The 72089-nt window shown below is 42.9% G+C and overlaps 2 protein-coding genes across 6 annotated transcripts in view; one reads left to right on the forward strand and one right to left on the reverse strand.

Annotated features, from left to right (window-relative positions):
• Window positions 1–30504: 30504 nt before the first annotated feature.
• On the reverse strand, window positions 30505–53084 carry HEPACAM2 (HEPACAM family member 2). The gene is made up of 9 exons (XM_034759367.1): window positions 53006–53084; window positions 45571–45921; window positions 44305–44589; window positions 41438–41734; window positions 33324–33449; window positions 33215–33239; window positions 33052–33089; window positions 32210–32283; window positions 30505–30618 (listed from the first exon to the last, which is right to left on the reverse strand). The coding sequence occupies exons 1-9, from the start codon at window positions 53082–53084 to the stop codon at window positions 30505–30507; spliced, it is 1389 nt and encodes a 462-aa protein (XP_034615258.1).
• Window positions 53085–71881: 18797 nt separating this feature from the next.
• Window positions 71882–72089, forward strand: part of VPS50 (VPS50 subunit of EARP/GARPII complex) — a 170139-nt gene continuing 169931 nt past the window's right edge. For all 5 annotated transcript variants that reach the window (XM_034760445.1, XM_034760446.1, XM_034760447.1 and 2 more), the window contains exon 1: window positions 71882–72034. In XM_034760445.1, the coding sequence (XP_034616336.1) occupies window positions 72002–72034 (33 nt within the window). In that variant the 5' untranslated portion in view covers window positions 71882–72001. The remainder of the gene's footprint in view (window positions 72035–72089) is intronic.

Below are 72089 nucleotides of genomic sequence, written 5' to 3' on the forward strand. Positions count from 1 at the left end.
TCATATTGAAATCTCTGAAGACAGAACTGCCTTTGGTATGTCTCATCTTGATGATCTTGGATTACTCAATGCCTGAGAGCTAGAGGAAGGAACTATCATATAAATGTAAGCAGAGTCAGGATGAGCTCTACCCTGACATCTGGTGGTGAATTATGGCGAGTGTGGAAAAGAACTCCAGGGGCTGATCTTGTTTCCATAGGCACACCCACTCGCCTGGCATGAAACAACAGCAACTCAAAGTGATTACTTTGGCTGGTGTGGGATCCCCAGTTTTCTCTGTTATTGGGGCAGGAAGAATAAATTTTTGTTACCCTGATTCTGTGAATTAAGGCCAGTGGAACTGTTGTATGACAGAAGGACTGAGTGAGTCCTTCACCATTACCTAAGTAGCACTTGCTTGACAAGGGGCATGGGTTACAAAACCCACTGAATAGAGAGAGGATGGGGGACAGGTATTTGTACCTGATGGTATGGGCCCTCTCTGAGGGTTTGAAATACCCATTGCATTATCTCCTCTCTCCACTGTTGAATGTCAGAGCTAACTTTGATTCCATTAGGAGTCTAGTTACAGGTTGCTGAGCTGAATTCACTTTGGGCCAATGGTGTACTAGCACTGGGGCTCCCCTACTATGAGCTGAAATTGCTAAGAGCTGAAATCACAAAAGAGCTAAAGTTAGTAAGAGCTGAGATCAGCGAGTGCTGTGTTAACTAGTGGGGGAGCCTGAAGCTATATTGCTTAGTGGCTGGCGGAGCAGCTAGCAGAGTGGAGCCTGGTGGGGACGGCTGAGCGGAGTGGCTGGAGGAGCAGCTAGCAGAGCAGAGCCTTTTGGGAGCGGCCCAAGGGACGGCTGAAGTGGAGCAGAGCTGAGCGGCTCCCAGGTTGGTGAACGGAGTGGAGCAGCTGCCAGAGCAGTTTGTGGGATGGCGGGAGCGGCTCATGGGACAGCTGGTGGAGTGGAGTGGCTTGTGGTGAAGGCTGTGGCGGAACCCCACGGAGAGGCAGCCGGTCGGCCTCGGATCACATAAGGTGCCCCTTAACACCCTGCACGTCCCCCCCCTTGAACTCTGGGGCTGCACTGATCAGGGACAGAGACTTTGGGGGGTTGTTGGACTTTGGTGATTCTTGGGTTGCTGGTTTCAAGAACCACTGGGAAAGGACACAGCCCAATTTGCTGGGGTGGGTTTTTTGCTCATGGTTTGTGTTATGAATCCTGTTTGTGGTGTTTTTCCAATTTAATGCTGATGTCGTTTACCTCATGTTATTAAACATTTTCTGTTACACTCAGACTCCGTGCTTGCGAGAGGGGAAGTATTGCCTCTTAGAGGCACCCAGGGGGTGGTATGTAATTGTCCCAGGTCACTGGGTGGGGGCTTGAGCTGCTTTTGCATTGCGTTATTGAAACAGAACCCCTAGATACAGAACCCGGCCCTTGTTGCTGCCAACTTAGATGGGCAGAAGGGTTACACAAATTAGAGGATGAAGGTAAAGGGGTGCAAGGTAGGGAAAGGACATAGGTAAGGATGGCTCCTACTGCCTCAGTAATCTAGGGAATACACCACACAATCTCCTCTCAAAGATTTTTTTCAAAATGTGGCACCCAGAATGCAACACTCCAGCTAAGGCCTCACCAGCGTGGAGCAGAGTGGCACAATTACCTCCCTTGTCTTACATACAACACTCCTGTTTATACACCTGAGAATATTCATTTTTTTTTTTTGCAACTGCATCACATTGTTGACTCATATGCAGTTTGTGATCCACTCTAACACACTCAGCCTTTTCAGCAGTACTACCGCCTAGCCAATTATTCTCCACTTTGTAGCTGTGCATTTGATTATTCCTTCCTAAGTGAAGTACTTTGCATTTATATAAAAATCTGGAAACTTTGATTGTAAGATTTAAAAAGTTGTTCTAAAATTCTTAAATATGTTAAGCATGTTTATGTTAGGCAAGCTGTAGCTTTCTTATTTTAAAAATGAGACAGTTTAATGATTTTGTTTTATAGCCATTAATGTTTTTAAAACTTTTCACAAATGCTTTGTTTTCTTTTTCTTATTCTTTTGTTTACTTTGAAATTTGTAGTTTCTGTGATTGCCAATAACTTTGATGGTTTAGTGTAAAAGTTAAGTTTTCATAGCAGACTTTAAAATAATATCGTGGGTTATCCCCTTGTTAACAAAATACCTGCTTAATTCTGGGCTGTTTCTCCATTAACTGTAAATCGAGTATCAAACCACCTGAACTAGTTGTTGCAAAAAAGCTTTGTGGTTGTTTGTGATTATTTTGTTTTTGCAATGTGTTTTTTGTTGTTTTGATAATGAGAAGTTGTTGCTATATTGTGTATGGGAGACGACACAGTGCTGGTGTTGCAAGTTAGATCCCCTTGATGGGCTAAATGGCCACAGTGGCCATGTTGTTCTCACAAAATCTGGTGGTGAAGCTGGTGGGCAAGTTCTGCCATGAACTAAAAGTGTCTGGTTTTTTTTTTTTACACTACCTTTGGGTGTTGCAAATGGCTTGTAAATGCAAGTATTCCAAAAACCACCGGTCTTTTAAAAAGAAAAGCAGCATGCTTGGTTAAAAAGGCTGCAAAGAATAATATTTTCCAAGTAAGCAAGATGAATCACTTGTGCATAGAATTTTCATGGTTTGTGTAAATGCACAGCATTAAATGTGCAAGTGGAACAAAGAAGGGGAAGGGTTTTTTGTTTGTTTCTTGTCTCAACCTATTCTAGGCATGCAGTCAAAGTAAGTAATAAGGGTTGGTATGTTTCTAAACATCTTAAAAATGTAATGTTGGCAACAAAGAGGGCTGGGCTTGGCACCAGCTTGAGCTCCGACACAGAAACTAGGGAAACTGTATACACCACCCTGGGCACCCAGTGAGCAATTTTTCCCCACTCACCAGCACTGAGCGCAGGCATTACAACAAAGAGAACTTTTTTGGGGGGAGGGGGAAGACAGCAAAATGAAAGTGGGAAAATCAGCACTTAATAAGTCAACCACTTCTCTGATGTAAGACTCCCGCCACCCAGAGTGTTTTAACAGTGGTTCCAACCTCAGTTCTCCTTTGGCTGTGGTAGGTGGCAAATATGCTCTGGCTGCTTTTCTCCTCCCCAGCTCCCCACTCACAGTTAGCTGTCCTGGGCTGGAGAAGTCTAGCAGGTCAGAGCTGCCTTGGCTGCTGTGGGGATCTACTACCTAACCCAGCTGGAGTGCTTCCAGCTTTAGTTGCTGGGTAGGGAGACCTACACCACAGGCCCTTGACTAAACTTCTGCTCTCTCTGGTTTCAACCCAAAGTGCCTAGCTGTGTGCCATACAACCCTCAAAGGTGCTACCACCCCCCCCCGAAAAATTTATCACCTCAGAGAAGCCACTGCTACCACCTCTCTGTGGCATCCATCGCCTTGGAGCTGCTGCCACTGCTGCTCTGCACCATCCATTGCCATCAAGCTGCTGTTACTGCTTTGAAACTTCTAGTACTCTGCACTGTCCACCATTCAGCAATCTCCGGTCAATCCTTAGGGAGAGATCGATGGTATCAAGGGCCCACGCCCGAGTCCTCACCACCAGAGAGGCACCCCCAGCAGCAGGCAGGAGACTTTTCCTTAACTCTTTCTTTCGTCAGCCTTCTGTTCTGTCCAGGCTCCCTTCTCTGACTGGGCCCAGGCAAATCTGTTGTTGATGTCTTGGCCTTGTACTTCTCAACAAGGTCAACTGCATTTTATCACCCTCAAATGCAACACTTAACTAAAATTTAACTAAAATGCTCTGAATCCCTACATAAAACAAATGCAGATGAGGCCTGGTCCATTCAGTCAACTCCTTGCTCCTCAATAGATGCTGGCAGACAGTCCAGTGGAGCCTCTGACCATCTGCATTTCTTAAGCAGCTCTGGGCTGCTCTTCTTCTGTTTCACCAGCAGGTGACAAAACTGAGCTCCCCTCTCTCTCGGGCTTTGACCACAGGGCTGACAAAGCCCTATAAACAGCAACACATGAAGTAAATTGTAAATTCTTACTAACATTTGTAACATCTAATTAAATGAAGTTTGAGGGGCCAGGGACGCTAACCAGTGGACCAAATTCACTGATGAATCTTAGTCACATGCCATCGAAGGCACGTTGCGCATACTCTAAGAAGATTAATAATTAAATAAAACATTAGCATCTACAAATATCTGAGACAGGTAGGGCCCAGGGAGTCTCTCTCTCCCAGGCCACTAATACACAAGCCAGGCAGGATACTTTCCTGGCCCTCCTTTTGTTACTATGCTGCTAAGCTGGAAAGTGGCTAACATGATGCCCAGTGGTCTATGGCCCTAAGGGGGCATGGTCTGCAAACCCAGTAATGTAAACAGGTACTGGACCATAGGCAGTAGATCCCAGGAGAAGAACATGCTACTCCTTTTGAAGCAGTAGGAAGGTGTGTTACAGATCATGTCCTCTCAGCCCCTCCTGAGTCATTCTGTCCTTCAAGCATTCAACTTTAGACCAAGCCAAATCCTATTTAGTCTGTGTGATCTGATGAGATTGCATCCTGAGGGAATCATTTCAGGCACTAACTTATCATTACACAGCATTTGTGCTCATTTAAAGAAAATAAATAATGAAACACATTATTATTGCAGACACGCCTCTGTTGGGTTTAACTGTAATTGTGTGGGTGTTAGTTTCGTTTTCCCAAATTGCTGTCTATTACCTGCTACAATACATGTTGGATTTCTGTTCTCTGAAAAGTTAAGTGAAGGCGTTGCATTTTTAATTTGAGTTAATTATTCAAAACCACTGTGTGTCTGTTTGCACATTCAACAAATAGCACATAGGTGCACCAGAACATCTCCAGGCTCCTGTGACCTACACACACCACATATATTGAAATTAACATTCTAATTTCTTGTTGGCCTGCCTACTGAGCCTGCCAATTGGGGTTCCAGGTATGATGCTAACACTGTATATTAGGAACTGGACTGGGATTACGGATTTATTTCATATGGGTCTCTGAACAATTATTAGATAGCAACAGTCATCCCTTTAAAAAAAATCATCAGCTTCTAAAGGTGGTGCGTTCTTGTAACATATGGATACCTGACATCTTCCTAACATTGTAATGAGCTGCCTGGTATATACACAGCTGAAACAACTAATCTGGAAATGGCTTTGATGGCTCCTGGTTGTTGTTGATGCAGAAGGAAAAAAAAAAAAAAAAACACCAACATTAATGGTTTATAGAATAGGGATAGCTCAGTGGTTTGAGCATTGGCCTGTTAAACCCAGGTTTAGGATTTTAGTCCTTGAGGGTGCCATTTAGGGATTGGGAGCAAAAAAAAAAAATCTATGAAAAGGCTGATTTTATGGAGCTCCTTTTTCTGCCTTTCTAAGTAGGTGCAGTTGAAAATGACGATTGGAAGTCACTGCCTATTCAGCCAAACTACATGTGCCTTCTTATTCAAGTTTGTGCAGTGATTGCTCTTGCTATCATGGGGGGATAATGATGATATTCAACAAATACACTGTGCATTTAAGCTTTTTGCTTTTTCCAGTTTCATCATGGTATACATTGCCCAGGGCACCATCAATGGGGTATTTTTCTATCTTTCTAAAACCAAAACATAACAATATAAGTTTTGCATAAATTAAAATCAGAACTTAACCATCTGAACCTGTTTACTTTATTCAAATTTTTGTTTGATGGTTTAGGATATGCCAGTACATATTGTTTAGATTTGGTCAAAATATAGAACAAAAGTAGAAAAAGTTGTCTGGCTGTCATATTGGTAAGTGGTAATTACAGCTCTCTTTGGGTTATGTCTCAGGAAGAGATGTGCTAGAGATGGACCTTTTGTAGAATACCAGATCTGAATCACTGAACTTTGGGTATGCAAAGATTCATGGGAATTCAAGCTGGGTCCATGGGGCTTTGGGTGGGCCATGCTTCTATGCCAGGCAGTCACGGCACATCCACACTCAATGCAGCATACATCCTGAGAGACCAGTCACTGCGGGAAGTGCCACCTATGGTAGAGGTGACTGGCAACCCCTCTGATTGACCCAGACCTGCTCTTTAAATGTAGAAGGATTACCAGGGAGTTATCTGTACAACAAAGTAGATACCTGACCTGCTGCTTTCACAGACTGTGCCTTGTTCCTGGTTTCTACTACCTTGTTGTATTCTCAGGTCCTGCCTCCTCGCCCTGCCCTCTGGTTCCTGGCTTCTGACTCTGGACCAGCCCTTAGCTCTGGCCCCTGGCTATTGACTCTGACTTGACCCTAGGCTCTGGTTCATGGCTATTGACCTTGCTGTGACCCTAGGGTCCGGTCCATGGCAATTGACCTTGGTGTGATTCTTGGCTCTGCACCCTGGCTACTGACCCTGGCTTAACCCCTCAGGCCCAATCACCTATGACTCTAACCACTGGACCTGACTGCCCATACACTGGTTCCTGACAAAAGAATTTTGACTCTAGATCAAATTTAGCTCAGGCCCATCTGAAGTCTTAATTATAGTTAAAGCAAAATTAAAAAGCCCAGGAGGAAAATATGTGCCCATATTTCCCCTTTTTCACCAGAATAAATGAATCAGCCATGTGCAAAAGTTCTTACTTTAATATGAGGCAGAATAGCTATATTGTGTATACGAATACTTTGAGATCTACTGTTGAAATGCTCTATGTAAGTGCTAGAATGTTGTTAATTGCATGCCTATTAAACTATGTAAAAGGTTAAGGAAATAAAAAACAGAATATATTTTATTTTAAATCTACCCTTTTGGTGGATGGATTTTCAGAAGCAAAATTAAAACTCAGTTTAGCTAAGGTACCTGATATTGTTTAATCCCGATAGTTGTGCATGTGTCCCAACCTCCATCTCTATGGCATAGCCAGTTAAAAGAACTCTTCTATAGATGAACATTTATTGGATATACTCAGTTGAACTGGACAAGAACATCTGCTCGATATATCTGGTACATCAATGAAGCAATTAAGTGCATAGATGTAACTCGTAGTCATAGGTCCTGGAACTAGGGGTGCAGAGGGTGCTGCAGCACCCCCTGGCTTGAAGTGGTTTCCATTATATACAGGGTTTACAGTTTGGTTTAATGGCTCTCAGCACCCCCACTATACAAATTGTTCCAGCACCCCTGCTGGTAGTAATTAGGCTTTTTAGGTAACACCCTATTAACATGAATAGGAGATATCAGTACTTTTCTTGGTGTCATATTGCTTCAGTCTGCCTTGTTTCAGTCTCAAAAGTGCACATATAATTTACATGTGAGAGTTACTTAAGGACCCTGTTCTGTACTCTTTACTGAGATAAAAGTCACACTCATGTCAACTGAAGTTTCAGCCTGAGGAAGAAGAGCAGGATCAGCTTCTAAAGCTAAAGTCTAGAGTAGGAAAAAGTTGGGTTTTTAAAAAGTGTGTTAGTAAACAAGTTTTAATTAGGTTGTGCTTAAAAACCTAGGTGAAATCCTGGCCCCATGGAAGGCAATGGCAAACTCCCATGGGGTAAAATTTTCAAAGAGCACCTAAGTGATTTAGGCTCCCAAATCCCATTTTAAAAAACAATGTAGGGCTTTGGTACATGGAATTTAAAGCTAAAGTGTGAATTTAAAGCACAATAGCTATTCTGTAATAAGAATGCCCGCAGGAGGACTTATTCCACAATAGCTATTCCGGTCAATTTTCCCATATAGACAAGCCCCAAGCCACTTAGGAGCCTAAATTCAATTGGCCTTCTAAGTGGTGAAGTAAGTCACTCTTGAAAATGAGACTTAGGCTCCTAAATAGCTTAGGTGCTTTCAAATGTTTTACCATTGCCTTTAAAGGGGCCATAATCCCTTGCCTTCTCCCCTGCCCCATGTAGAAAGGTTTTAACATGTTAAAAACCTGTTAGCTGGTCACATTCAGCCCTTGACCACCCATAGCATTGTTTGAGACCAGATGAAACACTTAATGGTGTTCCTATGTTTTTAAACAGCACTTAATTAAAAGGTTGGCTGGCATGTTATAGACATAATTTTTTCCTCCTAAAGGTAAGGCCTAGAAGGGCTAAAAGCTTCATTCTTTGAAAATGAGAGTTTAAATTCTGGAGAACAGAGGCAAATGTAAAGCAAGACTCAAAATCCACAAACCAGTGAAGATATTCACAATATTAGTGGATCAAAGAAACAATCTGTTTAATTAACATCTAGTTTACGTCCCTATGTCCTTCTCAATACGGCGTCTGTGCTGATGGAACATTTGTATGTTGTTCTAGAATATTAATATTGCCTGGGCTGTGCTTTGTATCTGTAGCTTGGTAATATGTGTATGTCAGAGTGAGAGAGAGAGTCATTTAAGGGCTTCCCACTCTCTTTAGCCCAGTGGAGGAATGTGTTTTGTATATAGGAAAGCATGTAAAATCCTACACAACAATGCCAATATATTTTCTCTTCCATCAAGATCTATTATATTTTGACTCAGGACAAAAGAGAAGCATTAAAGATTCATTTATAAATGTTAATAAGGTCATCATAATACAGTGACTATTTATTTAGAAGTGCAGGTGTCACTAAATGTTTATCTTGACAAATACAATTCTCAACTTTGGCACTAGGTGGCACTCTTGTAAATAATGTCACATTTATACTATTCGATCATGACAATCTGTAATTCTTAGTTGCTCTATTTATCCGCTTCTTTTCCTCGAATACTGCCCCATTAACTAGTTTAGATTACATTTGTGCCTTAATTGATCTGACCCACTGTGTTCTACTCTGGAAATTTGAGCAAAGAGCCTGAAGGAAGTAGAGTGTATATTATCTTTTAAGGTGGAACAGGACTTCCCCGAGCATTTTGGTGTTTACATTGTATGATGAAATGAATCCTTGTTTAACTTTTTATTTGTATTAAATCCTGTGGTATTTAACTCCTTACTTGCTCTCTGGACTTTTGCTGCACACGTGGGATTTCTTTATATCTAAGTTCTTCCTATAGTTTAAGTGAGGAAGTTATTCTTATCTTTCTTTCTAAAAAAGCTCTTAACACTGGCACAGTGCCTTTTAGTATTATAAGATGTGATCCCTTCCTAGACTGTTTGTAAAGAGCTTTGAAATCCTTTTGCTGAATCTTTATTGCTGTCTGGACATGCACAACAACCCACAAAGAAAGAAAAGCACAGTGGAAGCTGGGCTCCTCTTTCAGAGAAGCTGGACTCATTTTACATGCTTTCTATTGAGGTACCACAGACAGTATTTTTATCAGGAATTGCATCCTGAACTGGGCAAAACCTTTTGTTTGAAGCATTTTTTTGGCAAAAAATGCAGATTCAGCAACACAAAAACATTTAGTGAATTCACATTGGATTTGCCAAATTGTTTCATTCAATTGGGGGAAAAAAAAAACAACCCTTAACCCCCCCTGTGACAGGTTAGATCACAGAAACCCTCTTGGGAGCTGCCACCTGACATGCCAAGACTACTTCTGCCCCTGCTTTCCTGCCCTGTTAGCTTAGGACTTCAGTGCCCTGCCTGGTTTGAGCCAGACCCGCTAGCCTGCTGCAAACCCAGACCCAGGTCTGAACCACATCCCCTAACAGCTGTATGCTTGACTGAAAGCAGCTTACAGAAGTGTTCTTATCTTTAACACTCAGATGCCCACCTCCCAGTGGGGTCTAAAGCCAAATAAATCAGTTTTACCCTGTATAATGCTTATACAGGGTAAACTCAAAAATTGTTCACTCTCTATAACACTGATAGATATGCACAGCTATTTGCCCCCCACCTAGGTATTAATACATACTCTGAGTTAATTAATAAATAAAAAGTGATTTTTATTAAATACAGAAAGTAGGATTTAAGTGATTCCAAGTAGTAACAGACAGAGCAAAGTGAATTACCAAGTAAAATAAAATAAAACACACAAATCTAAGTCTAATACAGTAATACAACTGAGTACAGATAAAAACCTCACCAGTAAGCTTCCTTTTACAGATTAGTCTCCTCCTAGTCTGGGTCCAGCAATCACTCATAACCCCTGTGGTTACTGTCCTTTGTTCCAGTTTCTTTCAGATATCCTTGGGGTGGAGAGGCGCTCTCTTTAGACGGCTGAAGACAAAATGGAGGGGTCTCCCACGGGCTTAAATAGACTTTCTCTTGTGGCTGGCGATGCCCTCCTCTCTCCTATTCAAAGTGCGGCTCCAAGATGGAGTTCTGGAGTCACCTGGGAAAGTCACATGTCCACGCATGACTCACAGTTTTTACAGGCAGAAGCCATTGCCCACATGGCATCTTGTATGTCTCCAGGAAGACTTCTTATGTGAATTGGAGCATTCCAAGATGCATTGTTCCTTAAGCGCTTCTTGATTGGGCACTTAACTTTGGGAATCCCTTTCTAAAGAAGCTAATGAAATGCCTTACAAAGCTTCCTTAGAAATCAAGCAAGTATACAGCCAATATTCATAACTTTGAATACAAAAATGATATATGTGTACAAATAGGATGAATAGATTCAGTAGACCATAACGTTTACAGAGATATGTTACATGGCACATGTAGCATAAAACATATTCCAGTTATGTCATATTTCCATAAAGCATTATGGGATACATGGTCACCTCTCCCCCCACCCCCAAAATGTTTTGTTTCAACATTTTGGAGATGAAATATTTCAGTTTTTTCGGTTTGACAGAACTTTTCTTTTCAAAGTGTCATTTGTTTTTAATAAAATTAATCAACATATTTTTAAAAAATGCTTGAAATCAAACTAAAATATTTCATTTTGGATAGGACTGCAGACAATTTTTTTTTTCAACTGTTCAATTTGCTGAAAATTTAAAAAACAAATACTCCCACACCCCATTTTTTGGTTAGACCTGAAACTTTTTTTTTCTTCTTCCAGAATTACAGAACAGAAAAATCCATTATTCACACATCGCTAATATTGAAAACATTCCTGGCCAGATTGTAATTTGGGGTTAAATTTTTAGGCAGTGGCAAGGATTTGACATGCAACTTCCATTGATGTCATTAGGATCTGCACAGTTTAGAGTCCATGCACCATACTAACAATTTATCTCATTGTTAATAATATGTAACACTATTCAACAAGACTGCGCAATTTACCATTCAAAAACTATTCAAATACAACACTGCATAAAAACAACCTCCTGTGTATTACTGGAGAAATACTGCCAGATTCATTTTACTTCCCTGCAAAGCCACAGCAACAGCTCAGTAAACTCATGATAGGAGATAGTCAGGCCCATTATTTCCAGTTACACAGCACATCACTTCAAATGTAAAACAGTTAGATGTTCTTCATTTGGGGCCTGATCAATCCCCATTGCTGTCAATGGGAGTTTGACTGTGCTCACAGCCACTGACTTCTGTTTTTGCCAGTGGATGCTCCTCTCCTCCCCCACCCACCATGTGAGCAGCAGGCAAGGCCTAGGTGGGAAGAGGCTGAATGGGAGCAGGGCTTTGGGGCAGAGCATGGGAGGAGTGGGGGGTGGGGCCTGGTCCAGGTGCCAGGGCCCACAAAAATTTAATCCATCCCTGCGGGTGTTGAGCACCCCCTATTTATTTTTGGTGGGTGCTTGAGCCCTGGAGCACCCAGATAATCCCTACAAGTGACCCGGGCGCAATGCTGCAGAGGAAAGCAAACTCCCTCCACCCCAAGGTCACCGTCAATCTGACCTGGGAAAAATTTTCTTCCTGGCCCCATATACAGCGATCACTTGGACCCTGAGCATGTGAGTATTTTAGTACAAAGTAATCTCCATCCCATTGCAGCTTTGTGGTGTAGCTCAAATATAAATACATACAAGGAAACAAAAAAGCAAATGTTTTAAATTGTCTCATTTGAGAGGTAGTAAAAGGGAACCAAAAGGAGAACTTGGCTACTAAAAGAAGCTTTTTTTTTTTGTTTTAAGATATTACAGAACAATAGCTTTCCTCTTCAAATTAGCTATCAGATACCCTTGCAACACATACATAATTATAGAAGCACAATGCTGTGGTTACTTTTAACGTTTGTTTGTTTGCAAGGAGTAGCCACGGTAGCTGGCCATATTTGTTCTGATTTTTCACAGGAGACAGAGTCAGTTTACTTTGAGCGGGAGTATTTATTCCTTTTACATAATTTCTAAGATACTAATTTTAATGGCTTAACCCTGACTGGTTGAGGCCTAAAGTACATCATTCTACAGGTTTGGTAGACAAGTGTGGGCCAAAATTGTACAAAAGATAACAGGCTGCCTTGTATACCGCTACCCTCCCACTTATGAATCACCCCCCAGCCCAGAAATCCAGAAGGGTAGGGTCTAGGATCAAAATGCCCACCCACTATGGCTACAAGTTTGGTGCTTTGGTCATTAGTACAAATTAAAAGTGTAACAAGAGATTTAAGGGGAAGAGGAAAGTATTTTGCATGCTACTATTACACACCCAGGAAACATCTGTTCGCTCGAGTGTTTCATACTATTCACTTCCTCACCTTTGTATTCTGCCCTGACACCAAGTGGCGGGACTTACTACCACCTGAAAAGGGTGAGGAACCCTGGTGGATCAGTCTGTACTCTACTCTGGTCCCAGCGCCTACTGGGGATATCAGCTGGTGGCTCCTTTACGGAGCCATAAGCATTGGTGCATACCCGGCATAGATCACAAATTCTACCAACACCTCTTCTTTCTGCAGTGAGAGGGAGACCCTGGCGCACATCTAGGTGGAGTGTGTCAGATTGCAGCCCTTCTGGCTGCACTTTTCCCTGCACCTCCTGATCTATGCACACCCCATCCACGGCCCCACAAAATCATGGGACCTCCTTGTCAACCTCCTCCTGTGCTGGTCAAGACAACCATCCATCATACCAGGAGGAGCAAGCTGGATGGCGGGTGTGTGTGTGTGTGTGGGGGGTGATTTCCAAGTGTGGGGCCTACTTATGATCCCTTGTACAACCACACCTCTGAGCAGAGTTCCTCTAGGCTATGTCCACTGACTCTCTAGATGCCTGTGAGGAGCAGTGGACACTATCGGTGGCTCTCTGCTTGGTGTCCCCTTCTGGTTGCTTGATTCTTGCCCTCTGACCTTCACTCCCATCTCTGTTTTTTCATTTGTTTTCCTCCCTAATTGCATATGGACAAGCTTCACTGGGCCCCTCCCCACAACTAAGGGGGAGGACCTTTATATATGGGGGAGCTTAGGCTTGCCATCTCCCAGACCTACAATAGGTATGCACTGCTAGGTGTGCAAAGGTAGCCAAGCTGTGTGGCCTAGAGACAAGAGAGAAAGAGTCAGGGGAACCCAACTAGAAGGTAAGCAGTGTTTTCTGAGTAGCTATTGAGCCAGGAAGTGCTGAGGAACATTGCAGCTCAGTATCTGAGAAAAAGGGGAAGGAGAAAGGAAGAGCAAGTTGGAGTCTTTGTTCCTGCCTCTTTGTCAGCTGCTGCTTCGTGTCCTGGGGGAGTCTGGAGGAAGGTGGAGACTCTGCTTCCTGTTCGAAGGGGCCATTTGTTTGTGGAAGGAAGATAAGATGGAGATGGTGGGATGGAATCAGAACTGCTCAGTTGTGTCATGTGCCTTATATTCCTAACAACCAACAGAGATTCTCCTTTAAATCAGGATATTATGATAAATAGCTGCCCACTGGGGGATTGTGATGGGGTGTGCTCCCCACACTAGCCCTGCAAGAGCTGAATAGGGCCACCTGGGCTCAATCAGCTAATTATGCTGCAAACAGGGCAGCTTTAGGCTGGAGGCAGCTAATTACAGAGAGGTTCATCTGTGCAGGAACAGGCAGGACCTATGAAGCCACGTAGCGGCTTAGAGGCTAGACTGCTGGGGAAGGCTGCAGGAAGGTAGGCAGTTGTTACTCCCTGTGATGAGGCTCCTTGGAGCTGATACACCCAGCGAGTGAAGGGGAACCAAAATGGTTGGAAGTAGTTTAGGAAAGGAGCAGTGAGGGCAGACAGAGAAAGCCCAGGGCTGCTAAGCTGATGGTCCCTGGACTGGTACCCAGAAAAGAGATTAGGCCAGGGTTTTCCTACAAGCCACCAAGGGTGTGGCATGGAACTGAGACAGTGAGTGGGAAGACTGCCTGTGATTGCTGATGGACTGGACCCTGGAAGGGAAATGCTGAGTGACCTAGACAGAGGGCTACGTCACGAAGGAGACACTGAGGCTGGGTCTACACTACCCGCCTGAATCAGCGGGTAGAAATCGACCTCTCGGGGATCGATTTATTGGGACGCGACAATCGATCCCTGAATCGACGCTCTTACTCCACCAGCGGAGGTGGGAGTAAGCGCCGTCGACGGGAAGCCGCAGAGGTCGATTTTGCCGCCGTCCCTACAGCGGGGTAAGTCGGCTGCGATACGTCGAATTCAGCTACGCTATTCGTGTAGCTGAATTTGCGTATCTTAAATCGACCCCCCCCCCCCGGTAGTGTAGATGTAGCCTCAGAGTTCTGGAGTAAGGCCTTGGCTACACTTACCAGCTAGTTCGACGGCTGGAAATCGAAGTTCTGGGTTCGACTTATCGCGTCTAGTCTGGACGCGATAAGTCGAACCCGGAAGTGCTTGCCGTCGACTGCGGTACTCCAGCTCGGCGAGAGGAGTACCGCGGAGTCGACGGGGGAGCCTGCCTGCCGCGTGTGGACCAAGGTAAGTTCGAACTAAGGTACTTCAACTTCAGCTACGTTATTCACGTAGCTGAAGTTGCGTACCTTAGTTCGAATTGGGGGGGGTAGTGTAGACCAAGCCTAAGAGGAGCTGCACACCAAAGTCAGAGTGAAGGCGCGCAAACCATGGATAGTTTTGAGAGCTAATGCCCAGAGGAGGAGGCGCCAGCCCAACGGTGAGTTGTGCACCCTGTGACAGGGATGCCGTAGTATGATGTGTGTAGGAATTCTGGGAACTCTACTTTCAGGATGGGCTTGATACGATAGAGTGGTATACGTGGAGGAAGGAATAAAGACTGAATGTTGCACTGTCTTGGCTCCTTCTCTTTTTATGCTCAGACACTGAACACAAGAGGGAGTGGCCCATGGATAGTTCTGAATGAAGCAGGTAATCTGTCAATTTTATACTAGAACACTAAAATCTGTTTTATATACTTCTTTCTCTTGGACCAGATATTTATGCAGCCTTCACATTCCTTTTTATTTTCCAGCTTCTGGAGCTCCAGGGCCTCCTAAATCATGGAGACCTTCTCGTGTCCTGCTTTCCCTTGCAGATTTTTGACGGGTCGTTTATTGTTCTCTTCCCCCACCCCTCTCCACATCCCCCCAGCAAAGCACTGATGAGTGGTGAGGATGCACCAATATTTTCTTCATTACGGTAGTGCAGACTCCACTGAACCGGTAGGAGAAAGAAGGAGCTAGACTGCTTGGGATTCATGTTTAAGCATATCTGAGCAAACACAACATGAGACATATATGAGCTGTGAGGTATTTAAGCTGCATAACTGTTCCTCGGACTTCCTATTTTTTTTTTAAAGCACTCTTCAACTACTATTGTGGCAGCATATTCCATTATTTCTAAGCTTTTATATGAATTGTAGGGGCACCACCTAATGGTAAATATTAAATGGTACAACTCGAAATTGTGCTAAATATTAAGTGGTACAATTCCAAACTGTGCTAACTTATGTCCTAACACACGCTGTGCTGCAAACTAACCTTTGGGATCATCCCATCACAAATGAACACCCAGCTCTGGTTGACACTTCACTTGTGAATATTAATATTTGTACAGGGCATAGGTAAGCAAGGCACTTTGCATACAAGTATAAAATTACAGGGTCTTCCACTAGAAGTTTCCCTTGCAATGACATTGCTGATCAAGTCCCAGCCTCTCCAGATAAACGTGGACTTGAACTGTTAAAATGGATTATCTCTGGTGGCACAGTCACCCAGTAGAAAAGATCAAGTCATTTTTATGGGACAAATGGGGTAAAATATTCTTCTATTTAATGCCAGAGAAAAGCAGGTGGTTGAGATAATGAGGGGAGAGTGAAAAATGTGAGTATTTCCAATCATGCCTGCCAGCAGGGATGGCTTCAGTTCAGTGATTCATTTTGTTATTGCCTGGGCTACTGTGGCCATATGTAAAATTTAGTAGAATATTTTTGGTACTTATATGGCCCTTACCATAGTTGTATCAAAAGCCTCGTAATCATTTAATGGATCTTATCCACACAGTATCTCTGTAGTATTATCTCCATTTTACAAGTGGGGAACTGAGGCACAGGGTGGATTATTGACTTGACTTGTGCAAGGTGACATGAAGTCTGTGGCTGGGCCAGGATGTGAGCTCAGATTTCTTGAAGCCAAGTCCAGGATTCTATCCACTAAACCATCTTTCTTCCCCTGAAAAATCTGGGTTCTACAAAGCTTTTGATGATCCTTATTAATGCTTATTAATATCCTATGAACTTGTCAGCCCAATCAGGAGATTTCCCTTCTTAGTGACCATCACCTTTGCCCTTCACACAACAATCGTGGTGCCCATCCCTGAGGTCCCAGCAATAGTCTTAATTTGATTGCCGAAACGGCCGTGTGTGTGTGTCTAGGGGTGGGGTTAATTTGTAACACCCAGGATGTTTAAGGGGTGGTGTAGTGGGGTGGTTGCCCCACTCCAGTTAGAAAGGGGTTACAAGCAGCCAAGGGAGACTGTTTGGGTAGTCAGCCATGGGTGTGGCTGACCCAATTAGGGCACAGCTGGCCCTGATAAAAGGGCAGGCTGAGAGAGACTCTTGCTCTAGCTGAGGAGCAGAGAGGATTAGGCTGCCTGGGAGAGCAAGCAGGGTACCTGAGGCAGAGCAGGGGTAGGGAAAGGCAGGCAGAGTTGAGGAGCTCTGGCCTGGTGAGTCCCTAGGCTGAGGCCTTGCTAAAGGCCAGGGGAGGTCCTAGGGCTGTAGGGAGGCAGCTATGGCTAGAAAGGCAGCAGGTCCAACCCTCTTGCCAGTGATGAGTGGCCATTACAGACTGCAGTTTGCCCCTGAGAGAAGGGGCTAGATGTTGTCTGGCAGTAGCCACTGAGGCAAGGTGGGTATAGGGGGCTGGGGTTCCCCTGGGAGGGGAGACCCGGGGGCTGGGGGCACTGTTGTTGGGCAGCACCCCAAGATAAGGGGCACCGGGGTCTGGGGGGGACACAGAGCCTGAAGTGCTACAAGTGGTGGAGATCAGGAGAAAGCAGGTACTGGCAGTAAGACACCAGCCAGCAGGAGGTGCTCTGAGGCTGGAATCAAGCTAATTCCTGGATGACCAGCAGGAGGTGTTACCCTGGTGAGTCAGTGAATTGCTACAGATGGGAACATTCTCATAAGGAGCTCAAGGCCTGAGTTAAGCATTCCTGAACACCCCATATCATGCCTCACAGTGGTATACAATAACTCTTCTAAGAACAGATATAATGCTTCACAGCATCTTATTACAGAGACTTTGTTTCTGGGTTGCTCTGGTCAGTGATCATCATCATTATCTTTTGCCGTCAGCTGGAGTCCATGGTGGCTCAACCTCTCTATCTGATCTTGAGGACACAATTATTTATTTCCCCACAGAAAATGGAATTGTTCACAGTTGACAGGGGAACAATTAAATGGCAAAGCTTACATCTCTATTTATGTCTTTACAAGAGAGAGAGCGAGAGAAACACTCTTTCTAATTTGGTTGTCTGCATATCAAAGGTTTGGATCAGGTATTACTTTCTCAGTAACCTCCTCCTCCCATCCTAAGAGCCTGATCCAAAGCCCATTGAAGTCAGTGGAGCGACTGACTCTACTAGGCCCTAAAAGCAACTAACACATGTATGTTCAGGAGTATCTGTTGCAGATAACACCTGCTGCAGAAAGGTTCATAACTTCCTTTATAGGAAAAGAGCATTTTCTTCTCATCCATTAACAAGTCTTTATAATACTGCAGTGTGTCAGAGCTTGTTTCACACGTATATCTGATTTTTGCAGCAAAAGTAACTAAATCATTGTTTAAATTATCACAGGAGGGTAAAGAATAAACAGAGTTTGAATGTGATTTTAGATCAGTGTTGTGTGTTTTTTGTTTAATAGCCAGCAATAAACTGATACAGCAAAAGACAAGTGAACAGAACAATATAATATAAGCAGAAGGGGGATTGCATATACAGTATTTACTTGCTAATCCCATGGAAAAAACACATTTTTGTTTGTGTAGGTGATGTTATCTGCCATTTTGCTGGACAGTCTTGTTCTGCAGGGCAATGTCCAATTCCAAGTAGACATGTTTTCCTCTTCCCATAGGAGAATTCAGTTTATTCTATTTCTTTTTTTTTTTTTTTTGCATTTTGTTTAGTATGTGTAAATTTTGCTTATAAATGGGAAATGTGACCTTCTCAGTAATGTATTACATATAATGCCAGATTATGGATGGTAGTGTGCATAGGCACATGACAGAGAACCTACAGTGGAATAATGGGATGGAAGTTGGTCAGTTCTGTTGTCCCTCCTGGAAAAAAGTCTTCTGCAGGTCCTGTGTAGCAGGAGCTGGAAAAGGATTGAGGCATAGGGGATTCAGAGAGCAATCTAGGAGTCAGCAAATGGCTTACATATTTGTGTATACCGTACACTACTTAACTGACAATGGTCTCTGGGCATAGCCATTCATACAGACTATTCCTAATTGTAGGGCTACTGGTCCACAACAAGGATGATATCAGTGGTGCTTTAGCTGTGTGTATAATGTCACTATTTGGGGTTCTATTATGTCTTTACTATGTGGCAGCCAGAATTTTGCTCTTTATTTGAAAATTTAACATACTTTCTTTTGCATTACATCTAGATTTTTAGTTGACATTTATTGGCAAATAGTAATCTACATATTAAACACAGAAGCAAACCCTTTCTCTCTACAGCTAACTGGAAGATCTGGCTAGGTAGCAAAATGAGTGTGGTTTTTCTGTGCAGGAGAGAGGCAGTAGAATAGGATGAACCTTTACATGGGAGCATACAACACTTGTGCTCACTAGAGCTGTGCTCCATTGGGCTCTATTATGGAAGAGTAATTTGGTTGGTGCGGAGGGCCAGGCATACAGCCAGTATGACTGGGACTGTTGACCAAAGTGTCCCATAATGGACAATGCAGCTGCTGAAGCCGGTAACGATGCCCATAGGTTATAGTGGAAGCTGTGGAGCAGCTACCACAGCTACACTGCAGCCTAGCTGCAGGTGGTGGTGGTAATGGAGTCCCAACCCAAGATTCCCGAGAACTTCCCTGTGCATAGTCTATTTGCTCAGAATTCACTCCACAGTAAGTCATGTAAACTTTTTCCAAACTTCTTTCCAATAGTGGTTCAAACTACATTATCAAATGACATAAATACAGACAGAAGTTTAGTACCAGGCTTTCAAAAGAGCTCAGCACATGCAAATGGGGCAGATTTTCAAAAGACTTCAGCTCCCATTTAAGCACCAAGACAAAGGTCCGATTTTCAAAAGTGCTGAGCAATCAATGTGCTGAGCTCCCTTGAAAAACTAGCCCTGAATGAATAACTGATCATAATAAAATAAGAAGATAGTATTGTCCTCGCATCGATTATATTGCCTGCCTTTAAAGTAGGGCTGGCCAACTTTTTCTGTCTAAACTGTGGTGTGTTTTTAAAAACAAACAAACAAAAACAAAAAAACAAAAAAAAACCCCAGAAAATTGGGTTTTTGATTGATGTGAAAAAATTTGACTTTTTATCAAATGAACACATGAAAACCCAAACAATTCTGGTGCTTGGCCGAAAAATGTTTCATAAATGCCATCATGGTGCCTCTCAGGATTTGTTGTTTGGATGCTTCGTGTCCCCATCTGCCTCTCTTCACTGGGTTCTCCAGCCAGACCTCAGCTCTCACGATGTGTGCAACTTCGTCTCCAGAGAGTTGAGTATGAGTTTTTGTATATTACAGATCAGACACTACTGATAGATTCAAGAAATGGTAGACAACTGTCTTGTCTTTTCAATCAAAGACATAGTGGCATAGCAACGTCTGGGAGAAGCAAGGCACGAACAAGTATTAATGTATCATCCCCTTTATTTTCAGCATGATTACATTTTTTTTTCTTATTGCTAAAGGAAGAGAAGACATAGGTATGAAATCAGAAAATGCACAGTTCTGCTCCCCCAAGACTCACGCTTCTAGAATAGGAACAAGTTATACACATACGTGCTTATACTCCAAGTGTTCTACACATATTCATACCAGTAACTGGCATTTCCACAAAATGGTTGGCTACTGATTTTCTTTTAAATGGCTGCGTGATCATGTGCCTGTACACATGTGCGCACACACACAGAGCTATTAAACATTACAGAATGCATAGCATATTTTAAATTATTTTATTAAAATAACACAGAAATAGGCCTAAAATAGATTAAAATAGATCTAATTTAGACTTATTCACTTAAGACATTAATAGATGGCATAAGTTTATACAAGGTTATTTTATATGGCGCGAGAAAATCAAGAAAGCAAACACTGCGGGAACAGTTGTATCTTACACTTGGATACCAGGCAAAAGTGTGCTTTAAATTGACTTAGAAGGTTATTAATGATATTAAATTAATCTATAACTTTCAATTGAAATGAGACAACATGGCTAGGACAGAGGGTTGGGGGTCAGGAGGACTGGGTTCTTATTTGCAGCTCTGCCACTGACTTGCTGGCTTCAGTTAAGTTATTGCAGATTTACATTGCTGTAACTGAGAGGGTTAAGGGTTAAATCATATCCCTGAGCTTGTGGCCATGGAGAGTTTCTTGGCAGTGGAGCCAGTGCTGGTCTGCTGCACAATGTGGGGCAGGATTTTGTAGGGGCTGAGCAGCAGGAAACATAGAAATGAATATCCATTGTTACACAGATCCACCTCTTTCCCTGGCCTTCCCCATAGAACAGGGGCGGGCAAACTTTTAGGCCTGAGGGCCGCATGCCGCATTGGGTTTTGTAAATTGTATGGAGGGCTGGTTAGGGGAGGAGGTCATGACCTGGCCTCCACCTCCTATCTGCCCTCCCTGGGACTCCTGCCGCATCCAACCCCTGTCCCCTGACTGCTCCTCTGGGACATCTGCCCCATCCACACACACCCGCTCCCTGTCCCCTGACCGCCCACAGACCTCTGCCGCCCCATCCAACCCTTCCTCTCATTCCTGACGGCCCCCCCCAGAACCCTTGTGTAGCGGGGTGGACACCCGCTCCTGCCCGGAAAGGCTTGAAAGCAACCCTGAAAGAGGGCTGCAGTGGTAAAAGCAGCTCTGGAGAGGGTACAACTCTAAAAGTTGGGCTGATTGGGGAAGCGGATGCAGCTGGGCCACACCCCAATAAGAGGCTGTGAGCCAGAAGCCCACTCAGTCTCTCTCTGCATTCAGAGAGAGAGAGAGAGAGAGAGAAGGGCCTGGCTGCTAGGGAGCTGAGCAGGGCTGGGGGAAGGCTAGAGGAGCTGAGGTGCTCCAGCCTGGAAAACCCCCAGGCTGTGGGCCTAGCTGAGGGCCTAAGACCAGTACCAGGGCTGCAGAGTCTGCATGCTTACACCCTGCCCCATCCAACCAGGCCTTCTCCCTGTCCCCTGACTGCCTCCGGAACCCCTGCCCTTTATCCAACCCCCACTGCTCCTTGCCCCCTGACTGCACTGCCTGGAGCACCGGTGGCTGGCGGCACTACAGCTGCGCCGCCCTGCTGGAGCCAGGCCATGCTGCTGCCATCATGCAGCACAGAGTCCGGGTCAGGCCGGGCTCTGCAACTGCAATACCCCAGGAGCTCACAGCCCCGCCACGGGGAGCATTGTGCCGGCGGCAGAGTGAGCGAGCTGAGGCTGCGGGGGAGAGGAGAGGGGCTGGGGGTAAGCCTCCCTGGCCAGGAGCTCAGGGGCCAGGCAGGACAGTCCCACGGGCCGGATGTGGCCCACAGGCTGTAGTTTGCCCATCTCTGCCATAGAAACTGCCCAGCCCTAAGGCTATCTCTTCCAATGGGAATTTGCCCTTGTTCTGCATTTGAGAAGAGTCAATTAAGAGGCAGCAGCTAGAATTTAAGCTACAAACAGTCACTTGGGTGAAAGACAAAATAGCAGTATTTTAAAATCAAGGTGCTGCAGTGGTACTATAAATCAGTTTTGTGTCACTATACAAACACCTCCACTTTTGTCCTGGGAGCAGGAAGAAGCCCTGGTGCCCCTGCAGCAATATTAAAGGGTGGCTAGATGCTATGTTGAAAAGCACTTTAGAAATCTCCACAACAGAGTTGTAGAAGATATTCAAATATCCTGCCCGCTCCAAAGAGGCAACTCAAAGATTTTGCACATTTCAAAACCGCCCCAACCTTTAAGACCGCATAAGTGGATCTCTATTTTGGATAAGGACAAAGTTCTAGGGGATTAGACCACATAGTTTCCCAATTCCTCCCAGTGACTTCAGCACTCTTAGGAGTTCTGGATAGATATGGGAACTTTCAGCCTGACCTGACCCCTCTTCACCGATTGGCTGGATCTGAAAGGACAAAAGGGTGATCAGTGGAACCAACAGTATCTTTGAGATCACCCCTCTACTTCCTTCAAAGCTGTGGAGCAGCAGCAATGAAATGCTAAATTCTCATTGCCTATAGTGCAGAAGATGGCACCCTGATTCCCTTTTGATCTCTCCATGGTAGATGGAAATATTTACAGGGAGGGGAGATCATTCTCCTTTAGAGAAGGAAACCGAGAGAAAGTTTAATAAGCTCCATATAGGAAATGTGTTTTTTATTGTTTCAAAAGCCTGCAACATTCCCACGCTGCTCTTAGTAAATAAAGTACATAAGTGCTGTGTATAGTCCAGTTACTGGTAATGGAAACAATAGCAACCAACCCTAAACCTCTGCCTAATCATCTCCCGCATAACAGGCTGTTACTAGGGTGGTTAGTTTGTTTTCCTTACAGAGCTCTATCCCAGAGCATAGTTCCATCTTCTACTTAGGCTCAAATGCCTTTTATATCCTGGTTGGTTCTAACTGAATCCACCTGTTTGGGTGAGTCAGTGGTCCACTTGCATTTCCATGCAGTATAGCAACACCTGATAGCAGGATGCCTCAACAGAGAATATCTGCATTCCTATGCATCTGCTACCACAATGGTTCTTGGTACTATTGGAGCCTCCTGATGATTAAATGTTGATCTAGTCTAGCCTCCCCTTCAGATCACAATAATTACCCATAGATTTACTGATATCTAATGAATAGAAAACAGGCTCTCAGGGTGGGATCCACAAAGCTACTGAGGTACCTAACTCCCATTTTGGGGTGCCACTGTGATCCACAAAACTCCTGCTCCGCTGCCGCATAACCCAATCAGCTCCTAAACTGTCTCGGTGTCCAAGTTTTTGCAATAAAATTTCCCTAGGTGCTTATGTTTCAGTCCCTGAGCACGCACACTGCTTCCTCACTCTGGGTGCCTGGACACCTATCTCCTGCCTAAGTCCCCGTGTGATCCACAAGCCAGGGGAAAGGCCACTAAGTCGTGTGCAGGGCCCAATCCAGTAGGAGTGATGAGAGGCTGCCTAACTTCATGCAATAGCAACCATCCCTCTTAGAACCTTTATCCCAGTTGTTAGGGTACTCACCTAAGGTGCAGGAGACCCCCCAGTTCAAATCCCCCATACCTGATGAGGAAAAGGGATTTGAACAGGAATCTGCCGCTTCCCATTTGAGTGTCCTCACCACTGGTCTCTAGTCATTCTAACTCTTTTTGGGACCAATTAATATTTAATTATTCAATTACTTAAAGTGGAACAGCTTCAATAGGAGAGATTGAGGAATCTCCACATCAGAATATCCCATAGTTTAGTGGGTAGAGCAGTCTCCTAAGAGGTAGATGACACCTGTTCAAATCCCTTCTCTTCATCAGAAGGGTGGAGACATGATGCAGGAGTCATATCCCCACCTTTTGGGTGAGTGCTGTAACCACTGGGCTAAGGGTTATAAGGGATGTCCTCCTCTTCCTTCCTCCCCACCCCCCACCCCCAGCTGTGGAATTAAACGACCTCTGAGCATGCCTATTGGATCAGGCCCTGCATGTGACTAAGGTGGAGGAGTGCCTATTTTCCTCCTAGTTTGTGGATCACTAGCAGGGACGGGTGCCTCCCTGCAGCCCAGACTTTGGTTCCTATCTCTTTGAGATGGGTGGGGCTTAGCACACACACCTCTCATCACCATCTCCCATTGGCTAGCTTAAGCAGAGAGCTGCCTAGTATCCTGACTTGTGTGGATCACACTTTAAGGTGCTTAGTTCTCCTCATTCATTGTATAGGGAGCCTAGGTACTTAACTCAGGCTTTGTGGATTGCAGTGTTGTTCCCATAATTGTCTAGGCACCTAACTGCTAGGTGCTGCAACTCTCCTGGATCACAAAGCCTAAGAACCTTTTGTGGATCTGGGCCTTAAGAGGATAAAAATGGGAAGACAGCTTACATGCAAAGGAAACACAAATTAATAAAAACAAAACATTCTGAATAATATACATATATACATTTTTAACTAACTGTGACAAATTAGCTTTTATAAATTGGTAAATTACAGATTAAAGTTACAAGAAAAATTTTGATACTGATTTTTTTTAAAGGATTTATTTTTCAGTCTGACACATTGTATTGTTTATTATTGCCAATGTGCCACAGCTTCTCTTTTAAAAGTCCACCCAATGGAAAGTTTAATACAATTTCCTTTCCATGTTAGGATATAACTAGCAAGGAAAGTCCTCTCGTCTGACTTCTAGGCAGCAATCCCAGACTTAATGCTATAGTATTTATTATCTATATTTTCTTTTGCCTCTGTTTTCTTTTTGTAGTTCATAATGCAAAACATTGTCAGCAATTAAAAAATCCCAGCTGTTTCAAGAAACCATTAGTTAAACGAAACCAATAACAAAATCCAGTATGGTAGGAGCAATAAAGAAAAAAAATGGCTAGATTAAGAAAGTATTATCATTTTCAGAAATGCTAGCTTAGTCCTTTGCCATTTTGAGAGCTGCAGACATTTGCTTTCCATTTCCAGTAAAGACATCAAAGTTAACATTTGCATTAGGATGTCCTTGATTTGCTGTGCTTGCATCTTCATGTACCTCTAGAAAAGAACAGAACTTCGATATTTATGCAATTAACAAGTGTACATTTTCAATATGATGAGCTGGGGTTTAGCAGTATGATGCTCGTTAATATTGGTGATGGTTGTATGACTAAGACGCTGTGCACTATGCTGAAGATTTACCCTCAGAAGTCAAAGTAGTTGTGGCTCAATGAAAATGGTACAGTACTTTCCAGAATGGTATTGTAGTAACTGACGATACTGATAAGTTGACACTGATATTGTTCTCACAAATTCAGGAACTGACATTGCTTATACCTTTAGAATGTCTGTGGGTAAACTGTGGCATTAATTTAGAAAAGTAAAAGTTGTGATGGTATTGCTATCAGACATTCCTGTGTGCGACAAAATGTAACACTAATGCAGCCCAGCTTCTTAGTGATTGTCTTGGTGATGAAAGTGTAGTTTTGGTGCTATATTAAAATATCCCTTCGTTGTAAGAGTCAGAAAAGTTCTTCCAGACATACAAATGTGCAGTTTATATGCTACATGCATATCATCACTATAAGCCACACAGACCCTGAGCACCCATGGGTTACTAGCATCTCAGCAAGGGGCACTGGTTACCAGCTCAAGGAAAGAGGGCTATGGACAGAAAAAATACTCTTGGAGAGGGAGAACTTCTAGAGACATTTTTATGGGGTCCCCAGTCCATGGTCATTTTCACAGAGACTCCCACACATTTACAATTTTTTAAGGCAACTTTCTACCCTTGTATACCTGATACGCAGTTTTCACTGTGGTAGGATGCCAATGGTGTGGTGTACATTATGAGGTTAGCTGTTTGCATTGGTTTCCTCAGAGAGGGACTGACTGAGGTACAGTACTGAACATGAGTAACAGAACAGTCAACCATTCCTGAGTCTCAGAGGTCTCGTTTCAGAAAGGTATGTGCAGTGGTGAGGCAGCCCTGGACTAGGCAAAAATTATGCCACCCAGTTAATATAACACCTAATCATGGTGGTTCTCTGGTGAGATCTCTCTTTTAGATGCTGCAAATGTTTCAGCATGTTCATTCATTATCAGTAATAATGTACTCTACCAACTGTTAATGACAAGCAGGGACATGCTGAGTCAGTGCAGGCTCTCACAAGTCTGGTGTTGAAATGATAGGGAAATATACAGATCTCCACTGCTCTTTGGCAGTCAGCGCAGCAGAAATTTGTGGCATAATAATACCGTGTGTGTGTGTGTGTGTGTGTGAGAGAGAGAGAGAGAGAGAAAGTATGTGAGAAACCGAGTTGGAATGAATGTGTGTTTTTGCTTCCTTTCAGATGAAGATTGTATCGAAGTTATAACAGCTTTCTCCTCTTAGATGAGATACGAGGTGTGAACTTTCACCAGTTGAAAGCTTTGTAAACTTTAGCCTGTTATTGCCAGTTTCCCAGTTTTGTGTGCGGCAAAATGATGTAACAGTTTTTCATAGATATTCAAGTTCAGTTTAAGAGATACTGAGGGTGCATGAGAAGTTTGGATGAAAGGTTGTGTTTTATTAGACAATTCTTTTTATGGACCCATTCAGGCCCTCCACTAGCCACTGATGTCAGATTGTGTTCTGTGGTTGTTTACCCAAGGGGTGTGGGTGAGAGCAACTTCCTCAAAATGGTTCTCATGTTTTTATTTTGATTCTTTTTGGGGTTTTGCAAAGTATGTGATATGCAATGCCTAATATCTTGAGGAAATGGCCACTTTTAGCTGGAATTTTCCAGACTATTGTTAACTTAAAGATTGCATCTTTTCAACTTGATTGGCCCAGATGGTTGGAGCCCCAGTTGTTCTTCACACCTGGCTTTGCTTGAAGACATCATACGGAGGTGTAAGGTGAAGCAAATGATGACCACAACTATAAGAATGAAGGTCAAGGCAGAAGGTGGTCAGTGTTCAAGCATGAAAAGAGAGAAAGCCAAGAGTGCAACATTCAGGCTTTATTCCTTTCTTCATATATACTGCCCTCTCTCATCAAGCAGTTTTTTGCAAGTCAAAGCCTTGTAGGGTATGTTTACGCTTGGAGCTGGGGGTGTGATTCCTGGCTTGAGGAGAAAATACTTGCACTAGGTCTCATGCACTAAAAGTAGAATGTAGTCATGGCAGCGCGAGCTGCAGGACAGGCTAGTCACCCTGTGTGCCCACCTGAGATCCTCAATACTTACTTGAGTGGCTAGGCCATCCTGCTGTTCACCCTGCCATGGCTACCTTCTATTTTTACTGCACTGGCTTGATGAGAGCTAGCACAGGTATGTCTCCTTGAGCTGGGAATCACACGCCCAGCTCCAAGTGTAGATGTACTCCAAATTCCTAGACATTACCCTATACATAAGCGTACTATCCTACCATAAAACCCCCTATTGGGAAGCTCTCTCTATCATAATAAAAGGCCTTATGTTTTTTCGGACCAGCAAAGACACCTGAAGAAGCTAACCCGCCTGCTTTTCCAGGCTGGTCACCTATAGAAGGAAGAGGGGAAGACTACTGCTATGGGCTACACCAGCCTGAAGTCTCACCATTTGTGAAACCTTGCTAGCATAAGAATGGCCATACTGGATCAGAGAAATGGTCCATCTAGCCCAGTATCCTGTCTTTGGACAGTGGTCAATGCCAGATGCTTCAGAGGGAATGAACAGAACACGGCAATTTCTAGTGATGCATCCCCCTGTTGTCCAATCTCAGCACTGGTCCATCTATCACCTTGCCTTGTCCTGCAACTGTAAAAGCTCTGATGACAACGTGAGACTGAGAGCTAATGAATCAGAACCCTTTTTAAAAAAGTATTTTACCTGTTTCTTTTGCCTAAGAAGCTGGGAGAAATCCTAAACTTCTACTGTTTTAGGGTGTGGCTATCTGCATGCATGTGTGAGCACCTGTAACGCCCCAAGGGAAGATGCTAGAAAGAAATATTCCCCAGGTTAAAATCGCACTAATCACTATCTCTTGAATGCTACTTATAAAAAAAGTGCTGTGTTGGAATCCTGAGAAATTGTAAAAATCCTATATGCAAATTATTGGGCAAGAGTGTTAAACTTTTGCTTATCAGACAGTTTTGTCATAAGAACATAAGCACAGCCATTCTGTGTCAGACCAAAGGTCCATCTAGCCCAGTATCCTGTCTTCTGACAGTGGTCAATGCCAGGTGTCCCAGAGGGAATGAACAGAACAGGTAATCCTCAAGTGAGCCGTCCACTGTCGCTCATTCCCAGCTTCTGGCAAACAGAGGCTAGGGACACCATTCCTGCCCATCCTGGCTAATAGCCATTGACGGACCTATCCTCCATGAACTTACCTAGTTCTTTTTTTTTAATATGATTTTCGCTGAGATTTCTGTTGGGAGGGGTGAGATGAACAGCTTTAGTCACCACGGTAGTATTATTATATATTAATAATATTATATATTAATAATATTATTTTATTATTAATTTGTATTGTCATAGTGCCAAGGAGCCCCAGTCATGGACCAGGATCCCTTTGTGCTAGGTGCTGTACAGGCACACAACAAAAAGACAGTCCCTGCCCGAAAGAGCTCACAGTCTAAGTATAAAACCAGAAACTACAGACTGATACGGACAGACCTACAGGAGTGTACAAGGAAACAATGAGACTATATTGGTCAGCGTGATGGGCAGTAGTCTCAGCAAAACATCAGCCTAACCACTGTTAAGTTTTAGTATGCTTCATGGCAGAGGAGAGTTTTAGGGGACATTGAAAGAAGCTAATGATGTAGCTTGCAGATGCAGATGCATGTGTGAAGGGCAGCATGGGAGAAAGCATGAAGGTGCCTGTTTGAACATTTAACAAGTGGGAGATGGAGGCTGGGATAATGATATGATGTGAGGTAGGAGCTGACTTTCAGTGCTGCATGAGAGATGGGGATAGGCCATGAAGGGCCTTGGAAATGAAGACAAGTAGCTTATATTTGATGCGATAAAGAAGATGAAGCCCAGTAGAGGGATGAAAAAAGAGGGGTGGCATGATCAAAGCAACGGGCTAGGAAAATTAGCTTAAAATCCAAGGAGAAAGCTTTGATTGGCTTCAAGATTGTAAATCAGACACAACCAAGTATTTGGGTCTCAGAATTATGTTATTTATCTATGTAAACCTGATTATACTGCCCGGATTAAAAGTTCTTTAGTTGGGATATGCACAAATGGGCAGCCACCTTCCTGGATTCCTGATTAGGATTTGAAAGAACTGATTATGTGCTGTACTAATTGCAAGATCTAACTAATTTGATTTTTATATTAATTCAATACCTTTCTTGATTAATTTGTTGATTTGATTTTAATTCGATTTCAGTTTGATAATTGTATTAATTAGTCCTTAGTTTAGTAAAGTTTTTAGTAGCTTAGTCCTAGTGATATGTTTTCTTGACTTTTTTTGCTTGTTTATTAATTTTAATACATGTCTATAAAGAATACCGAATCATTTTTCTTTCAGTAAGCAACTTGGGCCAGAACCATTCAGAATCTGAGACTTTGTCTACACTACAGTTTCAGGGGTGTGAATAATCTCGCCTGTCTGCTCAGATGCTTTCCACCACAGACCCTACAGCAGCGCACCTGCATCAGTGCAGTTGCACTACTGTAAGCGTTGCAGTGAAGGTTTAGTCTGAGTAAAACAGCTTTTTTTACTTAAGAGCCCATTTGGGTCTGTTTAATTTAACCTCTTTGGCTATTACATTGAAATTGGTTATTCCTGCACTAATTGGAATGGTTGGCGCAGTTTCTTCCCCACTACTTGCAAGTTCAGTGCCATTCCATCTGTCCCTCCACAAGAACACAATTGACTGCAGATGACTGATCATCAGTACAGTGGAATTCAGTTTTGGCGATCACTGCTTATATTGATCATTTGAGCTATAGGAATCTGAAATTACTTTCCCAAAGCCCTTTCCTGTTCTGATGTTTCAGTCCCTTGCTTACACTGATCACTGAAGCATTTGGTTGTAAGGACAAGCATGGGACTCATTCCCCTGATTTATGCACTGCTTTAAGGATCACTTGGCTGCAGATTAGGAATTTGAAAGCTTGCAGCAGTGTCATTTCTAACCTGACTAACCTGCCTGGACATGAGTTCTGCTAGGCATGTTAATTTTGGCTTTGCAAAATGGAAATTTTCCTTCTGTGCTGCTCTTATTTGAGAAGTTTTTGTTTTCTAAATCTTGTAGCAATAATATAGAGCATTCAAAATGTGGTTGTCCATATCTATCCTCATAACTAAAAGAAGGGTTTTAGCTGTGATGCTTGAATTCAAATCCAAACTTCCATGAAGTTCAGGCCATGTCTTCTTATAACAGATTCTTTTGTGCTCCCTCAGACTCTCACTAATTTACCAACATGTAATTTACATCATCTTACCCATCACTTCTGGATTTGTCTCTAAATCTTTGGGTTACCATATTAGTGCATATAGGACTTACTCTTGATGATCTTCCTGTTGCTCTGGAATATGCTGAATAACTTCATAAACTGTACTGTGTAAATCCTGCCCTTGGACAAAGTCAGAGCCAGAAACAGATTGACTTGGAACCTAAAAGTAACAGGCAATATATTTGCTATGAGTACAGATGGGAAAAGCTGGAGCAGGAACTAAACGTATAGAATAACCTTCCTTCCCCTCCCCGTCCTCCCTTGTTTAGGATTTTGTTCACATTGCATAGCTCAATTTAATTAGTTTTGATTTGATTTTGAGGAAGGGAATTTTATCATACTTACGATATGGCATTTCACAGACTTAAATGCAGTTAGAAACCCAGAAATTTTAGGATGCCCCTAGTTCATGTAGGATAAAAAGTGCTTTACATTACTGTACCAAAAATAATAAAGGGAGAAATAAGCTGGTGAATAAAAGCTGGGGACAAAGGACAAAAGTAGTCAGGGAAATGAATCAGGATACATTTAAAAAAAAAAAAAAAAAGCTAAGAAAATCAGGGAAGTGTGCAGTCTATGTACGTCCAAGGAGAGCTGCAGTGAGCCAGCATAAAGAATGTATTAAAATATTAAATTTATTAATGAGTTATATATAACAATTTGTCTTTACCTCTCACATCTACAACATCTAGATTCAGCCCTCATCAATACAGAGTTCACTCAATCTGCATACTTCCAAACTCCAATTCTGAACTATTCATCTTCCATCTCTGTGTCCCTTTCCTACTGACCAATATGACTGCAGTGGGTTAAATACTGATCTCAGCCACACTGGTGTAAAGCCAGAGTGACTGCACTGAAGGTAGTGGAGTTGCGCCAGTTCCAGAATCCATCCCACCGCCTCTAATTCTAAGTCTCTGGTGTACAGTCTCTCCTTCTTTACTCTCTAAGGTCCTGACTCTGTAAGGTATTTAAACATGTGTCTGACTATGAGACATGACTAATCCAAGTGAAATCAGTGGGTCTACTTGTGTGTTAAGAACCTTGCTCAAGTGGGTCTTAAACCCTTGACTCCCACCCTAGTCCTAACATCTCTCCTACCTTCATGAGCACTCACAGATGCTCTTTCTCCTTCTTTAATGTTTCACCTTCGGAGTGGCTTACTATTATCTAGACACTTGATGTTAAAATTGTTTTCCTTGTCTACACTACAGGTTACTTTAGTATAATTTACGTCACTCAGGGATGTGAATAATCCACACCCCTGAGCGATGTAAGTTTCATTGATCTAAGTGCTGGTGTAGACAACACTATGTCATAGGAGAGCTTCTCCTGCTGACAACTCCTGCCTCCGCAAGAGATGAGAGCTATATTAAGCTGCTGGGAGAGCTCTCTCCTATTGGCTTAGTGCAACTCCACCACAAGCAATACAGCGGTGCAGTTGCATCAGTGCAGCTGTGCTGCTGTGACTGCTGTAGTGTAGATGTAGCCTAAATGTAGGATTGGTTAACAGAACTAACTTCTTGGCACCCCTTTGAACCTGGGCATGTCCCTCCTGCTTAACACTGATGTAAATAAGTACAGTGAGTAACAGTACTGATGAATAAGCCATTGAAAGATCTCCAAAGAGGCATCTCCTGCGGCCCTTTTGAGCAAGCCGCATAGAGATTCTAGTGAAAATACTACATACATTTAGGGAATGAAATAGAGCCTTAATTGGTTGGCTACTGACTTATTGGTAAAACGCATACCGTAGGAACACCAGTGGGGTCTGGAAAAGCAACAAATTCATATATTCCAAAGTCATCCGTAGCATTTTCATGCCCTAAAATTAAAAATAAATAAATTATTAATAGGCAATATAAATGCAAACAAGAACACTTCATTAGGGAGGGGCAAACTCATTCAGCCTACTTTTGAACCCCCTACTTTTGAATTCGGAGACTGTGAAAGTTCTGCTGTCTTCTACTGTTCCACCCCTACTAGGGCTGGCTCATTTCTCAGAACTTAGAGCAGCCACACTGATGTTTAAACTATGCTTGGCTGCATTCAAGGGGCCATTATAATGTTGAAGATAACTGAAGAGCACTAATACTCTGGCCATCCCCCTTCACTAAGCCACCTTTCACATTCTTCCTACATTGGTCTATGAGGAGCAATTCCCTGTGCTGGGGAATACCTATGTAGCTAGTAAAGCATCTCTGTTGCTGCTCCATGGTAGGAAGATTCAATCTAATTTAGCTAATCTATTTTAGTATTTATATCATAATTAATGGAGATTTCCAATTCTAGGAGATAGGATGTGACCTTGAAAGGTCATGAAGTCCAGCCCCCTGCCTTTACTAGCAGGACCAAGTACTGATTTTGCCCCAGATCCCCTAAGGATTAAACTCACAACCCTGGTTTTAGTAGGCCAATGCTCAAACCACTGAGCTATCCTTCCATCCCATCCCATTCCATGCCCAATGTATCTGACCACTGAAATGATCTAATACTCTTCCCCCATGGCACTATGAAGAGGCCCAGCCCTGTTCCTCAGGGACTGGAGGGTTTGAATTTTGCCTTATGCTCCCATTTTGTCCTTTAGCATTACCTGAGAATGTTTGTGCCTTTCTGTAATCTGCCCCAGGCCTAGAAAACATAAACATGACTTTCAGTTTGATCTCATGGGCAAAGAAAAGAAATATCGCCTGAAACAAAAAAAAACCCTCTTTTTGGGAAAGACACAAAGCCATACGAATGATTTATTTTACTACCTGCTCTGCAGCTGCCGTTGTATAACTGAAAAGAAGAGATAAAGGAAAATCAGCCTTTTTGTTATACTGTCCAGAAAATACATCTGGAGTGTGTTTAAGTTTCACCTACCTTTATGTGGCTGATATCTTTTCCATAAGAATAGAAGGGACATAGATAGGATCAAAAATAATGAAATTCCTGTTATTACTGCTAGAGATGACAAAGATTTTCCTTTCTGGGCAAGCCTCTCCAGTCCTGTGCCAAAGAAGAACAGATTCATAGCTAGTCCTTCACAATATACAACATCTTAATTCATCTTAGCTGAAATGGCAACTTGGTACAATAATTATATGCATTTCAGAAACCACTCCAAAACATGTCTGGTATCAGGAACTAGGTGGAAGCCACTATGAACATTATGGCAAACAGCACCAAATGCAAAAAAAAGTGCATCTCAGAAGTATTTTTGAATTTAGCCTCACAACTCCACAAGGAAGTATATAAATAGTCCTATCCTATGCACTGGGAGATGGAGCCCCAGAGGGAATAGATCATTTGATCAAGATTACACAGGAAATCAATAGTGGAGTTGGGACTAGAAACCAGATTTTCGTAGTTCAAATCCTGTGCATTAACCGCACAACCCTTCTTCCTATGTAAATTGTTATTATAAAATATACACTTTTTATGTGCCCATCACCATAGTATCTAAACACCAAGTACAAGACTCAGATACATCAGTTCTGGAAGACAGCCAAATTCTCTTTCCCCTCCCTGAGTTGGTTCCACTTTCTAAACAGAGATACTTTAATTAAAATGAACTGTTTGAGTTTTATCATTACCTTTATGGTAGTATATAGTAAACAATATTATTAGACAATAACATACTATCAGGGCCAGCTCTAGGCACCAGCAAAACAAGCTGGTGCTTGGGGCGGCACATTTTTAGGGGCGGCATGGCCGGCGCCAGAATGCCGCCCCTAAATATGTGCCCCGGCCGCCCTAGCTCACCTCCGCTGCTGCTGCCACGGTGCGTGAAACACTGATTTGCACGCCGCTACTCGCCCTCCCTCCCAGGCTCTCAAGGCAAAAACCCTACTGCATACTCTCAAGCCTGGGAGGGAGGGGGAGCAGCGGCGCGCGAATCAGCTACTTTCGCGCGCCGCAGCGGCTCGGGGTCTCCCCCTTCCCCTCCCTCCCAGGCTTGAAAGCCTGGGAGGGAGGGGGAGAAGCGGCACCAGCGCCACGGCCACTCTGAGTCTCCCCCTCCCTCCCAGGTTTGAGAGCCTGGGAGGGAGGGGGAGACTCCGAGTGGCCACGGCGCGGGCGCCGCTTCTCCCCCTCCCTCCCTCCTAGGCTTGCGGGGAGGAGCCTGAGGGGAGGAGGCAGGGCTGGGGATTTGGGGAAGGGGCAGAGTTGAGGCAGGCGGGGGTGGGGTAATTAAAAAAAGGGGGGGGGGCTGCCAAAATTGTGTTTGCTTTGGGTGGCAAAAACCCCAGAGCCGGCACTGCATACTATTAAACTATTGTGTCTGCAAATCAAGACTGGAATTTGACAGCTACTGAAAATCATGTTTATGTTTTCTAGGCCTGGGGCAGATTACAGAAAGGCACAAACATTCTCAGGTAATGCTAAAGAACAAAATGGGAGCATAAGGTCAAATTCAAACCCTCCAGTCCCTGAGGAACACAAGTCCTCTCCTAAACATACAGGGGGATATCCTGTCCCCATTGAAGTCAATGGGAGTCTTGTCATTCCCATTCTGCAGGGTTTCTCTTTCTAAGATTTGTCTTTTATCAGCCATTTATTCAATAGTGATCGTGGAATCACTTCCTGAAGCAGGAAGCCCAATTCTGAAATGCAGAGCCAGATTCTGGCTAAGCCCTGCATAGGTAAGAGGCCTTGCAAAGATCTCATCAGGAAGCATGGTCCCTGAACCTTACTAGCATCCCATTTGGCACTAGCTGTCTCATCTGCTAGCCAGGGCACAGGAGTATTAGATGGGCATGGAGCAGTGAGCCCACTGCAATCTTTTAAAGGGTACCAGAACTACCCTCTGGTGTGTGCTACCAGGGAAGCTCAGGAGGAACTTTGGCTGACTCAGGCGGTATGCACCCTGCAAGTTAGAGCCACAATGCTGTCTGTACAACACCCAGCAGTGCCCAGGGCAGGAGTTTGCCTTAGTCTGGGTTACATATGTAACAGGGAGTTTGACAAGCACTTTATAATCTACAATTCAGAGAAAATCAGAAGTTCAAGTGTTTTGGACACACCATGAAATAGGGAGAAAGTTATTTATAGTTGCCTCAGGTCAAGAGACTGAACATCTGGTTTTATTATTTAACTGGTAAGTGGGGGTAAAGCTGATGGTAAAGACTTATTGTAGCTATCTGATCTAATTCCAAGAGGATAAAATGGTGTTTCTCCATGCAGTTTCATTCTCCCATGCATAGCTGGAGGGTGGCCACGTTCATTAGCTCTTGTTATAGACTATGTCTTCCGTTTTGTTTTGCAGCTATTTTATGTTGATGTATAGCATGAAATGTTGCTCGGAAAGACCTGGAGTTGAACTTTGCCATTCAGTCTCCAAACCAGAGAACTATGGACTTCCTCATTTCAGTCACGGCACTGAAATCAAAACCATCAGGGGAATTTTTGTTGGTAATTTAGTTTTTTGGCCTTGTGTGTGCAGTGCACGGGCCCTGCCTCTTCCTCACCCACTTTGGGGCACTGATTTCCCCCATGGGGGAAAAAAAGGGAGCAGTCTCTTTGCTCCTTGGAGCTCCAGGGCTGCAATTCTGCCTGGTCATGACTCATAGGATACTTTCTCATGTAACAATGTTCTTACTGGACGTGTGAAATGATTGTTTTTACAATGGAAACATTTCATTTTGTACTCCAGTTAAAGAATCAACAATACTATATTAACAGAACACTCTGACTGTCAGTAAGTGCTGTGTTAAAGCCATCTCAGCACCATGTTGGGCCTATGTGCTGGAGCCGCATACTGCGTATACAGAATGGCACACATACTGCAGTGCCTAGATATAGTGGGAGTCATAACTTAATTTCCTTGCCTTGGTTTCCATGACTGTGTTTCAATAGGTTTGCGTGTTAAGGATATGTTTACACAGCAATTAAACACCCACGACTGGCCTGTGGCAGCTGACTTGAGCTTGTGGGACTTGGGGTATGAGGTTGTTTAACTGAGGTGTAGATGTTCGGGTTCAGGGGAGGGTTCCAGAGCTGAGGCTCCAGCCCAAGCCCAAATGTCTACACTAGAATTAAACATCCCTGTAGCCTGAGCCCTGCAAACCCCAGTCAGCTGACATAGGCCAGGCACAGGTGTTTAATTACAGGTTAGATGTACCCAAAGACTCTTCATCTTGGATTTAACTTTGAGGAAGCCAACACATGCTTCTGTTTGCAGCAAACCACATGTAAATAAAATCTGTTGTGTTCTCAGAGATGGAGTATTCCACTCCCATTATATTTAAATACAAAAGATTTGTATCCAGTTTTTAGATAATCCTTGTTCTTCCCCTCCCTGTAGCTCATTAGGTCTCCTTTTTGGAGCAGACCTCTGAAAAGAACTCTCCATGTGTCAGTATATAATGCCTGCATCTGTAACTTTCACTCTATGCATCCGAAGAAGTGAGGTTTTTACTCACGAAAGCTTATGCCCAAATAAATCAGTTAGTTTTTAAGGTGCCACCAGACTCCTTGTTGTTTTTGTAGATACAGACTAACACGGCTACCCCCTGATACCTGAAAAGAACTGCAACTCATTGGCACTACTTGTGCTGGGTATATTTTCCAGTTCACGCATGAAAGGCTAACTTGCCAGGTACCAGTGCAAATGTTATTTGTCTCTCAAAGTCTGTTCTTAGTTAAATAAATAAAATGAAATATCTCACCAAGTGCAAATATAAAAGAGATATGGGGTATCCATGGCATCACACAGCGGCAAATGTGTTTGATTACATGCAGTAACATTATAACCATATGCCATAGCTTGTAAAGTGCAGTGTTTCCATTTTGGCATTGCTAATAGGGTCAAGAATTATAATGACAGTAATTAGCAGACTGTTTCCAGACTGAAGGGTGCCAGTCAGAAATAAAGAATGACTGTGGGAGAAGTGAAACCAATGTGGATTAGGAACAGATGCAGCATTGCTCCCAGTAGTCATGCCAAATATTAGAAAAAATGATGAATAGATATATTTTTGGGGTCATATTACATATGATAGTAATAATGCAGCATATCAGTCATCATTAGGGACTGAACCAAGATCTCCAGAGCTGAGGGTATATGTTGCTACAGCTTGAGATAAAGTACTAAGTTTCCTAGCTGGCCACTATGACACACTCAACACTGAACAATGGGTTACGTATCCAAAAGTATTCTGTTGACTGATGGTTTATTAGTGGAAATGTTCACAAAACTCCAGTTTTATAAACTGTAGCACTATCAGATGTGATATTTGCTATTCTTCAGTGTTAAAAAAGTTCCAAGCTTGCAGTCAGGAATTTGAAACAGCATCATGTGATTTAAGTGACTAATCACATATCACAAATAAATATCAAAACAGTTGAAGTCAATAGTTTGCAAATGAGACATGGAAAAAATTGTTAGCATGAACTATTCTGAGTCCACGTTAATCATGAATATATGTGTAATTTTAGGATGGGTCTGCAAACTATTCAGGAACAGAAATATAGGCTAAATTTGTTGAATAATGTAGTCACAATTCATAATTTGATCAATTCTAGCTTTCAGGGCCTTGTACATGTATCAGGGCTGCAGTCTCCTTTCTGCTAGTACAGATGTGGGAATTCTTTAGCTTATTACATGCTGAAGGTACAGCAGATTGGTCCTTGGGCTGGAAGTGAAGAGAGAGATGTTTAATTCCCAACTCTACCACTATGTAGCCATAGGTATGTCACTTTATCTCTCTGTGCTTCATTTTTGGGATTTATAGATCATTGATAGGTTTGTTGATCAGATTCTCACTCAAACTGCTAAATTATACAGTTCCCTAACATTAGACTGCTGATCTTTGCTTCCTTTGCTCATATCTGTTGCTGAGTCACAGTAAAGCAAACTTTTTCCAATGAGACTTATCTGCACACAGATACTGTATATGTGTGAGTGTGTGTGTATGTGTATATGTCAAACAAAAATTATGTTAAAAGAACCAAATTTAGGTTTCAAAGTTAAGCACTTGAAAGTTGAGAATTGCCAGATTTATGGTTGTGCATACCACCTTGTTTCTTTCCCCTTGTGCCCTACGTGTGGCAGGGATCATTTGGAAAAAGTAGCATGTGCTCATGTAATTAAAGACAATACCATAATGCATAAACACAAAGTGGCACTACAAGCTGGTCACTAACAGTTTTCCCTAGAATGGAAACTTTACATTTGTAATATTTATTTACATGTGTTTCTACCTGAACTTTTCATACTGCTTAGGGGTGAAATTCATCCATTCCCATGTAGATGGGCAACACAAGATCTATGCACCATGTAAATCCACTTCAAGTGTTACATTGGCCTTGGACTGGTCTTCTGTACAGGACCGCATTTCACCCTTGGTCAGTTACAAGGTTAAATATATGAGCATTAATCCAAACGTGCAACAAACCTTCACAATTCCAGCCAGAAAAAGTTCCACCCTATCAATCCCCTCTTTCCCAATCAAAGCTCTCCCTTGCCCAGAAGTCTGGGGAAACAGATGAATCTTTAAAGGATCCTTTAAAAGAGTAACTTCATTTTTATAGCCAAATAAAATTCATTCCTACAAGGCATCACTAAAATCTGTATAGAAAACAACTGTGTGGTTAACATAAATTTAACATTATTCCATCTTGTTTCAGTCCTACAAAGTAGTCTTGCAATTAGTGCTCAGCACCTTGCAGAATCATGTCCATAATTAGATAGATACCTTTATTTTAAAATCCAACTCTCTAACACTTCTTGGCTAAAGTAGAACACTTTAGTTGATTGGATGAACTGTTTATAACTGTTCTCTTTTTAGTTTTAGTTGGCCATACGTGTACAAAACTCTATAGGTGAATTTCAGCCCTAGGTGCAGAGAAGCTGCCGAAGATCTTCTGAAACATCTAAATTCTGTATAAATGCCTTAACTACTGAGGTTTAAGTGTTGTGTAAGGCTTTGTGGTCTGTTGGCGGGCAGGATCAAACCAGGGACTTCTGGAGCTTAGTGCATGAGACTCTACCACATTAGCTAAAAGCCAACTGACAGTTAGCTAAGAATAGAGCAGATTCATTTTCTCTCTCTTTAAGTGGTCTCAGTGCCACTAGATGTGACAGAACACCACACCTAGAAGGTGTATGGGTTACATTTGCACAGGCTCTCTATTTTGGGTAGTGGGGGAGTGGAGACACAGAATATCTTCCTTGCAGAGTAATCATTAATCAGGTAAAATTACCAGTAGGACTTCAGAGTTTGGTCCGCAGGGAGAAATTCACTGGGTGTGCATATCTTTGAGGCCACACTCAGGCAGAATTCCCACTGAAGTTAAAGAGAATTTTACCTGAATTAAGGAGTGCAGTCTGGGATCCAGGGTTTAGTATTACTGGAATAAATCTTCAGAAACAGGAAGAATGGTATAAAATGGAAAAAGCTGATTATCTCCAAACTGGTTTTAAATCCCATGAGATAATTTAACAAAGGAGATCTGCATTTTTTAAAGTACAGCTAAACAAAGAATATGCACCATGTGGACTTTGCTTTTTATCAGGCTTCAAAAACAAATCTCAAAATTGTTGCTCATGATTGTATGTTTATTTGTACACACAGATACTGCAGAAGTCCTGGTTACTTTCACTTTCAGGAAAAATGCCATTTGTATTCCTAAGGAAACACCACAGCTCTGTTTGCATTTCCCCCCTTCTCGTCACCACATTGTTTTATTTTAAACTGTATTATTTCCACTGAAAAATTGTAACCTGTTTTCTGCCAGGGTGTTTGAAAGCATGGAGCTTTCATTTATGAAGATTACATTAAATCCATCTGAACAATAGACACCTGCTGTCCTTGTTTATCTTAATAATAAATGTATGAGCTCTTGTCTGGTACCAGCAAAACAGGTTTGTGAAACTTTCTAAAAGGCAACAGTCTGACATCTTGCTGTACATTAGTAATATGGCCACATTATCTGGACAAAAAACTATTGTTCCTTAGTAATTAAATTATTAACCACCCAGAAAATGTTTTCTAATTAGTAATGAAAGGCAGTAGATAAGGAGATTTCAGACTTCAGCAGCATCGTACCATTTACAGTTGCTTTTCATTGGGATTCTCTGACAAAAAATTGTTTTGCAGTCATTTAATTTTGGCATAGTATTATATAAGACCTAAATCTATCACGTATTGAAAGTAAAGGAGAAACTCCATGCATCAGTACTTAGCAATAAATCTACATAAGAACACATGGGGAAAAAAACTTCCATATGTATCTTGTAATGAAACCGTTGATTCACCAACACCTTTGTGTTTCTGCAAAGATAGCTTGTATTACCATCACACTCTAGACTAAGACGTCTGTTCTACCAAGTCCCAGAGGCCCTTATGATGCCCATGTTTGTTGGTCCCTAATTGGCCATTCCAGCCATTGTTGAATGACTAGAGGCATCACCTTCTCCATACCATGTGCTGGTCATACTGCCTGCAGAGCACTCACAGCCCCTGCTAAGAGAGGGAGTGGGAAAGTGGGCTTTGGAATAGAATCCACGTGGCAGTGCAAAGCTAGCAGTCCAGCCTTTGAGTTCACTGTATTTTTGTGCCACTTTCTCCCAATATAGCTTCCTTTCTTATATTGAACACACTCAAGCAGAGATGGTAAAAAAAAATGTGTATCTTTTTCTGCTTCATGAATTGGTCATTATGGTAGAGAGCAGTGGCATTTCTACTCAAAGGACCAAGTCCATTACAAGACGCAACTGTGGTGAAATCCTGGCCTTATTGAAGTGAGTGGCAAAACTCCCTTTGACTTTACTATTGCTATTGCTATTACTTTACTATTCTATTACTATTGCCAAGATTTCACCCCTGCTCTCTACCCTCTTGCTGAGGACAGGGAAGTTCAAAATATCAAGACAGTGTACTGGTTCGTCACCTGGCTTGCACTCCAATTGCTTAGTTCCCCTTAGGTTGGTACTGTGTTTATACGTTATACTAGATCAGCATGTTGTTATGTTATACATTTTATGTTCTTACCTACAGAAGTAATGATCACTGTGAAATGAGTTTCGTCCCGTTTTCCAGTCACATTGTTGTAAGCACAGCACATATAATCTACTGTTGTCTGGGCCACTTTTTCAGATAGAACTTCCAGATGGGGTCCATATTTGATAACATGTGTAGTATTGTCAGCCCTTCGGATCCAGGAATAAGTATTTGGTGGATTTGAGTCTGCTGAGCAATCGAATAGGATAGCTTCTCCTATGTCAACCGTAAACACCTCCCCTACTTTCAGCCCTTTATCTGAATTAACTGTAAGTCCATAAGGTCCATCTGCATTAATATGAACAACAAAAATTATCATAATGGAGAAAATTGAAATCAAAGAATAACTCTTAAAAATTCCAAGGATAAGTATATACTTAACCTTTCAAATGGCTGCCATTACGTTCAATTATTCTGATTAAAAGGCTTCCAATTAATTTAATCTGTCCTTATGTAGATAGATTTGTAACAGTCTTATCACAGAAAACACCCACGTAATATTGATCTATTTGGATGAAATTCACCCAGATACTCAGCACAAGGCCTATGCAATGTTTAAAGCCCTCAAAAAAACTGTAGTGGGACTGAAGCAGCATAGGTAATGTAGTGTAATGAAGCAGTAGGCCTTCTTCTGGCTGTCTGTACAAGGGTGAATTGGACCCTTTATACTTAAATGCCAAGGTTACTGGCATAACTTATCTCTGTTTACACATAAAGATCAGTAAAATTGCACTGAAATATACCTATGTAAACATGTATATTGGTACTTACCACACAATACTTGCTTACGGAACTATCCTCCCCTTAGTAAGACATAGCATGGTGTGTCTTACATAACTTCAGACAATAGTTTTTCATAAATGATCCTTAAAGCACATGTTAACCTTCCTCTCATCCCCCTGACTTTTGCTGTGTTCACCTTTTAGTTCTTGGGTTTCCATTCTTAGTGAGCTTTCCCCTGGGCAAGGGGAGTTTCCCAGGAAACCAGCATAGGCACCTTTTCAGGGATCAGATGACCATGGAGGTTTTTTTTTGTTATTGGGTCAGGCTCAGACAACTTCTTTTTTAAATGCAAAGCAAAACATTCAAAATCTACTAATTTTACAAATTAACTTGCTTTTTTGCTTTTTGAAACTATTCAGTAGTTCTCACCCAACCCATCACTTTCACTGTCTTGGGCTTTAAATTCTGCCAAACGTAGTTTCCATTTAAAGGCCCTTGTCCCCCTCGCTCCATTTGGAGATTGTCAGAAGCAGAGGAATCGGAAACTTCTGTCTAGGTCTAAATGTGTTCTATTAGTTTCTCACAAGCCCAGAAGAAGGAAATCTCAATTTATAGAGCCCTGCGCAGATACAAAATTGATATCCACATCCAATCCGCAGACATGGTCTGCAGAGATCTTTGGATATAAAGCGGATATTTGCAAATTTGCAGGGCTCTACCAATTTATCTCCTGAACTCAGAACTCCCACATAGTACAGCAGTTTCTGCTGCAGCAGCCACACCACCAGACTAATAAATTCTCTCCCGGTCTTGTATTGATTTATTTCTGAATGAAGCAATTTAACTGCTAAGTGCTTTGTGATGTATTATTATTACAATTAATAGACAAATCAAATAATGCTAATGAATAGGGATGAACAAAATAAAGAACCTTTTTGATACTGAGTGGAACAGTAAAATAATTCCTTCCTGGGATCCTACATTCTCCACTTCTCTTTTCCAGTATCGTTCTCAGCAGAAATGAGTCTCATGTTTCAGTGAAGCCTGTTTACTAAATGACTTGTAAAATAATAAATCACCTGTTCTTAGTAACAATTTACTACTCTGTGGGAACACTTCCAATTGCTCATATCACCATGAGACTGTTATCCATCTAGTTTCTGAGCAGATGGCAGGTATTTACTGTGAGTGACCTTTTTTATCACACAGTAACTCCCCCGCAGCAATGGCATATGGTGCATATAGACCAGAGATCGGCAACCTTTGGCACACAGCCTGTTAGGGAAATGTGTTGGCGGGCCGGGATGGTTTGTTTACCTGCAGCGTCTACAGGTTCAGCTGATCGCAGCTCCCACTGGCTACGGTTCGCCATTCCAGGCCAATGGGGGCTGCGGGAAGTGGCGGCCAGCATATCCCTTGGCCCACGCCACTTCCCGCAGCCCCCCATGACCTGGAACGGCGAACCGCGGCCAGTGGAAGCTGCGATTGGCCAAACCTGTGGATGCTGCAGGTAAACAAACCATCCCAGCCCGCCATCAGATTTCCCAGATGGGCAGTGGGGCAAAGGTTGCCAGTGTAAATCAGGAGTTCTGCCTTTAAAGTCAGTGGAGTTACATCCGTGTGTAAGTAATGTAAGTTACATCAGAATCAAGTCTCTTGATTTTTTTTTTTACGTATGCTTGTGAAGCACCATGCAGACCAATAATGCTATAGACATAGTAAAAGGTAATGATAACTATTAGACATAGTCTTGAACCAGAACCTGAGATCCAAACACCCATGAACTTTGTGGGAGCTAGAAAACTGAACTTGGATCTATGTTTAAATGTTGTGGCCAGTCCCTCTGGTTATAATGGGCTGAACAAAACCCATCAATTTTGAAGAACTCTACACTTTGAAATCCCAACCTAAATTCTGCAGCTCAAGCTGATCTTTAACAACTACATAAAGATTAAAAAGTTATATTTATATTATCATGGAGAGGGTATAGATGGACTGTTAAAGACCAATCTACTGTGAGTGAAAGCCAAAATATAAACTTGAATCAACCGCTTTGTGCCCCTTCCATTGTCAGAGATTCTCTCTCTGGGAAGCTCATTTAGACAAAAGTATGCATGAATATTTTATATACTCACAAAATATAGTTGGTGCAATTATCTCACTTTCCATCGCACTCACAGGATTGGTTGCAAAACAGCTGTAATTCCCAATGTCTTCTTTCATGACAGGGACAATTAAAAGTGTGTCATTGTTTGGGGAAAAGGTGTAACTAGAACTGGCGTGCATAGGTTTCCCATTTTTCATCCACTGGTAACTTATCCTTGTACCTTTTCCAACAGTACAGGTTAATGTCATGTTCCCCACATACTCCACTACTCCCGAAGAAGGTTCAATTTGTACAGCTGGCTTTGCGACAGGAACTGTAAGTTAAACGGATATGAACAGTTATAAACAAGATTTGCCATTTATATTAGGAGAATATGCCATTTACTGCCCAGGTGATATAAATGGCATTCATCACCCTTTTAAGAAAATACTTAGATTTCAAATGTTATGCTGCTAAAAATGAAAAACAAAGTGTCATATCCTTAGCTGGTCCAAATGGGCCTACTTCAAGTAACTTCACTAGAGCTAGGATGACTTACACTAGCTGAGGTTATGACACAATGGCCGGAAGCAAATATTCCATTTTAATTAGCTAGACGAATTAATCAAGTTCATGCTGCATGCATTTTTCCATTCCCTGCTCTTCTTTCTCTGTGCATGTACAACTCCCACTCACATGAATGGAAGATTCATATGTAGGAGAATAACAGATCCATATTCACATCTACCTATTGATCTAGAGAAAATGAACCATTTGATGAAAGTGAACCACATGAGCCTCTTTTTAGGGCCAAACTTTCCCCCCAAACCTTATTATCTTCTCTGTTGGGTTTGGGGCCACCTGCCAGCAGCCTCTAGACAGCATGAAATGCTGAGCAGGCAGCTGCCTCCAGAATTTCCTCTAAGTCAGGTTTCCAGGTACAGAAAAAAGCTCATGCAAAAGTGAATGCAGCCTCAAGGTGAGTAAGGGCGACAGAACTGGGCGTTATGAAAACAGATTATTTCCTGAGATCACCATAGTCCATTTAATTTCATAGTCGTTACAAGATGCCTACAAACCCAGTTTAATATACTCCCAGGATTAATAAGGCACCAATCAATAATAAACAAATTTTGTTGAATAATTAATCATTGCGGTTTTGAAAATAAGCATAAAATTACTTCAGTGAGTTGATTTATTCATGCACAGCCAGACTGAATCACACAGAACTATAGCTGGATTCCAGGTGATTAGAAACTTCACAAAAGTTGTAATTTTATTTGCAGCACTAAAATACAGTATTTTATTGACTTACCATCAACAGTGACTTGAATCTTTTGATTGGCTGATATTGTCCCATTTCCATGGACATTGACTTTTACAATGTAATTGCCTTCATCAGTAACATGTAATGGATTGATCATCAAAGATGCATTAGGTGGTATGAGGGTAAACTTGTGTTTATATTCCAGGTCAGGTACTACTGACTGATTCACAGAGCCGAGTAAATATTTGGGGATACTCTGAGGTTTCTCAAATAGCCATATTATCTGGATTTCAGAAGCTGTAGTGTTGAAATTGTAGTCAACTGTAAGATGGAGTGGTTGTCCTTCAATGCCATGTATAGTATGTGATGGTACCGTCAGCCTTAGTGCAGAACAAATACCTGCATAAAAATGGAAAGAAAACAAAACTAGGAACACTGGAAATTCTAAATGGAAACTCTTATGGAGCTGTGGTCGTCGTGTTCTCAAAATGGTCCTGATCCAACTCTCACTGATGCAAATAGAAAGATTGGTATTGACTTCAGCTGGAGTCGGATCAGATTTTATAGCTTGATTTTCAAACCATTTCTCCTATCTTACACAAAATAAAACTGATTTGTTTTAAGTTAGATGTCACTTCTCGTCTAATAGGCTAGGATATTTTTTAAAAGTTTGACAAAACTTAGAAATGGAGTTCTAAGGTTGTTGTGTTTGTAATAATTTCCTTTGTTGAAAATGTTCCAAATATTTGTGAGACAAAGTTGGTGAGACAATATCTTTTATTGGACCAAGTTCTTTTGGTGAGAGAGACAAGCTTTTGAGCTTACGCAGTGCTCTTCTTCAAGTCTGGGAAACTAAGGGCAGGTCTACACTTAAAAAGCTGCATCGGTGCTTAAGTGAAGATGCTCTTATGCCGACGGGAGAGACTCTCCCGTGGGCGTAATTAATTCACCTCTGTGAGAGGTGGTAGCTATGTTGATGGGAGAAGCTCTGCTGTTGACGTAGCATTGTCTACATGTGGGGGTTAAGGTTGGTATAACTATATCGTTCAGGGGTGTGGATTTTTCACATCCCTGAGTGACATAGTTATACTGATATAGGTCTGTAGTGTAGACCTGGCCTAACTCAAAGTGTCACTGCTAAATACAAGATTTGAACAGATTGTTTCGTATAAGTAGTTAACATATATTTCAAGGGATGATTCAAGGTCAAGTGGTTTCCTCCAGTCATAGGGAGGAAAGGAAGTGGGGTGGGGAGGGAGCAGCTGGGAGGGGCTGTTAGCAGGTTATAGATTGTTGTAATAAACCATAAATCCAGTGTCTCGATTCAGTCCATGACTTTTAGTCTCTAGCAAAGTTATGGATATAAGTTCCCAAACTTGTCTTTTCAAGGTGTTGTGCAGGTTTCCTTTGACGATGAGGATGATAAGTCAGATAGAGAGTGATTGTTTTTTGAACAATGATGTGGTATTTTTGTCTTTTATAATTTTCCTGTTTGAGTTCATTTGAGAGTTTAGTGATTGTCTGGCTTCACCCAGATAGTTGCTATTGGGGCATTTAGTGCACTGGATGTGGTACATCACATGTTGTGATAGGTATGTGTAGGACCCATTGATCTTGAAAGATGTGTTGGGAGGGGGTGTTGATCATTGTAGCAGTGAAGATATGTCTGCAGGTTTTGCATCTGTTGTTCTGACAGCATCTGGCGCCACTTTGAGTTGGTGTGCCCTGATCTATAGGGAGCGTGCCTCTGATGATGGGCTTGGAGAGGTTGGTTGAAGGCCAGAAGCAGGGGTTCAGGAAATATTTTGTTCAGGATGAGATCCCCATCAAGTATGGGTTGTAGTTGTTTAGTGATAACCCATATGGGTTCCATGGTGGGGTGCTAGGTGACAACTAGGGGTATGTGGTCAGAGGGGATTTTATATCTGTATTGAAGCAGGTTCTCTCAGGGTATTTGGGTGGCCTTCATCAAACAAGGACACCCCATGGGACACTCATGTAGTAATCAGCAGGATTGAAATGTTTAGATCCACCATAGATCCACCTATGCATCCACCTCTGCCACTTGAACTAAAGGAGTAACTGATAGCAGTAGTAGGTTGTTATCCTCTCTGTGGATCAGCACTAGAGGTGATGAGATGCTTTGCCAGTGGGTTTCACAGAAATTGGCTAACTGCAGAGGAATGGTGGAACTCAGGAATCTTGGCTTCCATTCCTGGCTCTGGAGGGGAATGTGCTCTAGGGGAAACAGACTCTACTGCCCATTTCCCTCAAGTGTGATCCCTTCTGCCCCTTTCCTTCCAACCGGTTGCTGCCCCAGTCCTGTTTCTTTCTCACCCTGGCTCCTTGTCCCCATTCCATTCCCCTCACCTAGCCAATCCCCGTCTCCACTCCTCAGACTATTCATCCCCACAACTGGGTGGGAGGTGTGTGTTTACCCTGAGAAGTGGAAGATCACTCCAAAGGCCATCCCCACAACTGGGTTACAAAGACTTTTTATGTAGAACAAAGGAAAATAAGAGACTTCTGGGTGAAAAATCCTATTAGTATAGTGGAGTACAAAGAGAGGCAGGAACAGAGATAACACATGATCTTTAACTTGTCCACAGTTAATTCATGGAGAAAAGTGGTTCTTTACATCAGCTTGTCAGAACACTGAGCCACAGTTGAGGAATATCAGTTAGCAAAGCAGAGAGGAGATTAAGGAAATAACATTTGTTTTCACTTTTAAGACAATGGCTGCAGGGAGATAGTCTGCTTGGGTGGGGCTTTCACAGGCTAACTGCAAACTTTACTGTTCTCTGAAGGTATGCTCTGATGATTTGATCAGGTGTTATCAGTGTGTGGGAACTTGTGTATGATCATAGGGAAGTGTAGATTGAAGAAGTTATCAGGCAAGTTGTTTTGCCAAAGATTAATGTTTGATGGGAGCAATGCTGGGTGATTCTTGGCTCTGGAAAAATAGAGATCAACACTTCATCAGAGTACAGTCTGAAATATTAGAGCCATTTCAAACATTTATACTTCTAATTAAATTAAAGCAACAGAATCTTATTATGATCTAACTTTACATTGATGTTACCCTGTCATATTCAAAGAGCTACTCAATATTATGTTGAATTGAAGTCAACGGACCAAATCTTTATTCATTTCTTCTTGATGTTCCCATCAGGCAAAAGTCCCATTAAGTCTGCAGTTAACATGTTCCCAAGGGTTCAAGTGACATTTTGTTTGACCTTTTGTTGAAGATAGGCATTTTTGGAAGTTTTGCCTAAGTAATTTAGCAACAGAGAGTCCTGTGGCACCTTTAAGACTAACAGATGTATTGGAGCATAAGCTTTCATGGGTGAATGCCCACTTCGTCGGATGCATGTAATGGAAATTTCCAGGGGAAGATATAAATATGCTGGCAAGAAACAGTCTGGAGATAACGAGGTTAGTTCAATCAAGGAGGGTGAGGTCCTCTGCTAGCAGTTGAAGTGTGAACACCAAGGGAGGAGAAACTGCTTCTGTAGTTGGCTAGCCATTCACAGTCTTCGTTTAATCCTGATCTGATGGTGTCAAATTTGCAAATGAACTGAAGCTCAGCAGTTTCTCTTTGGAGTCTGGTCCTGAAGTTTTCTTGCTGTAAGATGGCTACCTTTACATCTGCTATTGTGTGGCCAGGGAGGTTGAAGTGTTCTCCTACAGGTTTTTGTATATTGCCATTCCTGATATCTGACTTGTGTCCATTTATCCTTTTACGTTGTGACTGTCCAGTTTGGCCAATGTACATAGCAGAAGGGCATTGCTGGCATATGATGGCATATATAACATTGGTGGATGTGCAGGTGAATGAGCCGGTGATGTTGTAGTTGATCTGGTTAGGTCCTGTGATGGTGTTGTTGGTGTAGGAACCTAAATTCCATTAAAAGCCAAGGGGAATTCAGTTCTTAAGTCACTTTGATGCTTACTCATCACTTATATTAGGTGAATCCCAGGAGTAATATACTATGGTTCACAATAATGATGGTATATTTGATCGGTGAAATACCTCCAGTGTGGAAAAATGGTTCTCCAGGGGCTTGGGGTGCAGTACTAATTATGGAAGTTGGCCAAAATTAAAAAAAATTGCTTAAGTTCAGGCGTCTAAATCCCTGAAGTTGTTAAGTGGTGCTTAAATAGATGGCCTGAGTTTCAAAAGTGTTGAAGCTCTGAATAGCTCCTATTAAAGTCAATTGGATTGCTGGATACTTGGCATTTTTAAAAATCAGGGAACTTATTTTATAGGGTACATCTATACGGCAGCTGGGTGGTGTAATTCCCAGCGTGGGTAGACACACACATGCTATCTTTGCTTGAGTGAGCACTTATAAACAACAGTATGACCATGGCAGCACAGATGATGGCTCAGGCTAACCACCGATGTACGTACCTTGAGGGGCTCAGACAGGATTGTATTCAGGTGGCTAGCCCAAATCACCACTTGTGCTGCCATGGCAATACTGCTACTTTTAGGTGCTAGCTTGAGCAGAGCTAGCCCATGTATGTCTACCTGAGCTGGGAATTACATGTCCCAGTTACTGCGTAGATATACCCATAGACACCTAAAACTGACTTAATGCCTGACTTTAAGTATCATTTTTGAAAATCTTGGTTGTCTGTTTAATCAGTCACTAGCATGCACAAGTTTTAATTTTGCTCCTGCCCATGATATGGAAGATATTTTTATGAAACTCCTTGAATGCATCATAAAATTTAGGCATAAAAGGCAATATTTTAAAAATGTCCTTGTTCTACAGAGCCACGAAATTTTATCTTATGCAGTAATCAAGAATATTCCAAACTTAAACATGTTGCTATGTATAGCTTGCTAAATAATGCATGCATTTTTCCAGCAACACAGACCTCTTAAAACCAGTTTTTCGGTATTGACTATAAACACGTTCGGTTTTACCAAAGTGACCTCCAGCTGGAGCGCAAAGCAATCTATGTTTTGCTTCCATATCACTCTTCAAAGTATTAGCAAGCACAACAGAATCATTGTTGACAGAAAACAAAGTATGCAGCTTTAGTTTAAATAAAAACCATGACTACATATTCTGAGTTGACTGCAAAAACTGAAACCTACCTAGTGAGGTTTCATTGTTCTCTGGATTCTAAAGCACTCATCACTTTATCATCATAAAAAAAGCTAGGTCTGTTTCTCCACTGCTTTGCATTCTGTGTAGTCATCTATTCCTGTGCAAAGTGTGAGTAAAAGGCTACCAATTCTCAATTGATCATTTTTACACCCATTCTGCAAAGATGTAAATGCATTTACATGGTGCAAAGCAGTGGAGTGTCAGACCCCTAGTATTTATGGTGCCAGGAGTTCACATACTTTCATAAATCCATAGATTCTGAGACCAGAAGAGACCATTATGATCTAGTACAGCGATTGGCAACCTTTGGTGCATGGTTTATCAGGTAAATCCGCTGGCGGGCCGGGACAGTTTGTTTACCTGCAGCATCCGCAGGTTCAACCGATTGTAGCTCCCACTGGCTGCAGTTCACCGAACCTGCAGACGCTTCAGGTAAACAAACCATCCCGGCTAGCCAGCGGATTTCCCTGATGGGTCACGTGCCAAATGTTGCCGATCCCTAATCTACTATGACCTTGTGTACAGCACAAGCCATAGAACTTCCCCCAAAATAATTCTGAGCACATATATTTTAGAAAAACATCCAAATGCTTGGTCATTTGGGTCAGAGAGAGCGAGAGCACATTGTTTACACATTCTGTTTATAGAGCCAAATTCTTCAGTCCTTATCTGAGCAAGATGTCTATTGACTTCCATGGGAGTTTGGCTTGACTAGTATTCGAGCCAAAGCCCACTAAAGTAATTGGAAAGGCTGACATGCTATTCAGTGGGCTTCAGATCATGGCCTCCAGGACAGGAAAATTTGACCCTTGTACTGATAAAAAAGGCAATTAACATATGAGGAAGCTTATAAAGATCTGTATCTGAGAATGTATGGTATGCTTCTTAATGTATGTGTCTGCTGCAAAGCATTATATTTAAATGCTAATATAAAAGTAAAGTTTGATCTTTTGTAGGGTTTTAGTCAAGTGGTCTAACAAAGATTAATACAGATAGAACAGCAAATAAGAAATATCAGTTTTTTGTATTCACTTAAAATATGGGTATTTAAAAAAACTCAAACCAATAATCTTAATTTTAGTGGCGCCATGGTACTGGGAGAGCAGAACTTTGTGGGTACAAATCTGCAGACCTGACACAAACTCTCCTTCACTCCAAATGCTGACTGATGAAATCTAGCAAAAAAGTCTACAATATATTGAGTTCACAAAGATATAGGAAAGCAATGTAAAGCAAATATCCTTTACATTTAGATAACATGAAGACACAATACTCTTGTAATGTTACATATTTGTTCTGTTGGAATTACATAAACATCTAAATAAAGCAGAAGTTAATTCTAAAAAGCTGTAGAAGAATTGTTGGAGAGATTAAAGTAGAATTTTATCTAATATCTAATCACAACAGATTCTTATGGAAGTACATTGGACATCCAATTTTATCCAAAATGCATAGTTGACAAATATCTGCTTATAAAAGTAACACCCAAGATACTGAACGGAAGGTATTATTAATGGTAATACATTCTCCAGTTCACCAAGCGATAAAGTTAGAGCTCTTGGTAATGGTTGTTACAAACCTCTTCAGCTTTAATAGCAAAAATATTTTATTTTTCTTTTATGCCAAAACTAAAATCATACTTATGCTAAATGGTGAATATTAGAAAAAAAAAAGAATCCTATTCTTTAGGGGGTAAAACCTAAGGGTGCAAAAAAAAAGTCAAACTAGGGAAGGAATTTTTTGGGGGGGGGGGGGGGGGCGGGGTCAGGAACTTCCCATATCAAAATATCATGCCAAAATATGTTTAAATCATGCAGTCTCAATTTTAAATATTTACAATCAAGTATTACATGGAAGGATTAAAAAAATAATACCTTCACTGTCAAGCAAAATAAAGCCACTTTCCAAACATATTTTTGAACAGATAATAGCAACAACTTCCATGCTAAACCTTGACCTCACCCTGCTAACCTTTACTCATGGTAAGTCCTTACTCAAATTAGTAAAGGTTTGCAAGATTGGTCCTGGTGAGAGCTAATTATTTTCATCTTTGTGGTACAGACATTAAAAAGAAAGTATAATGTACTGTACAGTACTTAGTAAATATTAGAAAAAGTCTCACACAGTCAATGTCCATGTTTTACTTACAAATTATGTACAATATTAGTGTATGATAGTTTACAGACTTTCTGCTTTTCTTACTAAAACCAGATCTACTATTGGGTTACAAACTTCTAGGATGATTTTAAAAAAATCTGACAATTTAACATTCAAAATCCATTAATTTTTTAAAGTATAAAAATGAACCATATATCCAGAGTGAAAAATCAACAACCATAATAATACATACTGTATCTTACCTAAAAGCAGAAAATATATATTGCACTGTAAGTCACAAAATGTGTTGCTAAAGGGCTCCATGAAAGCATCCTGTCCCATGCAAATATCACCTTCTTCTCAGTGCTAAGTCAGTGCTTGGTCCAGCAGCTGCTGGTTTATTTGCCAGGGAAATCAGCAATGAGTTAACAGACCCTATCCTGTCTACTGCCTTGTGTGATTTGAATATGTGTATACAAAGGACACAGGGAGTGGGAACACCTGTTAGCTTAGTACGCAACATCTTCATTGCCTGTGACTCTATCATAATATTGCCTTGGTATATTCACAGCAAATATGGAGTGTGATAAATGGGGTATAGAGTATGAATCACTCTGCTTTCATAAAAATTAATGTGAGTAAAATTTATATAGGTATTTATGCCATATATAGTTACAGTCAAAAAACACTGACCTGCTAGATACATATGCTAACTTCAGATAAGAATCTAGTAGTCAGATATGCAAAAGACCTGTTAAATCATCCCACTGATCCCCTTGCGATGGTAGGATCTCTGCTGTCCACTGTCATATGAGATATTAAATACCATGTACGATGGATCTTAGCTAAAAAGGCAAATGAAAAATTCATAAAAAAGTTAAGATTGTAGTTAGATCTATTGTAAAATGCATGCTTCCGAACAATTGTTGCTCTGCAGTTATCTTTGTATATCCCTTAAAATATTACAGAATAATGGTTATTTTGGGATGGCCTTATTCCCTAAGAATTTTTTTTAATCCCTTTCTGAGCTACGTGTGTGTGAAGTCTTGGTGGGGTGGTTATGAGGTATATTCTAACAAAGAATCTTCTGTCCAAAGTGTGAATCTTACTCAGACTGCCAAGCTAGCTGCCAGTCAATATGTGTTCTGCATTAATTTACTACAGTTTAAATTAATACTCATATACAATCTGGATTTTATCCAAGGCTCACCATTGCAAGTCTAATCAGCCGCAAACCAAGGCAACCCTCCTTCTGCTCTCCTTCCATGTGCAATAATTTTCAACAGTAAATATTTGCACCTATACAAGTGGTTATAAAAATATTAAGTTTAGATAGCACTTAGGCACACACAAATAAATCTCTCAAATATTGGGCTAGGTTGTGCCCTGCCTTGTGTGGGAGGGAATGGTTGCAAGGAGCCCTTCCCCACCTCACTTAAGCCCCTGTGCTGAGGTGAGGGACAATCCCTGTCTTTGGGTTCAGAGGGCTCAGTTGTGCAAGGTGCTGAGCTACTCATGGTGCTAAGCATTCTCAACTTTCCCTGAAGTTAATGGGAGCTGAAGGCACTCAGCACCTTCAGGGGTGGTTCAGCACCTTGTAGGATCAGGCTCCGGGAGGACAAGAACTGCTCCAGGATAATGTCAGTGTCCCCAGAGGGGATGGAAGGAGGTACGCCCAGGCCATGGTGCCATCACCCACTGGCCAGCAGAGGAAGAGCATATGATGCCCCCTCACAAAGCATGTAATAATGCCTGTACTACTACCCTCTATTGTGGGCTGTGATTTGTAGCCTCAAATTAATCCACTTAATAATAGGCTAGGTGTCTTTAATTTGACCACTTTTTAGAATCTGGTTCAGAAATGAAGAAATGTTGGTCATAAGGGGCTGATTCATTTCTGACTGAAGTGAATGGGAGTTTTGACACTGAAATCAATAACAAATGGATGTGGGATAAACTCCATTTTGGTGTTTTAAAACAACATGTCACGAGCAAAGGAAGTTCAGAGGAGTAGAAAAGATTGGAATAGTCATTTTACATTGTACAAACAAGAGCAAGCCTGTAAAAGACCAGGGCGTAAGCAGTCTGGCTTAGTGGTTACTTCTGGGCTCATGTGGCAGAGTCCAGAGGTGGCTATGAGGTGGTGGTAGGTGAGCAGGGATCAGAGTAGTTGTGAGGGCCAAAATCAACAGGCAAGAATAAGGGTTAGAGTCAGGCTGGGGTCGGAGACTGAAGGTCAGAGAGCAAAGCAGCGCTGAGAGAGTCCAGGTCTGGAGCCACAGCGAGCCAGAAGTCTGTATGGTTGCCCAGCCAACTTCCTGGGCCATGCTCCTGGGTTAAATAGTAAATATGGGCCAAACAGAGGGCCAGAGGCTGCGGTCGCTTTTGCTCCTTTGGGTGGTACTTTCTGAGGTGCCTAATCTCCACGGTGCTCCTTGGATGTGGCTCTACCTGGCCTCCTGCTGGCGATATGAGACCATCAGCTACCCCAGGCTCTGCAGACCTGGTCCTAGTCCTAAAGATCTTTACATTACCTCCATCTTTCAGGGGTGCCCTTTCTTCAGGTTGGGGCAAAGTCCTGATGAAACCATTTTACCAATCATGGGCATGGACATGGGCAGCAGATTCCCAGGTGTGCTCTTCAGGACCATAGCCCTCCCAATCTAAGGGGTAGTACAATCTCCCCCTCTGTAGTCTAGAGTCAAAGACAGCATGGATTATATATTCCTCATGCCCTTGGACCTGGATGGTGGCAGCTGTTGGGACCAGTTGGGAAAGGGATCCTTCATGTCAGGCTTCAAGAGGGATACATGGAAAACAGGGTGTATCTTGAGAGACCGGGTGAGCTGCATTTAAAGGTGATGGGATTGATTTGCTGACAAATCTGGAATGGTTCAAGGAACTGGTGGTCTAGTTTGTGGGTTGGCATGTTCATATGGACATATTTTGCCATGAGCCAGACTCTTTGGCCCCCTGCAAGAGCTAGGCCTTCCTGGTATGAATGGTCTGCACACTGCTAGTAGTCCTTTTTTGCATTTTCAAGGTAGTCCTTAAGCTCCTCCTGGATATGATGAATCCCCCTGGATTCAGTCAGTGGATGCTGGGTTCAGGGAGGCCCAGAAGCAATGGTGGAACCCATAACTTGCAAATAAGGGACTCTACCCTCCAGAGGCATGGTCAGCCCTGTTGAATGAGAACTCAGTGTAAGGCAGGAGGGAGGACCCGTTATTAGGAGAGTCACAGATTCTAAGGCCAGAAGGAACCATTGTGATCATCTAGTCTGACCTCCTATGTAGCACAGGCCATAAAACCTCCCCAAAATAATTCATAGGGCATATCTTTAGAAGGATATCCAATCTTGATTTAAAAATTGTCAGTGATGGAGAATTGACCATGACCCCCAGTAAATTATTCCAATGATTAATTACTCTCATGGTTAAAAATGTATGCCTTAATACTAGTCTGCATTTGTCTAACTTCAACTTCCAGCCATTGGATAGCGTTATATCTTTCTCTGCTAAATTGAAGAGCCCATTATTAAATAATTGTTCCACATGTTGATACTTATAGACTGTAATCAAGTCACCCCTTAACCTTCTCTGTGTTAAGCTAAACTATCTTGATGATAATTGACATAGCACCTTAGATATTGCTCTAGTACTTTGTTCACTTTCTCTGTCCACCCGTTTGTCAGGGGGTGGTATGTGGAGGAGGTAAAAGCATGAATGTGCAGTAACTGAAACATTTTGCGCCAAAAGCATGAGACCAACTGCATGCCTTGATCTGAGGAGATATGGTCTGGAAGCCATGGAGATGGATAACATGCACCACCAGGAGTTAAGCTGCTGTTTCAACAGAGGGTAGGCAGTCATAGGGGATGAAGTGCACCATTTTGGTCAGTTGGTCTATGATGGTGAAGTCCACCATCAGACTGACAGAGTCAGGGAGTTGCACCACCAAGTCCAGGGTGATCAAGGCCCAGGGTCTAGGTGGGGTCTTCAGGGGTACTAGAATGCTGAGGGGCTTAACAATGGTGTGTCTTGGTGCATGCACAAAGGTCACAAGAGTGAACTTTGGCTCACATATGGAGCCATCAGAAGAAATGGGAAGCCATGCGGAGAGTCTTAAGGTGGCCAAAATGGCATGTCAGCAGAGTGTTATGGCAGAGTTGAAGGACCTCCAATGGGGTATGTATATGCGCCCATCAATGTATGTTACCCCACCTGTGTGGAGCATTGCATTTTGGTTCCGGATTGTTCAGACTGTTCTGTCACATCCTGGGCTAATGGGTCATCCCATGAGGCAGATTGAATTAGGTTGATCAGGTCTTGGTGTATTGTAGCACTAAGAAAGTTGTGGGGTTTTAGGAGATGGAGTGGTTCTTGGTTGGGCTCTTTGCCCTCTTAGTAGTATTCCCCCTTTTGGGATAAGGCATTGGCCTTTCCACTGCTGGTGCTTGGGTAATAGGTGATGAAGAAGTAAAACTGAGAGAAGAATAATGCCCACATGAGTCTCGGGTTGAAGGCTAGAATCTCACACAGATATCTGAGGTTTTTATGGTCAGTAAAACCTTGGACCAGCGTCAGGCTCCCTCGAGGTGATGGAGTTACTCTTTGAAGGCTGATTTAATCATGAACAGCTCCTTATCTATTATGTTATAATTCCATTCTGCAGGGGTTCATTTGCGGGAATAGTGCGAGCAGGGGTACAGTGCTTGCTGTGGCCTGTGCTTGAAAGAGTATGATTCCCATAGCCACACTGTATACATCAGCTTTCATGATGAATGCTTGGGCTGGGGCTGCTAGAATGGGAATGGTGGTAAAAGTGGCCTTGAGCTGTTCAAAGGTGCAGTGAGCTTCGGGTGTCCAAACAAATTGGATGGCCTTCTGGACTAGGTTCTTCATAGGAACTATTTTCCCTGGGAAGCCCAGAATGAACTGTTGGAAAGAGTTCACAAAGGGCAGGAAGTGCTGCAATTCTCAGGGGGACCTGGGCACTACTCAGCTGTGAATGGTTTCCATCTTCTGGGGGTCCATTTTAATGCCCTCCAAGCAAAGGATATAACCCAAAAATTCTGTGGAGGATTGGTTGAAGGCACATTTCACCAGTTTCACATACAGGCAGTGCTCCCGTAGTCTTTCCAGGATGAAAAGGATGTAGTAGCAATGCTGCTTGAGATTCTCTGAAAATACAAGTATGTCATTAAGTTAGACGATTGTGTACTGGTTCAGGATGGCTATAAACATGTCATTTACAAAGCATTGAAAGGTCACAGGAGCCTTGGTCAGACTGAATGACATTACTAAGTATTCATAGTGTCCACAGTGGATTCGGAAGGTGGTCTTCCATTCATCTCCTGCCCTGATGTGTCCTAGGTTGTAAGCCCCCCAGAAGTCCAGTATGGTAAAAATTTTGGCAGACTGCACATGATTTAGCAACTCTGAGATTAGGGGCAGGAATAACAGTTTCAGATGGTCACTTAGTTCAGGACCCGATAGTGTACACAGAGGCATAGCTTTCCATTCGTTTTCTTAACAAAAAGGACCAGAGCCCCTACTGGGGAGGTAGTGTCAGATGAAAAACTTGTTGAGAGTGTCTTGGATGTATGCACGAAGGGTGTCCCGTTCTGGCTTGGACATTGCTTAGATCTCCCTGTAAGGGACCTTTGTCCAATTTTGTAGGTCTATGGGGCAGTTGTAGTCTTGGTGTGGAGGTAACGTGTCTACATTTCCCCCCTCCCCCCCCCCCCAAAAAAAGTCTCAGTAATTCTGGTATGTATCAGGTGGCAAGGACTTACACCTGGGAACAGTTCCTTCTGGCAGTCCAGCATCCTCTCACTGCGTGGTCATCTCTGATTAGGTGTCTGGACCTGGAGGATTGAAATTGAAAGCAGGTAGGCAGATGCTTCAGCAACGTTCAGATGGGAAGCTGGTCCTCTTTTCTCGACAGGAGATGTAAGGGTCATGCTGCTTTAGACAAGTGATGTCAAGAATCAGGGGAAAGTGTGGAAAGCGAATCGCATTCAAATGCAGTACCTCTTGATATTCTGGAATACAGCCTCTAAGGGTATGGTTTCCTGTGTCACTGACCCTGAGGACATAAATGACTCATCAACTACTTCTACAAGATCTGGCATAGGCTTCAACTGGTGGGGAATTTGTAGGGTTCGGGCAGCTTCAGCATCTGGGAAATGATTGGTAGCACTGATATCTATCTGGGCTCACTGAGGGGAATTGACTTGGCTCCATCCATGATATGTAGCAGTATCTGTACTTGGAAGTGTAGGGTCTTCATTGAGGGCCGGAGGGACAATACTCATGTTATTAACGTATTAAGTTGCTGTATTTTTATATTGCACAAGCATTCTATGGAAATAAAATGTGTAAACAAAAAGCATGTACAGATATTTTGTTCTATACAGGCTTCCAGTATGCACTGATGGCCTGATAGTGTTTGTGCTTAATGCAAGATTATTGACTCCCACAAAATCCTTTTTTAAAAAACAAAGACACTTTATTTTAGTAATAACCTTGTGTGTGTTTTGGTTCAGTTTTGGTGTATTAATTATTTTATTGTTCAGAGATAAATCATGTTGCCCTATGCTAAAAATTGTTTGAGGGTTATTTCTACAACAAACAAGTAACTTTTTCTCTGCTCCACTAAAGGATGTAGAAGGTCACCAAAACAATTGTAATCTGGCCAGGGATATTAAAGGGGGAGAATTGGCTCCATTATATATTTTCCCCTATTCTCTTTTTGGTTTGGTTATTCAAAGTTGCATCATATTGTGATTTGAATTTAGCAATAATTAAACTGGCCCAATGCACTAATCTCTGAACATGACTGGTTAGAAGAAATTGAAGCAGCCAGAAAATTGTCAGAGCTTGAATATTTTCTTGCTACTTAGGGATAGAACCACCACATTATACTGTTTCTTCAAACTGCTATAGTTGAAGTCTGAAAATTAATCTGCACAGAAAGTTGCTCTACAATACATTAAAAACAATTTCTACACAAATGTAAAATTAAGAAAAAGCAAACATTTGGCCTATTGAGCAAGTCATGCATAATTAAATAACTAACAAATCAGGGTACATATACAATATATGACAGAAGATATGTCAAGGTGCATCATTTTTTTGGCCGACGTGCTCTTATATAATAAACCGGCAACATTATTATTGCATCAAATTCCTTGTTTGTGTTTAAAGACAACTCAGTGTTATTGAATTGTGCTGGATTGACAATCCTGGAAACTCAAGTTCTTTCTCCACATATTAGTTATAGCATGGATAGTGGAAAAATGTCTTTGCTGAGCTGCTGTGCCACTATGCCTACACCCTAACTTGAAGAGACCAGTTCTAGGAAAGAGGATTTTTTGTTTTCCTTGCCAATTCAGGTGAGTTGACGTCTCTTGAGATGGCCAAAAGAGCTGCAAATTAAGGTCAGTTGTAGTGGTGACTTTTCTGATGTGGATTTCTGTACAAGTCAATTAATTACGAATCACTTGGTGATGCTGAAGGTTTAATAAAAGTATATTTCTGTAAAAAAAACCATAACACTTTATTTCCAACAACAAAAGTATAAGGTACACAGAGTAACGTGAGCACCTCAGTGTCTCTCATCTCCGGTTTTAGCCAGTCCCGTGGCCACCTGATTCATTAGATGTGTGTTTTCAAATAAAGGAAGAGCCTCAGGCAATTTATTTTTGGAAATGTTTAACTCAGGTGCCACATGTTAGAACTGAGGGCTCTATGCCTAATCCAATGGAAGATCTGCAGGTGCTGCTGTGGTGGAATGGCCTTTGAACCTCTCACATTGTACTGTGTGACTCTGGTTTGCATACACACCACGTAGTATGATAAAGTGCCACTTCCCATGCTATTTCATCACACATCTTTCTGCAAATATAGACCCTCTCTACACCAGGAAGTATTCCTGTCAGCGCAAGCTCTAGTAAAATGTTTCCTGCTTGCTTTCCTTTCCTCAAAAAAAGTACGCGAGAACCGTAGAAACAGATAGAATAGTCTTATAATAATAGGAGCACAACTTTTCGGATAAATGATTTGAATGGGATTTGCTTTGTACCCAATGATGCAAGTAGAAATATTTTCTTGCCAGTACTGCACTCATGGGAAAAACACAATGGAGGGCACATGACCTTCCCACGTGACCTTCCATGTGACTCCTTCCCACCCCGCCCCCAGCCCGGGGCCCCCGTCCCCTCTGACACCCCCCTTACCTGTCTAAAATTGTACAACTGCATCTGTGAAACAGATGTAGTTGTAAAATGATGGCTTGGGCCCCTGGTGCCACCTGTACTTCCAGGTGTCATTGAGGATCCAGCAGCACCCAAATTGAAAACTTCTTAAATGAAAGAAGGATAGGAAGGACAATCTCCCCACTTTCCCTTAACACACTATCAGTGTCCAAACTAAGCTTCTGCCAGCTTGCCTTTATCTAAGTATTGCTCTCCGCCAGGCCCTAGGAAAGCAAAGATGCTGCGCCATCTGGGTTTGATGGAAAAGAGGCACAGAACTGCGTGTACCATGTACATCTTGATAGAACTACAGCCCAAATTGTTTTATTATTTTCCTCAGCATGACATACAGGAGGGGCAATCAAAATCAGCCTGGCAGAACATGCATGAGAACTGTCTCTGGACAGATAAACAAGTGATCCAAATCACTAATCTCTTGGGGCCAAATCCTGTTCCCATTGAGATCAAAAGGAGTTTAGCTATTGAGTTCAATGGGAACAGGCTTTGACATTTGGAGAGGAAAGAACAAAACCACGCAAGCAAGGGCTATGTTGCTTATACCACAGGAATCAAAGGCTGCTGACTCATGTAAGAAAGTCAGCAGACATCTGATCTTTGTCCATTGCAAGGAACAAATCAGCAATCAATAAGGCTAGAACAGTCACTCTACCATATCCAACTGATAAGTCCATCTGCAAAGGATCAAGGAAATATGAAGACTCCAGATTACCTTAAAGTTCTCAGTCCCTTGGTTAGAATGCTCCCATTAGTATATGTTCATAGTCCAGAGGCTGGAGCAGGAAAGTGGCCGAAGCAGGAAAGAGGCAAAATGGATAAGTTTCCAGGCCAAGGCCTTTTAGCTTCTGCCAAGTGCCAAGTAAAGGGAAATCTGTTCTTACTGTGAAAGATGGTGTTTGGAGTCACATGGACAAGCTACATGTCCATCACCCCCACCCATATTCTAGTTGGAACATTCACAAAAAGTTCATTAAGTGTAGACAGGCATATTCAGGGTCCATTGTGAGCTAAGTGTTCCTTAATGGGCCATTCAACTTGACTTGTCCCTTCATGTGCTGGCTAAATATCTTGTGGGCTTTACCACAGGAGCAAACATGTAGTAATCATAGCTAATATTCATAACTTCAGATACCAAGATGAATATACATGCATAGAAATAGCATAATATTAAGTACCAGCTATTTCACCTCCATGACTATTCCCAAAAGAGATTCTGAAAAATCACACCACATTAGGGTGACCAGATGTCCCGATTTTATAGGGACAGTCCTGATTTGTGGGTCTTTTTCTTATATAGGCTCCTATTACCCCCCACCCCTGTCCTGATTTTTCACACATGCTGTCTGGTCACCCTACACCACATATCTGAGACCCTATGTGCCTGCACCATGTCCCGCTGGAGTTTTGTTATCTGTTATGAAACAACAGAGATGGAACTAGTGACATGACTCCATTTAGCTTAAAGGGGCAAGGTTAATTTTTAGCTGTTCAGGTGTGTTTAGTCATTGAGGGCATGCTGGCTGGCACACATTCAGGTTAATGGGCTTCAGTGTTCCTTTGCAGTTAACTTTTTAATGTTCATAAACCTGGTATGTGCTGAGGTAGTTTAAAGCATAATACAGGTTTTTAGGTTTGCAAATCTGTGAACCTCTGCCTCTTTGAGATTTTATTATTATTATTATTATTATTATTATTTATTATTTTTTGCTGGTTATAATGTGGGAGGGAATCCTCTCTGCCCTCTGATCATGAGGTTATGTATGTGTTTTGTAGAACTCTTCTGAACACCAGTTGGAAGGACTTTTTTTTTTCAGTAAGTGTGGGCCGATTCTTTTCTCTTAGAAAGCATAAAATTTTTTCAGGTTCACACTGATTAACACAGAAAACAATTGGGGCTGTTAATTTTTTTTCAAATTTCATAGAAAATTAAGTTCAGCTATATTTTCCAGTACCGTGATGAAATGGGTGTTTTGCATATACAAACATCAACATGCTTAACTACTCACTTTCCCCCAAAATATGTAGTATTTTGTCTGTTTATATGGAATGTGGGAGTTGGGTGAGGAGACATTTCAGCATATGTATGACTTATTAAAAGACAAATGTTAAGTAAAACTGTATCCTAAACTGCATTATGGTATTATACTCAAACATTGCATTTCAATGGGAGATTCAAATTCCTTTATAGGAACAGAACAGACTCCTGAAACTCTTACCACAAAAGTGGTCCATAGACATGCCAATAGTAAGAGTTTCAGGAGTCTGTTAGGGCACGTCTACACTGGCAAGGTTACAGCGCTGGCAGTTACAGCGCTGCTCAAATAGCGCCGAAGGAAAACCGCTGTTGTGTGTTCACACTGACAGCTGCCTGCGCAATAGTGTGTTCACACTTGCGGTGCTATTCGGAGCAGTGCACTCTGGGCAGCTATCCCACAGAGCACCTCTTTCTCTTTTGCCGCTAAGACTTGTGGGAAGGCGGAAGGGGTTGCGGGGCATCCTGGGTCCTGTCCCTGTGATGCATTGCTTTGCATCCCAGCAATCCTTGTGCTTCTGTCCGCATTTGGCGCCATCTTTCAACAGTTTGTGTACTGTGTGCCCTGCCTCTTTCTGGCTACAGGAATGGATCCCGAGCTGTTGACAAGAATGCTGTTCGCACTGACCAACACGTCACGAGTGGCAGTGGAGTTATTCCTTAAACTACAAAGGCAAGAGGAGTGCGACATTGATCTTGCCACATGTCATAACTATGACACGAGAATCCTTGTGTCATTCATGGAGGTGCTGACCACAGTGGAACGCCGCTTTTGGGCTCGGGAAACAAGCACTGAGCGGTGGGATCACATTGTGATGTGCATCTGGGATGACGAGCAGTGGCTGCAGAACTTTCACATGAGGAAAGCCACATTCATGGGACTGTGTGATGAGCTCGTACTAGCCCTGCAGCACAAAGACATGAGAATGAGAGCTGCCCTGCCATTGGAGAAGTGCGTGGCGATTGCATTGTGGAAGCTGGCTTCTCCAGACTGCTAGCAATCGGTCGCTAATCAATTTGGAGTGGGAAAGTCAACTGTTGGACTCGTGTTGATGCAAGTGTGCAGGGCCATTAATCGCATCCTGCTCAGAAAGACCGTGACTCTGGGCAACATGCGTGAGATTGTGGATGGCTTTGCAAAAATGGGCTTCCCTAACGGTGGAGGGGCGACAGATGGCACACACATTCCAATTCTGGCACCAGACCACCTTGCCACTGAGTACATTAATCACAAGGGGTATTTCTCAATGGTTCTCCAGGTGCTTGTGGATCACCAGGGGAGTTTCACAGACATTAATGCAGGCTGGTCTGGAAAGGTGCATGACACGCATCTTTCATAACACTGGCCTGTTCAAGAAGCCACAAACAGGGACTTTCTTCCTGGACCAGAAAATCACTGTAGGGGAAGTCGAAATGTCCATTGTGATCCTGGGAGACCCCGCCTATCCCTTAACATAAGAACATAAGAAAGGCCGTACCGGGTCAGACCAAAGGTCCATCTAGTCCAGTATTCTGTCTACCGACAGTGGCCAATGCCAGGTCCCCCAGAGGGAGTGAACCTAACAGGCAATGATCAAGTGATCTCTCTCCTGCCATCCATCTCCATCCTCTGACAGACAGAGGCTAGGGACACCATTCCTTACCCGTACTTGCTAATAGCCATTAATGGACTTAATCACCATGAATTTATCCAGTTCTCTTTTAAACTCTGTTATAGTCCTAGCCTTCACAACTTCTCAGGTAAGGAGTTCCACAAGTTGACTGTGCGCTGCGTGAAGAAGAACTTCCTTTTATTTGTTTTAAACCTGCTGCCTATTAATTTCATTTGATGACCCCTAGTTCTTGTATTATGGGAATAAGTAAATAACTTTTCCTTATCCACTTTCTCCACATCACTCATGATTTTATATACCTCTATCATATCCCCCCTTAGTCTCCTCTTTTCCAAGCCGAAGAGTCCTAGCCTCTTTAATCTCTCCTCATATGGGACCCATTCCAAACCCTTAATCATTTTAGTTGCCCTTTTCTGAACCTTTTCTAGTGCCAGTATATCTTTTTTGAGATGAGGAGACCACATCTGTACGCAGTATTCGAGATGAGGGCGTACCATCGATTTATATAAGGACAATAATATATTCTCAGTCTTATTCTCTATCCCCTTTTTAATGATTCCTAACATCCTGTTTGCTTTTTTGACCGCCTCTACACACTGCGTGGACATTTTCAGAGAACTATCCACGATGACTCCAAGATCTTTTTCCTGACTTGTTGCAGTCAAATTAGCCCCCATCATATTGTATGTATAGTTGGAGTTATTTTTTCCAATGTGCATTACTTTACATTTATCCACATTAAATTTCATTTGCCATTTTGTTGCCCAATCACTTAGTTTTGTGAGATCTTTTTGAAGTTCTTCACAGTCTGCTTTGGACTTAACTATCTTGAGCAGTTTAGTATCATCTGCAAACTTTGCCACCTCACTGTTTACCCCTTTCTCCAGATCATTTATGAATAAGTTGAATAGGATTGATCCGAGGACTGACCCTTGGGGAACACCACTAGTTACCCCTCTCCATTCTGAGAATTTACCATTTATTCCTACCCTTTGTTCCCTGTCTTTTAACCAGTTCTCAATCCATGAAAGGACCTTCCCTTTTATCCCATGGCAGCTTAATTTACATAAGAGCCTTTGGTGAGGGACCTTGTCAAAGGCTTTCTGGAAATCTAAGTACACTATGTCCACTGGATCCCCCTTGTCCACATGTTTGTTGACCCCTTCAAAGAATTCTAATAGATTAGTAAGACACGATTTCCCTTTACAGAAACCATGTTGACTATTGCTCAACAGTTTGTTTTTCTATGTGTCGGACAATTTTATTCTTAACTATTGTTTCGACTAATTTGCCTGGTACAGATGTTAGACTTACCCATCTGTAATTGCCAGGATCACCTCTAGAGCCCTTTTTAAATATTGGCGTTACATTAGCTAACTTCCAGTCATTGGGTACAGAAGTCGATTTAAAGGACAGGTTAAAAATCTTAGTTAACAGTTCCGCAACTTCACATTTGAGTTCTTTCAGAACTCTTGGGTGAATGCCATCTGGTCCCGGTGACTTGTTAATGTTAAGTTTATCAATTAATTCCAAAACCTCCTCTCGTGACACTTCAATCCATGACAGTTCCTCAGATTTGTCACCTACAAAAGCCAGCTCAGGTTTGGGAATCTCCCTAACATCCTCAGCCGTGAAGACTGAAGCAAAGAATCCATTTAGTTTCTCCGCAATGACTTTCTCATCTTTAAGCACTCCTTTTGTATCTCGATCATCAAGGGGCCCCACTGGTTGTTTAGTAGGCTTCCTGCTTCTGATGTACTTAAAAAACATTTTGTTATTATCTTTGGAGATATTGGCTAGTTGTTCTTCAAACTCCTCTTTGGCTTTTCTCATTACATTCTTGCACTTAATTTGGCAGCGTTTATGCTCCTTTCTATTTGCCTCACTAGGATTTGACTTCCACTTTTTAAAGGAAGTCTTTTTATCTCTCACTGCTTCTTTTACATGGTGGCTCTTTTTTAGTTTTTACTGTGTTTCTTAATTTGGGGTATACATTGAAGTTGGGCCTCTATTATGGTGTCTTTAAAAAGCACCCATGCAGCTTGCAGGGATTTCACTTTAGTCACTGTACCTTTTAACTTCTGTTTAACTAACCCCCTCATTTTTGCATAGTTCCCCCTTTTGAAATTAAATGCCACAGTGTTGGGCTGTTGAGATGGTCTTCCCACCACAGGGATGTTGAACGCTATTGTATTATGGTCACTATTTCCAAGCGGTCCTGCTATAGTTAGCTCTTGGACCAGCTCCTGCGCTCCACTCAGGACTAAATCTAGAGATGCCTCTCCCCTTGTGGGTTCCCGTACCAGCTGCTCCATGAAGCAGTCATTTAAAGTATCGAGAAATTTTATCTCTGCATTTCATCCTGAAGTGAAATGTTCCGAGTCAATATGGGGATAATTGAAATCCCCCACTATTATTGAGTTCTTAATTTTGATAGCCTCTCTAATTTCCCTTAGCATTTCATCATCACTATCACTGTCCTGGTCAGGTGGTCGATAATAGATCCCTAATGTTATATTCTTATTAGAGCATGACATTTCTATCCATAGAGATTCTATGGAACATGCGGATTTGCTTAAGATTTTTACTTCATTTGATTGTACATTTTCTTTCACATATAGTGCCATTCCCCCCCTTCCCCCTCCCCGCACGACCTGTTCTGTCCTTCCAATATATTTTGTACCCCGGAATGATTGTGTCCCATTGACTGCTCTCAGTCCTATTATATCAATATCCTCCTTTATCACAAGGCACTCTAGTTCACCCATCTTATTATTTAGACTTCTAGCATTTGTGTACAAGCTCTTTAAAAACGTGTCACTGTTTATTTGTCTGCCCTTTTCTGATGTGTTAGATTCTTTTTTATGTGAATGTTTATCATCTGATCTGGCCCTTATATTATCCTCCTCCATCCTCTGCTCCTGACTATAACTTGGAGATTCTCTATCATTAGATTCTCCCCTAAGAGAAGTCTCTGTCCGATCCACATGCTCCTCTGCAGCAGTCGGCTTTCCCCCATCTCCTAGTTTAAAAACTGCTCTACAGCCTTTTTAATGTTTAGTGCCAACAGTCTGGTTTCACTTTGGTTTAGGTGGAGCCCATCCTTCCTGTATAGGCTCCCCCCATTCCAGAAGTTTCCCCAGTTCCTAATGAATGTAAACCCCTCCTCTCTACACCATCGTCTCATCCACGCATTGAGACTTTGAAGCTCTGCCTGGCTACCTGGCCCTGCGTGTGGAACTGGGAGCATTTCTGAGAGTGCCACCCTAGAGGTCCTGGATTTTAGTCTCTTCCCTAGCAGCCTAAATTTGGCCTCCAGGACATCTCTCCTACCCTTCCCTATGTCATTGGTACCTACATGTACCACGACCACCGGCTCCTCCCCAGCACTACACATAAGTCTGTCTAGATGCCTCGAGAGATCCACAACCTTTGCACCAGGCAGGCAAGTCACCATACGATTCTCCCAGTCATCACAAACCCAGCTATCTACGTTTCTAATGATCGAATCTCCCAATACTAATACCTGCCTTTTCCTAGCAACTGGAGTTCCCTCCCCTGGAGAGGTAACCTCAGTGCAAGAGGCAACCCCAGCACCATCTGGAAGGAGGGTCCCAACTATGGGAAGGTTCCTGTTGACTGCTCTGTTCCTGTTGACTGCTCTGCTTCCCTGGGCCTTTCATCCTCCTCAACAGCACAGGGGCTGTCTGACCAGAGGTGGGACAATTCTACAGTGTCCCGGAAAGCCTCATCAACATACCTCTCTGCCTCCCTTAGCTCCTCCAGTTCTGCCACCCTTGCCTCCAGAGTCCGTATGTGGTCTGTGAGGGCCAGGAGCTCCTTGCACCGAATGCACATATACGCCACCCACCCACGGGGCAGGTAATCATACATGCTCCCCTTCCAAACTCCCTAGCGAAACTCCGTGTTAGCAGCCCTTGTTCACAAAAGCTCCCTGGTCACTTGTGCGCTGCTTTTATAAAGCCCTGGCCTGGGTGAATGCCCCGCCCACTGATTAAGGCTCAGCCAATTACCAGAGGCTTCTAGCTTTCAGACCTTCCTTTGAAGCTCACAGCTTCCAACTGCCAGCCACAGCACACGGTCCTTCAAACAACCAAACAAACAAACAGACTGACAAACACAAGCTCAGCACACAGCAAGTAACCCCCAAACACAAACAAACACACACTACAGACAGTCACTTATCCCAAGGGTCCTGTATTTGCTCCTCCTTCACCTGGAGAACTCCCTTGTGAAACTCCGTTAGCAGCCCCTGTTAGCAGCCCCTTAATGCCGCGGCTCATGAAGCCATACACGGGACAACTTGACAGCAGCAAGGAACGGTTCAACAACAGGCTGAGCAAGTGCAGAATGACTGTGGAGTGTGCATTCGGTCGTTTAAAAGCCTGCTGGCGATGCCTGTATGGGAAGCTGGACATGGCCGATGACAATATTCCTATGCTTATAGCCGCATGCTGTACCCTCCATAATATTTGTGAAGGGAAGGGTGAAAGCTTCACTCAGGGCTGGAACGCAGAGGCTCAGTGCCTGGAGGCTGAGTTTGAACAGCTGAGACCAGGGCTATTAGAGGGGCACAGCACGGGGCCATAAGAATCAGGGATGCTTTAAGGATCAATTTGAAGCTGAAAGCCAATACTATTTGTTGCTATGCTTGGGATTGCAGTGCTTGTAATGCTAGGAGGTGATTGGTGCACATGATGCAAGAAAGGGCCTTAACATAATTGTATGTTGCTTTGCAGTGCTCTTTTTGCTTTCACTTAATAGAATAAAGATTGCTTTCAAACAAACACAATTATTTTATTGAAAGACAACAACCAGAGGAGAGTCAAACGAAAAAAATCATCAGCAGGGAGGGAGATGAAGGAATGGGGGAATGGAAGGTCTCAAGAGGAGGAGGGGTCCCAGGATGGCTACAGTTTTGTGTATGTCCAGGGATCACACCCAACCTTCTCCTCTGGAGTATGATGCAGCGGGTGCTGTACTACAGCAGGGCCAAACTGCAGATTGATGGGTATTGAGTGCAGTGGGTACTGGGAGTACACATTGCTGGACTGTGAGGAGGGAGGAGTGGAATGCTGTGGGTAGAGAGTGGAGCCAGGAGGTTGATAAGAGTGTGTTGGCTGTGTGTGTGTGGGGGGCACATGGGAAAGAGTTTTGCGGCAGCGGCTGCAGGGGAGGGCGGGCATGGAGCTGCTCAGGTTGAGGAGCTAGTATCTCCTGGAGCGAGTCCGCTTGGCGTTCCATAACTGTTAAGAGCTACTCTGTGGCTTCTTTCTGGTGTGCCGCGTTCTCCTTTCGTTCATCTTCTTGCTGTCCCGCCACTCCTTCAATTCCTTTTTCTTGGCAGCAGACTGCATCAAAACCTCACGCATAAAGTCCTCCTGAGTTCTTCTTAGAGGCTTTCTAATTCTTTGCAATCATTCTGCCACCGATAAGGGAGGTTGGCTTCCCAAGGTCACCTCTGTGAAGTTTAAATGCAACATTTTACAGAAGCAGTATTGTTTGCAACACAGACAACACTGTCTCAGTGCTTTACAACACAGCCAGTACTCACACACCTGATGCTAACTGGCTGACCTCAGGCAAGCACACACAAACCACAAGACCCCAAAAATGGTGAGTAGCCGTAGGGGCTGGGTATATCACTGTTCCCAGACCCTGCTGGACACTGGGCACGTGGCTCTTGGGGAGAGCCAGCACTGTAGCGGGAGCCTGATATTTATTCCTGTCCCCACACTTTCCACAGGAGGTGATCATTATGGAAGATATCTCGCTGCTGAGGGTGAGCAGGGAATCAAGGGAGGGTCTTCTCCAAGTATGTGGCTTCCACCCTGGCCTCTATGCAGCTAGCCTGTGTGCAGCTATGGTCCCCCCATGATGGCACAATGGTGCTGGAAAGTTAGCATTAATGGAACAAGAAACAAAGCAGCTCTGCCGAGGAACCTGCAGGAGCGGATTGCCCAGTATCTCCATGAGAGTTTCCTGGAGATCTCTGAGGGAGATTCACGTGAAGTGAGGGGCTAGCCCCAAGTCTTTCCGGTACTCAGTACCCCCTAAAAATCCCTTGCCCGTACTGCGTACTGGAGAGTACCACCCTATTTGCACTACTGTTTATACCTCCCTCTCCCAAAAAAGAAAGAGGGAGAAAAAAGGCTTAGTTCTTGTACTTCTCTACTGATCCAATGTAGGGTTACCATATTTAAAAAATAAAAAAAGAGGACACTCCCCGGGCCCTAGCCCCGCCCCTTTCCCACCCCCGGCCCTGACCCTTTCCCACCCCTGGCCCTGCCCCAACTCGCCCTTTCCCCGCCCCTTCCCCAAAGTCCCCGCCCTAACTCCCCCTCCTCCCTCCCAGCCACGTGAAAAGGGCTGCCCGAGCGCTACCGGCTTTACGGTTTGCTGGGCAGTCTCCAGACCCTGCACCCCTGGCCGGCGCTTCCCCAGCGCAGCTGGAGCCCGGGAGGGTCTGGAGGCAATTCCCCCTGGACGGGGGTTTGATTGCCGAAAAGCCGGACATGTCCGGGAAAAACCGGACGTATGGTAACCCTAATCCAATGCAGCCTTTGGGCACCATCCCCATTCACAGAGCCTCTTCCCTCCAAAACAAAAAGACCGGACAGATTCGACTGCATGTTCCTCCTTCCCCAGCCCCACCGTGCATCTCTGAGGCTCAGGAAAACTGACCCCTGGAGACTCCCCGAGCGGGCAGGCGGGTGCTAGGGCCCTTTGGTTGATGGGGGGGCACCCAGTGTTCACACCAAGGAGAGTCTCCCGCAGGACACATCCCCCCTTGCAAACCAGGGACCGCCTCTGATGCCATCGGCAGCCCTCTATGGCCTCTGATGTGTCCCTGTCCCTGGACTGACAATTAGCAATGACCCCTCTGGCTTGGCCTGGGAACACATTGGCCTGCCCTGGGCCAGCCATGCCCACAGTGCATCTGGCTGAGTGAATGCTGCAGCTCGGCCAGAAGGGGGCAGTGAGTCATCCCAGTAAGGGGCTCTCTATACAACGAGTCCCTTCCTCTCTATGATTACCGTGGCTACAGCCTCGGCCGTGTGGGGTGGGCAGAATGGGCGGGTCTCGGTGTGCCGACGGGGATTGTAGTTTCCTGAGGCCGCACCTCCCCGGTATTGTGAAAGGTGATGGCGCCGACGGAGGACTACAAATCCCAGAATGCACCAGGCAGCAGGAAGGCATGTCACGTGATGAGCAAAATGGCTTCCTAGTGACAGATGGGGTTTAAGCCTGCGGGTGAGAGGGGCTTGTGAGCGCAGCCGGCCTGCGGGCCTGAGCTGCGCGAAGTGGGGCGGAGATGCAGAAAATCAAGTCACTGATGGCTCGCCAGGTAAGGGGTAACGGGGCGTGAGGGGCACAGGAGTGGGGGATGGAGGGACGCGTGT

The sequence above is a fragment of the Trachemys scripta genome, chromosome 2, assembly GCF_013100865.1.
Source record: "Trachemys scripta elegans isolate TJP31775 chromosome 2, CAS_Tse_1.0, whole genome shotgun sequence".
Taxonomy (NCBI): domain Eukaryota; kingdom Metazoa; phylum Chordata; order Testudines; family Emydidae; genus Trachemys; species Trachemys scripta.

Excerpts from the sequence above, each read along its gene's own strand:
- HEPACAM2 (XM_034759367.1), bottom strand. The coding sequence starts at position 53,084 with ATGGGACAGGATGCTTTCATGGAGCCCTTTAGCAACACATTTTGTGAC. Across the intron at positions 44,590-45,570 it reads GATTCAAGTCACTGTTGATG|TTCCTGTCGCAAAGCCAGCT; the intron begins GTAAGTCAATAA and ends TTTAACTTACAG. Across the intron at positions 41,735-44,304 it reads AATTGCACCAACTATATTTT|ATGGACCTTATGGACTTACA; the intron begins GTGAGTATATAA and ends ATATTAATGCAG.